Here is a 58,091-nt window from a genome sequence, read left to right on the forward strand (position 1 = left end):
TTTTAAACATTATGAGATCCTGTGCCATGGGTTAGTATTGTAAAATATAAATGTATGAGTTGTATTATCTCAGGACTTAACCCTGAGATAGAAATTAGAAAACATTCCTGCAGGTTATAAAAATATTGCAGAAAACAACTAATTGATTAAATGTGTTTTGGGAACAGTACTGTGTGAATGTGAATGAGAGTTGTGTGAGTGTGGAAATAAGTGTTAATCTGAAGTTTGGATAATAAGATATAGAAATGTGTTTAACCTCTTGGGGCTAGGGGGCAGTATTGAGAATTTTGAAAAAATATGTGCCCATTTTTAACTGCCTCGTACACCAACTTAGAAGCTAGAATATGCATATATATTTTAAGGTTTGGATAGAAAACACTTTGAATTTTCTAAAACGGTTTGAATGGTGTCTGTAAGTATAACAGAACTCATATGGCAGTCAAAACCCTGAGACAAATTCTGACAGGAAGTGGATACCTGATTTGTTGAATTACCTTTAAGCCTATGCCATTGAAACACACAGGGGCTTATTCATCGTTGAGCACTTCCTATGGCTTCCACTAGATGTCACCAGTCTTTACAAAGTGTTTTGAGTCTTATACTGTGAGATCTGACAGAACAAGAGCCTTGGAACGGTGGTGGCCGATTAGACTGGCGCGCGAGTTCATGTTGGGTACTCTCGTTCCAATACGTTTTAAAAGAGAATGCAATCGTCCGCCTTGAATATTATTCATGTTCTGGTTAAAAAAGGCACTAATGATTTATGCTATACAACGTTTGACATGTTTGAACGAACGTAAATATTTTTTTTCCCCTCGTTCATGAAGAGAAGTCCGGCGGGCATAGATCATGTGCTAACAACACGGAGCTTTTTGGACATAAATTGTAACCAGGGCAATAAATTGCAATGTCTGTACTGTGAGACGCCTAAGACAGCGCTACAGGGATACAGGACGGACAGTTGATCATCCTCTCAGTGGCAGACCACGTGTAACAACACCTGCACAGGATCGGTACATCCGAACATCACACCTGCGGGACAGGTACAGGATGGCAAAAACAACTGCTCGAGTTACACCAGGAACGCCCAATCCCTCCATCAGTGCTGAGACTGTCCGCAATAGGCTGAGAGAGGCTGGACTGAGGGCTTGTAGGCCTGTTGTAAGGCAGGTCCTCACCAGACATCACTGGCAACAACGTCACCTATGGGCACAAACCCACCGTCGCTGGACCAGACAGGACTGGCAAAAATTGCTCTTCACTGACTAGCCGCGGTTTTGTCTCACCAGGGGTGCTGGTCGGATTCGCATTTTTTGTCGAAGGAATGAGCGTTACACCGAGGCCTGTACTCTGGAGCGGGATCGATTTGGAGGTGGAGGGGTCTGGGGCGGTGTGTCACAGCATCATCGGACTGAGCTTGTTGTCATTGCAGTGCGTTACAGGGATGACATCCTCCTCCCTTATGTGGTACCCTTCCTGCAGGCTCATCCTGACATGACCCTCCAGCATGACAATGCCATCAGCCATACTGCTCATTCTGTGCATGATTTCCTGCAAGACAGGAATGTCATTGTTCTGCCATGGCCAGCGAAGAGCTTTGGATCTCAATCCCATGTTGACCAATAAGAGTATGATCAGTATCAACAGGATGATTTGCTTCATACTGATGAAAATTATACTCTGACTGCTGAGAATTTCTTAAAATATTCTAATGTTTATATCATTCCTGATTAAGGATTAGGTAAAAAACTCTGTGAACCAACGGATGGTGTTTTACAAGGGTAATATACTCATGTAAGGAAGTTTTTTATGCTTAAGTTAAGTTAAAAGATGTTTGATGCCTCATTTGTTTCTCATCTGTGTAATGTGTTTTTAAACCTTGTAATTTCATTTTTAAGTTGAGAGAATTCTCAAAATGGGGGAATGTGGTAGTACAATTACAATAATATTTTATGTTTATGCACCAAATGGTTGTTTTATGAAATAGAGTAAGGTTCTTAGAACTCTCTCACTTCCTTTCTGAGTTAACTGGAAGGAGTCTTTTGAAGCTTTGGCTGGCAACTGTTTAAGAGATGGCTTGTTGATAAAAACAAACAGCCACATTCCATTCTATGATTAATGGTGCATGTGAGACATATGTCTCCGGTCTGACTGAGCCTGCATTCATAGATAAGATTGTGTGTGTGACTCGAGAGAGAGATAGCCTAAAATAATATAACACAGACAGGTGTGACCAAGGTCATTGTGGAACGGGTAAGGGGTTTAGCTTACCTCTGGGCAGGTGTCTCGGAGCCTTACTCTGGGCACACACCGAGCAGGAGGAAACATAGATCCTCACATCCTTAGCCAAGGTGGGCCACCAGTACTTCCCAGTCAGACAGTGCACCGTCTGACCGATCCCCGGATGACCAGAGGAGGGTGACATGTGGGCCCAATATATCAACTGATCACGGACAGCAGATGGAACGTACATACGCCCGACCGGACACTGGAGGGGACCGGACACGTTCTGTACTTACCGCCTGCTCAATGTCCGCGTCCAACTCCCACACGACCGGCGCTACCAGGCAAGAGGCCGGGAGTATGGGAGTCTGATCCATGGGTCGCTCCTCTGTGTCATACAGCCGGGACAGCGTGTCTGCCTTCGTATTCTGGGAACCTGGTCTGTAGGACAGGACAAAATGTGTAAAAGGACAAAACGGGTAAAAAACATGGCCCACCTTGCCTGACGAGGATTCAGTCTCCTCGCTGCCCGGATGTACTCCAGGTTGCAGTGGTCAGTCCAGATGAGGAAAGGGTGTTTAGCCCCCTCAAGCCAATGTCTCCACGCCTTCAACGCTTTAACCACAGCCAACAGCTCCCGGTCCCCCGCATCATAGTTACGCTCCGCTGGGCTGAGTTTCTTCGAGAAGTTTTGGTGGCGTATCCGAGCGCTTTGAGAGCACAGCTCCTATACCAGCCTCGGTTGCGTCCACCTCCACTATGAATGCCAGAGAGGGATCCGGATGGGCCAGCATGGGAGCCGAAGTAAACAGAGCTCTTAGCTGCCCAAAATCCCTGTCCGCCTCAGCCGACCACTGCAACCGTACGGGACCCCCCTTCAGCAGTGAGGTATGGGAGCAGCCACCTGGCCAAAACCCCGGATAAATCTCCGGTAGTAATTGTCAAACCCTAAAAATTGCTGCACCTCCTTTACCGTGGTGGGAGTCGGCCAATTACGCACGGCTGCAATGCGGTCACTCTCCATCTCCACCCCTGATGTGGAAATGCGATACCCTAGGAAGGAGACGGCTTGCTAAAAGAATGGGCATTTCTCAGCCTTGACGTACAGGTCATGCTCCAACAGTCGTCCAAGTACCCTGCGTACCAAGGACACATGCTCGGCGCATGTAGCGGAGTATATCAACATGTCATCTATATACACCACTACACCCTGCCCGTGCAGGTCCCTGAAAATCTCATCAACAAAGGATTGGAAAACTGATGGAGCATTCATCAACACATACGGCATGACTAAGTACTCATAATGCCCTGAGGTGGTACTGAACGCTTTCTTCCACTCGTCTCCCTCCCGGATACGGACCAGGTTATACGCACTCCTGAGATCCATGTTTTGTGAAGAAGCGCGCCCCATGCATTGACTTAATTGCCGTGGTGATAAGAGGTAGCGGGTAACTGTACCTCACTGTGATTTGATTGAGACCTCTATAGTCAATGCATGGGCGTAGACCTCCATCCTTCTTCTTCACAAAAAAGAAACTCGAGGAGGCGGGTGAAGTGGAGGACCGAATGTACCCCTGACGCAGAGATTCAGAAACATATGTCTCCCAAAGCCACCGTCTCCGCTTGCGACAGGGGATACACGTGACTCCTGGGAAGCGCAGCGTCTGCCAGGAGATTTATCGCACAATCCCCCCCGTCGATGAGGTGGTAATTGAGTCGCCTTCTTTTTACAGAAGGTGAGAGCCAAATCGGCATATTCTGGGGGGATGTGCACGGTGGAGACCTGGTCTGGACTTTGCACCGTGGTAGCACCAACAGAAACCCCTACACACCTCCCCGAGTACTCTCGCGACCACACCGTGAGAGCCCTCTGTTGCCAGGAAATAGTGGGGTTATGAAGAGCTAACCAGGGAAGGCCTAGTACCACGGGAAACACAGGACAGTCAATGAGAAAGAGACTGATTCTCTCCTCGTAACCCCCCCGCGTCTCCATGGTCAGGGAGATGGTGGCTTCCCTGATTAGCCTGGACCCTAATGGTTGACTATCCAGAGTGTGAACCGGGTAAGGTCTAACTACAGGAATAATGGGGATCCCTAAACTAAGGGCTAACGCTCTGTCGATAAAATACCCAGCTGCGCCTTAATCGACGAGCGCCTTATGTTGGGAATGCTGGGAAAAATCAGGGAAACAGACAGATACAACCATGTGATCAACAGAGGACTCTGGATCAGTGTGGTGCGAATTCACCTGAGGTGATGCCAGAGTGCCCTGCCTGTTGCCTCGCCTCCCAGAGGAACCAACACGGCACCGACTGGCAGCGTGCCCTCTGCGTCCACAGATGGTGCACGTGATGGCTCCTCCTCCAGTCTCCCTACGAGCAGCCCTCCCAACTCCATGGGCACCGGAGCCGGTGTGCTGGAAGATGGCACTGACAGAGCCCCCTCTGGACGTCCGCGGGTGACCAGCAGGTTATCCAACCAGATGGACAAATCCACAAGTTGGTCAAAGGAGATGGTGGCATCCCAGCAGGCCAGCTCACGTCGAACGACTTTACGCAGGATGCACCGATAGTGGTCGATGAGGGCCCTGTCGTTTCAGCCTGCTCCGGCGGGCCAAGGTCCGAAATTCCAGGGCAAAATCCTGGGCGCTTCTCGTCCCCTGCCTTAACCTCTTGGGGCTAGGTGGGACGCTAGCGTGCCACCCGTGGTGCACTCCATCAACAGCAGGTGCATTTCAAGAGCGGCAATTTTGAATCCAAATAAATGTCAAAATTCAAATTTTTCAAAAATACAACTATGTTACACCATTTGAAAGATAAACATCTCCTTAATCTAACCACGTTTTACGATTTCAAAAAGGTTTTACGGCGAAAGCATAAATTTAGAGTATGTTAGGACAGTACATTTACAAGAGTTGTGTGTAATGTTTTGTCAAGTCAAAGACAGGGTCACCAAAACCATAAAACCAGCTAAAATGATGCACTAACCTTTTACAATCTCCATCAGATGACACTCCTAGGACATTATGTTAGACAATGCATGCATTTTTAGTTCTATCAAGTTCATATTTATATACAAAAACAGCGTTTTACTATGGCATTGATGTTGAGGAAATCGTTTCCCTCCAATAACCGGCAGTCAAGTCAGCGTCAGAAATTAAATAATTAAAATTAGAAAACATTGGTAAAATATTATATTGTCATTTAAAGAATTATAGATTTACATCTCTTGAACGCAATCAACTTGCCAGATTTAAAAATAACCTTACTGGGAAATCACACTTTGCAATAATCTGAGCACTGCGCCCAGAAAAATACGCGTTGCGATACAGACTAGACGTCATGTTGGGGAGATCTAAAATCGAAAATACTATGTAAATAATCCATTACCTTTGATTCTCTTCATCAGATGTCACTTCCAGGTATCACAGGTCCATAACGAATGTAGTTTTGTTCAAAAAAGCTCATCATTTATGTCCAAAAATCTCCGTCTCGTTAGCACATGATGTAAGCCAGCCGGACTTCTCGTCATGAACGAGGGGAAAAAATATATTTCCGTTCGTTCAAACATGTCAAACGTTGTATAGCATAAATCATTAGGGCCTTTTTTAACCAGAACATGAATAATATTCAAGGTGGACGAATGCATACTCTTTTATAACGTATTGGAACGAGGGTACCCAACATGAACTAGCGCGCCAGGTGTCTAATGGGACATCACCGTTCCATGGCTCTTGTTCGGTCAGATCTCCCTCCAGAAGACTCAAAACACTTTGTAAAGGCTGGTGACATCTAGTGGAAGCAATAGGAAGTGCCAAAATATTCCTAAACCCCTGTGTTTTTCAATGGGATAGGTTTAAAGTCAATACAACACATCAGGTATCCACTTCCTGTCAGAAAATGTCTCAGGGTTTTGCCTGCCAAATGAGTTCTGTTATACTCACAGACACCATTCAAACAGTTTTGGAAACTTTAGAGTGTTTTCTATCCATATATAATAAGTATATGCATATTCTAGTTACTGGGTAGGATTAGTAACCAGATTAAATCGGGTACATTTTTTTTATCCAGACGTGCAAATGCTGCCCCCTAGACCCAACAGGTTAACCTGTTGGGGCTAGGGGGCAGTATTTTCACGGCTGGATAAAAAAACGTACCCGATTTAATCTGGTTACTAATCCTACCCAGTAACTAGAATATGCATATACTTATTATATATGGATAGAAAACACCCTAAAGTTTCTAAAACTGTTTGAATGGTGTCTGTGAGTATAACAGAACTCATTTGGCAGGCAAAACCCTGAGACATTTTCTGACAGGAAGTGGATACCTGATGTGTTGAATTACCTTTAAGCCTATGCCATTGAAACACACAGGGGCTGATTAAGGAGATGTTTATCTTTCAAAGAGTGTAAGATAGTTGTATGTTTGAAAAATGTGAATTTTGACATTTATTTGGTTTCAAATTTGCCGCTCTTGAAATGCAACTGCTGTTGATAGGGTGCACCACGGGTGGCACGCTAGCGTCCGACATAGCCCCAAGAGGTTAAACACTGCTTCACCACTGCTCCTATCCTGGTTCATCCAAACACTTCCCGTCAGTTCATGGTGGAGGCCGATGCTTTGGATGTCAGAGTTGGGGCTGTTCTGTCCCAACGTTCTGCCCTGGACCTTAAGCTGCAGCCCTCTGCCTTCTTCTCCCACCGCCTCAACGATATGGAGAGGAACTACGATGTGGGGGAATCGGGAGCTTCTCCTGGTGAAGATGGCGTTGGAGGAATGGAGGCACTGGCTAGAAGGGGCGGAACATCCGTTCATTGTGTGGACCGACCACAAAAATTTGGAGTATCTCTTCACCGCCAAGTGCCTCAACTACAGGCAAGCGAGATGGGCCCTGCTGTTTACCGGGTTCAACTTTTCCTCTCCTAACGGCCGGGGTCCAAGTACGTCAAGCCGGATGCCCTGTCTCGCCGCTTTAACCCCACAGTTACCACCCCGGAACCCGAGACCTGTGCCTGACGCTGTCCGCTCCGCGGTCCTGGAGTGGGCCCATTCCTCCAGGCTTGCCTGTCACCCAGGATCTAGTCGGACTCTGGCCTTCGTGCGACAACGCTTGTGGTGGCCTACTATGGTTCCGGATGTTGCCGCGTTTGTCGCCACCTGCACGATCTGAGAAGAAGACTCCTCGGCAAGCTCTGGCTGGTCTTCTCCAACCACTGCCTGTCCCTCACCGTACCTGGTCCCATATATCCCTGGATTTCGTCACGGGTCTCACCCCGTCTGAGGGCAACACTGCCATCCTGACTGTGGTCGACCAATTTTTTCATAGCCGACCACTTCATTCCTCTCCCCAAACTACCCTCGGCCAAGGAGACGACTCAGCTTATGGTGCAGCACGTCTTCCGGATCCACGGACTCCCGGTGGACATGGTCTCCGACCGGGGTCCGCAGTTCTCATCCCAGTTCTGGAAGGCATTCTGCACACTCATTGGGTCGTCGGCCAGCCTGTCCTCCAGATTCTACCCCCAGTCCAACGGCCAGTCCAAGCGAGCCAACCAGGACTTAGAAACGACTCTTCGCTGCCTAGTCTCCGCCAACCCTACCAGCTAGAGTCAGCAACTGGTATGGGTTGAGTACGCTCGCAAAACCCTTCCTTTCTCTGCCACGGGTCTCTCGCCCTTCAAGTGTTCCTTGGGATGTCAGCCGCCGCTCTTCCCCGAGCAAGAGGAGGAAGTCAGCAATCCCTCTGCCCAGATGTTCATCCGCCGCTGTCGCCGTACCTGGAAGACAGCCCGGGCCGCTCTGTTGAAGACCACTTCCAGGTATAGGCGACAAGCGGATCACCACCGGACCCCTGTTCCACGCTATCGACTCGGGCAGAGGGTATGGCTCTCCACCCGGGACCCTCACTCCAGGTAGAGTCCCATAATCTTTCCCCCTGTTATTGCCTTACCTCCCTCCCTTATCTTATTTCATTTGCAAACATTGTATATAGACTTGTTTTTCTACTGTATTATTGACTGTATGTTTGTTTACTCCATGTGTAACTCTGTGTTGTTGTATGTGTCGAACTGCTTTGCTTTATCTTGGCCAGGTTGCAGGTGTAAATGAGAACTTGTTCTCAACTTGCCTACCTGGTTAAATAAAGTTGAAATAAATTTAAAAATCATCCCGTTCCCCATCTCTAGAGTCATTAGCCCCACTGCTGTTCATCTGTTGTTACCCCGTATCCTCCGTATTCAACCTACTTTCCATGTGTCAAGGATTAAGCCCGTGTCTCACAACCCTTTGTCTTCTGTTTCTAGTTCCACCCCTCCTCCCTGTGTCATCGATGGCCATCCGGCGTACACCGTGAGACGCCTCCTGAGTGTTCGACCATGGGGCAGGGGTTTCCAGTACCTGGTTGACTGGGAGGGTTATGGCCCGGAGGAGAGGTGCTGGGTCCCCACTAGAGACATCCTGGACCCAGCCCTCATCGCCGACTTCCAGCACCCCAGTCTACCAGGTATGTGCTCAGGTAGGACAACAGGTGGCACCCCTAGAATGGGGGTACTGTCACACTCTGATCTGTTTCACCTGTCTTTGTGATTGTTTCCACCCTCCTCCAGGTGTCATCCATCTTCCCCATTATCCCCTGTGTATTTCTACCTGTGTTCTCTGTTTGTCTGTTGCCAGTTCGTCTTGTTTGTTAACCTGTTAGGGCTAAGGGGCAGTATTGACACGGCTGGATAAAAAACATACCCGATTTAATCTGGTTACCACTCCTACCCAGTAACTAGAATATGCATATACTTATTACATATGGATAGAAAACACCCTAAATTTTCTAAAACTGTTTGAATGGTGTCTGTGAGTATAACAGAACTCAAATGGCAGGTCAAAACCTGAGAGATTCCTTTACAGGAAGTGGCCTGTCTGACCATTTGTTGAACTTCTTTTCCATCTCTATCATTTACTAAGGATCTCTGCTCTAACGTGACACTTCCCACGTCGTCCATAGGCGCTCAGAGCCCGGGAAAAAACAGAATGTCGTCATTCCAGCCCCAGGCTGAAACACATTATCGCCTTTCTCAAGTGGCCGATCAAGGGACACTGGCTTATGCGCGTGACCCCGACCGCCCCCGCCTTTGGGATTTTTTCCTCTGTTTGCCGAAAAGGAGATTCCCTGTCGGAATATTATCGCTTTTCTACGAGAACAATGTCGTAAAAATTGATTTTAAACAGCGGTTGACATGCTTCGAAGTACGGTAATGGAATACTTAGAATTTTATTGTCACGAATTGCGCCATGCGCGCGACACTTCTTTACTATTTCGGATAGTGTCTGGAACGTACGAACAAAACGCCGCTATTCGGATATAACGATGGATTATTTTGGACCAAACCAACATTTGTTATTGAAGTAGCAGTCCTGGGTGTGTATTCTGACGAAGACAACAAAAGGTAATCAAACTTTTATAATAGTAAATATGATTATGGTGAGTGCTAAACTTGCCGGGTGTCTAAATAGCGAGCCCGTGATGCCAGGGCTATGTACTTAGAATATTGCAAAATGTGCTTTCACCAAAAAGCTATTTTAAAATCGGACATATCGAGTGCATAGAGGAGGTCTGTATCTATAATTCTTAAAATAATTGTTATGCTTTTTGTGAACGTTTATCGTGAGTAATTTAGTAAAATGTTAGCGAATTCCCCGGAAGTTTGCTAGTTCTGAACGTCACATGCTAATGTAAAAAGCTGGTTTTTGATATAAATATGAACTTGATTGAACAAAACATGCATGTATTGTATAACATAATGTCCTAGGGTTGTCATCTGATGAAGATCATCAAAGGTGAGTGCTGCATTTAGCTGTCTTCTGGGTTTTGGTGACATTATATGCTGGCTTGAAAAATGGGTGTCTGATTATTTCTGGCTTGGTACTCTGCTGACATAATCTAATGTTTTGATTTCGTTGTAAAGCCTTTTTGAAATCGAACAGTGTGGTTAGATTAACCTCTATGGGCTAGGTGGGACGCTAGCGTGCCACCCGTGGTGCACTCCATCAACAGCAGGTGCATTTCAAGAGCGGCAAATTTGAATCCAAATAAATGTCAAAATTCAAATTTTTCAAACATACAACTATTTTACACCCTTTGAAAGATAAACATCTCCTTAATCTAACCACGTTTTACGATTTCAAAAAGGTTTTACGGCGAAAGCATAAATTTAGAGTATGTTAGGACAGTACATTTACAAGAGTTGTGTGTAATGTTTTGTCAAGTCAAAGACAGGGTCACCAAAACCATAAAACCAGCTAAAATGATGCACTAACCTTTTACAATCTCCATCAGATGACACTCCTAGGACATTATGTTAGACAATGCATGCATTTTTAGTTCTATCAAGTTCATATTTATATCCAAAAACAGCGTTTTACTATGGCATTGATGTTGAGGAAATCGTTTCCCTCCAATAACCGGCAGTCAAGTCAGCGTCACAAATTAAATAATTAAAATTAGAAAACATTGGTAAAATATTATATTGTCATTTAAAGAATTATAGATTTACATCTCTTGAACGCAATCAACTTGCCAGATTTAAAAATAACCTTACTGGGAAATCACACTTTGCAATAATCTGAGCACTGCGCCCAGAAAAATACGCGTTGCGATACAGACTAGACGTCATGTTGGGGAGATCTAAAATCGAAAATACTATGTAAATAATCCATTACCTTTGATTCTCTTCATCAGATGTCACTTCCAGGTATCACAGGTCCATAACGAATGTAGTTTTGTTCAAAAAAGCTCATCATTTATGTCCAAAAATCTCCGTCTTGTTAGCACATGATCTAAGCCAGCCGGACTTCTCGTCATGAACGAGGGGAAAAAATATATTTACGTTCGTTCAAACATGTCAAACGTTGTATAGCATAAATCATTAGGGCCTTTTTTAACCAGAACATGAATAATATTCAAGGTGGACGAATGCATACTCTTTTATAACGTATTGGAACGAGGGTACCCAACATGAACTCGCGCGCCAGGTGTCTAATGGGACATCATCGTTCCATGGCTCTTGTTCGGTCAGATCTCCCTCCAGAAGACTCAAAACACTTTGTAAAGGCTGGTGACATCTAGTGGAAGCAATAGGAAGTGCCAAAATATTCCTCAGCCCCTGTGTTTTTCAATGGGATAGGTTTAAAGGTAATACAACACATCAGGTATCCACTTCCTGTCAGAAAATGTCTCAGGGTTTTGCCTGCCAAATGAGTTCTGTTATACTCACAGACACCATTCAAACAGTTTTAGAAACTTTAGAGTGTTTTCTATCCATATATAATAAGTATATGCATATTCTAGTTACTGGGTAGGATTAGTAACCAGATTAAATCGGGTACATTTTTTTTATCCAGACGTGCAAATGCTGCCCCCTAGCCCTAACAGGTTAACGAGAGTCTTGTCTTTAAATGGCTGTAAAATAGTCATATGTTTGAGAAATTGAAGTAATAGGATTTTTAAGGTTTTGAAAATCGCGCCACAGGATAGCAGTGGCTGTTACGTAGGTGGGACGAATTCGTCCCGCCTAGCCTAGAGAGGTTAAGTCAAGCTGCGTTTTTGTGTCTCAGCTACTGCCTTTTCCAGTCTCTCTTTTTCTCGCCCTCCAGGTTTTGACCCTTGCCTGTCCTGACTCTGAGCCTGCCTGCCTGACCACTCTGCCTGCCCCTGACCCTGAGCCTGCCTACCGTCCAGTACCTTTGCCCCACCTCTGGATTATTGACCTCTGCCTACCCTGACTCTGAGCCTGCCTGCCGTCCGGTACCATTGCCCCACCTCTGGTTTACTGACCCCTGCCTGCCTTGACCTGTCTATTGCCCCTGTTGGATTATTAAAACATTGTTAATTCGACGTTGTCTGCATCTGGGTTTTACCATGACTAGAATAGAATAACAGTTTTGACATGAAAGCACAGCCAGATGTTTTAGTCCTTTAGCAGAAGCTCTTATCCAGAGCAACTTAGTGGAGCATTATGGTTAAGTGCCTTGCTCAAGGGTACATAGACAGAGGTTTCACCGAGTCAGCTCAGAGATTCAAACCAGCGACCTTTCAGTTACTGTCCCTACGCTATAAACCACTTGGCTACCTGCCACCTTGACAGTGTGTCTCTATACCTCTCAGTCTCTAAACCACAAGGATACCTGCCACCTTGACAGTGTGTCTCTATACCTCTCAGTCTCTAAACCACAAGGATACCTCCCACCTTGAAAGTGTGTCTCTATACCTCAGCCTCTGAAGACACCCAGCCATGGTTAGGATTATTAGAGAAGCTTTTCCTGCTGAAAGACAGTTTCATTTCTTCTGGTTTCAGAAATAATGTATTGGATATGTTCATAACCCCGTCCACCTATAAGATGTGGGGGGGGATCTGTATGACTAAGAAGAGATACAAAGAACTCTGATTGTAAAACGTCTTCTCTTTTTAGTCCTAGATATGTCTAGGGTTACTGCTGAATGTAGTACCTCTAACCCTGACCCTAGACCTAACAGTAATAACCACACTGTAATGTAAAGTATTACCCCATTCTCAATGATCAGTCAATACATACAGTATTCATTTCAACTACAGAACATTGGATCAATATCAAGTCCCCTCCTTATTACAACCACTTAAGAATTATTATAGACACTTAAAATCAGTGTTATAACACATAAGTGTATTATAAGGCATTTTAAAGGTCATTAAAATAATTACAATATGTACTTCATAGAAACTGTTACCCTTTATATATTCTAACCACTCCATTTAATATTAAAGGTCCTAACCTAGGAACTAAAATATTTGTCTGCTTCTCAACGTTGCATGCAGTTCTCTCTCTCCCTTCCTCTAACCCCTCCCTCCTTCGAACCCTCTAAACTCACCTATCTGGCAGAACCAGAAAGTCCATACCTCCCAAAAACTAACTTCTGTGGAAACAAAACATATCTGAGTCTCTGTGTCGTCTGTCTTTGTGAGAGTGAACAACCATCAAAATGGCTCAGAATGGAGTTCTGCTGGACCAGGGCCAGTTCTGTTGTTCTGTCTGTCTGGATCTACTGAAAGAGCCAGTCACTACTGCCTGTGGACACAATTACTGTAGAATCTGTATTGAGGGCTGCTGGGATCAGGATGCTCTGAAAGGGGTCTATAGCTGTCCTCAGTGCAGAGAGACCTTCATTCCAAGGCCTAATCTGAGGAAAAATAACATGTTGGCTGATATGGTGGAGGAACTGAAGAAGACAAGACTCCAGGCTGCTCCCCCTCCTGCTCTGTGCTATGCTGGACCTGGAGATGTGGCATGTGATTTCTGCACTGGGACCAGAAAGCAGAAAGCCCTCATGTCCTGTTTGGTGTGTCTGGCCTCTTACTGTGAGACTCACCTCCAACCTCACTATGAATTTCCTGCATTAAAGAAGCACAAGCTGGTCAAAGCCACCGCACAACTACAAGAGAAGATCTGCTCTCATCATGACAAACTGCTGGAGGTTTATTGTCGTACCGATCAGCAGTGTATCTGTATGCTGTGTACAATGGATGAGCATAAAGGCCATGATACAGTGTCAGCTGCAGCAGAGAGGAATGAGAAACAGGTAAGACCAGAACAACTTGTTGGCGACTGTCTGATAGACAAATAATTAAAGATACAGTAGGAACTAAGGCTGTTTGAATATGAGATCATTCAAGTGAAATCGATCCAGGGCAGAACAAATATGATCACAAACTCCAGGGCGGCAGCGTTGGACTAGTAACCGAAAGCTTGCAAGATCTGACAAGGTACAAATCTGTCGTTCTGCCCCTAAACCAAGAATGTCATTGAAAATAAGAATTTGTTCTTAACTGACTTGCTTCCCTGGTGGCACAGGGGGTCTAAGGCAGTGCTAGCTGTGCCACCAGAGACTCTGGGTTTGAACCCAGGCTCTGTTGCAGCTGTGAAGCTAGTTCATCGCCATACTGTTTTTTTTTTCTTCAGATAGCCAAGTTAACCATGTCATCGCCCCCCCCCCCCCCCCCCCCCATAAAAGTCTTGAACCTCCGACTCCTGTGATATTTTGAGGAACAGACCCCTAGTTGACTGTTAGTTTACCTTACAGGTGAAATTAAATGTCGTTGATATTCAGCCAACGGCAACTATATAACGTTACCCATATAAACATTACATCGAATCAAATGACCAACGTTTATCCACATATTTGGTTGATAGAGAGCTTTCCAACGATCCCATGACATGAACAAAGGTGCCTGTTGTTAGCTTGAGGGTCTTTAGTTTAGCTGGCTAAATTAGCTAATCCCACAATTTGCCGAGCGTTGTTCGGATTAGGGAAGGTTAGGCCGGCAGGGATGTCCTTGTCTCATGCAGTACATGCTGACCAGGTTGCGACTGGGAGGAGCGTGGGGCGGCGCACAATTTGCCGAGCGTTGTTCGGGTTAGGGAAGGTTAGGCCGGCAGGGATGTCCTTGTCTCATTGTGCACTAGTGACTCCTGTGGCGGGCTGGGTACATGCTGACCAGGTTGCACGGTGATTCCTGGCTTCCACATTGGTGCGGCTGGCTTCCGGGTTGGATGTGCGTTGTGTCAAGAAGCAGTGTGGCTTGGTTGTGTTTCGGAGGACGCATGGCTCTTGACCTTCGCCTCTCCTGAGTCCGTACGGGAGTTGCAGCAACAAGACTGTAACTACTACTAATTGGATACTATGAAATTGGTAAGAAAAAGGGGATAAAAAAGAAAATAAGAATGTGTTAGTAACTGACTTGCCTAGTTAAATAAAGGTAAAGTAAAAAAAGATTTATCATAATTTTTTTAAAGACTCAAACCAAGTTTATTCACACACTGGGTCATACAGCTGCAAAGACAAAGACACAAGAACATATATTTATAACCTCATACTAGGCGAGATCAACTACTTACACATCTAGACGGCCAATACATCTCTGTTGCTAGACAGGAACTTAATTGGTTCCTGTCACTGGTGTAGTCATGGTCCTGCCTGATGCTAGAACCTTGGTGGGTGTGGAAGTGTATGTGTGTGAGATAAGACTGTAGTAGGAGGGTCGTTGGGGTGGACCCCTCTGGCCCCCCTCCCAGAGGTGTCTTCTCACTTCATCTGTTGACTTGAACTTGAGACGAATTCCTGTCTCCTCCCTAGTTTTGCAGCTGGCCTGCCTTATCAGAGACTGAAACTAGACTGTTGAATTCCTGTCTCCTCCCTAGTTCTGCAGCTGGCCTGCCTTATCAGAGACTAACTAGACTGTTGAATTCCTGGCTCCTCCCTAGTTCTGCAGCTGGCCTGCCTTATCAGAGACTAACTAGACTGTTGAATTCCTGGCTCCTCTCTAGTTCTGCAGCTGGCCTGCCTTATCAGAAACTGAAACTAGTTGCCCTTTGTCTCCCTCTTTAGGAACATTGATATTCAACAATAACATATTTGAACAGAATATTTCAGCACTTCCCCTTGTCTCACTCAGTAACTTTCCATACACCAAGTTCCTATCCACCCTTCATTGACCCCAACATATACATTCCTTATACATGTAAAGTCATCAATATGTTATAGTATGGTAACATGAATAAGTCTATTTCAAGCTAGAAATCAACAAGTCAAACATCATTAGTTATCAAACATCATTATCATTTGTTATCAAACTTCTTTATCATTTGTTATCAAACACCATTATCATTCATTATCAAACACCCAATCAATGCCCTGATTTGTGTTCTGTTAAAACTATAATCATTCACATGTCAAAATAATGATATATTTTCACGAAGACACTTCCTCAATATTTGTATCCTTTTATTCTATGGGCCCTATGTCACATTACTATACTATTGATCTACTGGACAAATAAAGCTTGATAGCTCATTGAAGAGTGATTCTCCACAGAGGCAGCTGGGGATGAGTCAGCAGAAGGTCCAGCAGAGATTCCAGGAGAGAGAGAAGGAGCTGAAGGAGCTCCAACAGGCTGTGGAGTCTTTCAAGGTCAGTATTGTTGACCAGAGGAGACACCATTTCACTTCTCTCCTCCAGTCAGAGAGAGGGAGAGACAGGCTCCTATCCAATCCCACGACTCCACTGTTGGGAACAGGCTGTCTGGACCCCTTTCAGAGAATAGACTGCTTAATGTAACCAACAGGATATGAACCCAGGTCTGAGTCACTGGCTTGCTGGTGTTCTTCCATGCCGTCCCTGGGAGGGGTGCGTCACTTGAGTGCGTTGAGTAACTGACGTTGTCTTCCTGTCTGGGTTGGCACCCCCCCTTGGGCTGTGCCGTGGTGGAGATCTTTGTGGGCTATGCTCGGCCTTGTCCCGGGATGGTATGTTGGTGGTTGGAGATATCCCTCTAGTGGTGTGGAGGCTGTGCTTTGGCAAAGTGGGTGGGGTTATATCCTACCTGTTTGGCCCTGTCCGGGGGTTTCATCGGATGGGGCCACAGTGTCTCCTGACCCCTCCTGTCTCAGCCTCCAGTATTTATGCTGCAGTAGATTATGTGTCGGGGGGCTAGGGTCAGTCTGTTACATCTGGAGTATTTCTCTTGTCTTTTCCGGTGTCCTGTGTGAATTTAAATATTCTTTCTTTCTTTCTTTCTTTCTTTCTTTCTTTCTTTCTTTCTCTCTCTCTCTCGGAGGACCTGAGCCCTTGGACCATGCCTCAGGACTACCTGTCTTGATGACTCCTTGCTGTCCCCAGTTCACCTGGCCGTGCTGCTGCTCCAGTTCCAACTGTTCTGCCCGCAGCTATGGAACCCTGACCTGTTCACCGGACATGCTACCTGTCCCAGACCTGCTGTTTTCAACTCTCTAGAGACAGCAGGAGCGGTAGCGATACTGTCAAAGATCGGCTATGAAAAAGCCAACTGACACTTACTCTTGTGTTACTGACTTGTTGCACCCTCGACAACTACTATGCTTATTATTATTTGACCATGCTGGTCATTTATGAACATTTGAACATCTAGGCCATGTGCTGTTATAATCTCCACCCGGCACAGCCAGAAGAGGACTGGCCACCCCTCATAGCCTGGTTCCTCTCTAGGTTTCTTCCTAGGTTTTGGCCTTTCTAGGGAGTTTTTCCTAGCCACCGTGCTTCTACACCTGCATTGCTTGCTGTTTGGGGTTTTAGGCTGGGTTTCTGTACAGCACTTTGAGATATCAGCTGATGTAAGAAGGGCTATATAAATACATTTGATTTGATTTGATTTGATTTACTGTGGGATAAACCAACATCATGACCATTACACCAAGAGGACATTCCCTTAGAAAGTGTCACGTTACAGCACAGATGCTGTATTTTCGATAGAGATGCAACAGAAGGACAACAAATTGTCAGACAGGGCACTTCCTGTATGGAATCTTCTCAGGTTTTGGCCTGCCATATGAGTTCTGTTATACTCACAGACAACATTCAAACAGTTTTAGAAACTTCAGAGTGTTTTCTATCCAAATCTACTACTAATATGCATATTCTCATTTCTGGGCAAGAGTAGTAACCAGTTTAAATCGGGTACGTTTTTTATCCGGCCGTGAAAATACTGCCCCCTAGCCCAGACAGGTGAAAGCCCATACACCGAATCGCTGGTTTCCTGCATTTGAATCCTCATCTACATACACCCACGCCTTACAATAGGCTACAAGCAGCAATATGATTGACATAAAATAGCATGCAACCAAAGACTATATGTCCCATGATTTTCTAAAATGGTCACTACCTACTGTCTCTCTCTCTGTCTCTCTCTCTCTCTCTGTCTCCCTCTCTGTCTCCCTCTCTGTCTCTCTCTCTGTCTCTCTCTCTGTCTCCCTCTCTTAACAGCGCTCTGCACAGGCAGCAGTGGAGGACAGTGATCAGATCTTTACTGAGCTGATCCGCTCCATTGAGAGAAGGAGCTCTGAGGTGAAGGAGCTGATCAGAGCCCAAGAGAAGGCTCAAGTGAGTCAAGCTGAAGGACTCCTGGAGCAACTGAAGCAGGAGATAGCTGAGCTGAGGAAGAGAAGCACTGAGCTGGAGCAGCTCTCACACACAGAGGATCACATCCATTTCCTCCAGGTAACTAAACTGCCTTGTTACATGTGATATGAAATTAACTTCATGTGAAATTATTCATCTCAATTATTATGTTGTCCTGTCTGTCTCTCTGTCCCTGTCTCTCCCTCTCTCTGTCCGCCTCTCTCTCTCTCTCTCTCTCTGTCCCTGTCTCTCCCTCTCTCTCTGTCCGTCCCTCTTTCTCTCTGTCCATCACTCTTTCTCCTCTCTCTCTCTCTCTCTCTCTCTCTCTCTCTCTCTCTCTCTCTCTCTCTCTCTCTCTCTCTCTGTCCATCCCTGTCCCTCTCTCTCTCTGTCTGTCCCTCTCTCTCTCTCTCTGTCTGTCCCTCTCTCTCTCTCTCTCTCTGTCTGTCCCTCTCTCTCTCTCTGTCTGTCCCTCTCTCTCTCTCTCTGTCCGTCCCCCTCTCTCTCTCTGTCATCCGTCCCTCTCTCTCTCTCTGTCCGTCCCCCTCTCTCTCTCTGTCCATCCGTCCCACTCTCTCTGTCCATCCGTCCGTCTCTCTCTCTCTCTCTCTCTTTCCATCCGTCCGTCTCTCTCTCTCTCTCTCTCTCTCTCTCTCTCTCTCTGTCCATCCCTGTCTCTCCCTCTCTCTCTGTCCCTGTCTCTCCCTCTCTCTCTCTCCCTGTCTCTCCCTCTCTCTCTGTCCCTGTCTCTCTCTCTGTCTGTCTGTCTCTCTCTCTCTGTCCGTCCCTCTCTCTCTCTGTCCATCCGTCCCTCTCTCAATCTGTCCGTCCCTCTCTCTGTCCGTCCCTCTCTCTGTCCATCCGTCCGTCCCTCTCTCTGTCCGTCCCTCTCTCTCTGTCTGTCCCTCTCTCTGTCCGTCCCTCTCTCTCTGTCCGTCCCTCTCTTTCTGTCCGTCCCTCTCTGTGTCCGTCACTCTTTCTCTCTGTCCGTCACTCTCTCTCTCTCTCTCTCTCTCTGTCCCCGTCTCTCCCTATCTCTCTGTCCCTGTCTCTCCCTCTCTCTCTGTCCCTGTCTCTCCCTCTCTGTCTGCCCCTGTCTCTCTCTCTCTGTCCGTCCCTCTCTCTCTCTCTGTCTGTCCCTCTCTCTCTCTCTGTCCGTCTCTCTCTCTCTCTGTCTGTCCCTTTCTCTCTCTCTCTCTCTCTCTGTCCATCCCTCTCTCTCTCTCTCTCTGTCCCTCTCTCACTCTCTGTCCGTCCCTCTCTCACTCTCTGTCTGTCCCTTTCTGTCTCTGTCCGTCCCTTTCTGTCTGTCCGTCCCTCTCTCTCTGTCCGTCCCTCTCTCTCTCTCTGTCCGTCCCTCTCACTCTCTGTCCGTCCCTCTCTGTCTCTGTCTGTCCCTCTCACTTTCTGTCCGTCCCTCTCTCTCTCTCTGTCCGTCCCTCTCTCTCTCCATCTCCGTCCGTCCCTCTCTTCCTCTCTCCCTCTCTGTCCGTCCCTCTCTCCCTCTTTCTCTGTCCCTGTTTCTCCCTTTCTCTCTGTCCCTGTCTCTCACTCTCTCTCTGTCCCTCTCTCCCTCTCTCTCAGTCCCTGTCTCTCCCTCTCTCTCTGTCCTGTCTCTCCCTCTCTCTCTGTCCCTGTCTCTCCCTCTCTCTCTGTCCCTGTCTCTCCCTACTCTCTCTGTCTGTCTGTCCCTCTCTCTGTCCGTCTCTATCTTTCTGTCCCTCTGTCCTCTGTCCCTCTCTGTCTCTCTGTCTGTCTGTCTGTCTGTCTGTCTGTCTGTCTGTCTGTCTGTCTGTCTGTCTGTCTGTCTGTCTGTCTGTCTGTCTGTCTGTCTGTCTGTCTGTCTGTCTGTCTGTCTGTCTGTCTGTCTCTCGCTCTTGCTCTCACTCTTGCTGTCCTCTCTCTCTCTCTCTCTCTCTCTCTCTCTGTCCCTCTCTCTCTCTGTCCCTCTCACTCTCTGTCCCTCTCTCTCTCTGTCCCTCTCGCTCTCTCTGTCCCTCCCTCTCTCTCTCTCTCCTGCTGTCCATCTCTCTCTCTCTCTCTCTCTCTCTCTCTCTCTCTCTCTCTCTCTCTCTCTCGCTGTCCCTCTCTCGCTCTCGCTGTCCGTCTCTCTCTCTCGCTGTCCCCTCTCTCTCTCTCTCTCTCGCTGTCTGTCTCTCTCTCTCTCTCTCGCTGTCTCTCTCTCTCTCACTGTCTCTCTCTCTCTTGCTGTTTCTCTCTCGCTGTCCCTCTCTCTCTCTTGCTGTCCCTCTCTCTCTCTCTCGCTGTCCCTCTCTCTCTCTCTCTCGCTGTCCCTCTCTCTCTCTCTCTCTCTCTCGCTGTCCCTCTCTCTCAAATTCAAATTCAAAAAAACATTGTGTCAATATTGCCAAGCAACAATGTATACAATATGCATTGTAATACAATAATAAACAATAACAAATAATAATTTGAAATGGCAGTAAATAATAATACAATATTAAATATAAAAATAATAACAATAAAAGTAGTAAAATAATAGTAAAATAGTAGAATGTAATAAATATAAAAATATAAATATGGAAATTGAATCTATAACTAACTTATAACTAAATTAACGGTCATCTTCACGATTACATCAGTACTACAACTACTATCATCATTACCACTACTACTACCACCACCATCACTAAACTGCTATCATTACCATTACCACCCATACTACTACTATTTGGAATGATAAACAACAATAATAATAGTAATAACAATAATAGTAATAATAAGTAAGTTACTGCTTACTATGCAGATGTTATTATTCAGTGTCCCTCAGGCTATGGCAGGCTGTCACGGTTGTCGTCGGGAATGGAGGACCAAAATGCAGCAGGAATGTGGATGCTCATCTTGATATTTATTTGCACCAAGAAAACACCAAAAATAACAAAAGAAGAACGAACAAACAACTAAACAGTCTTGTAAGGCTCACACACGCAAAACAAGAAACAATCTCCCACAAACACTAAACCAAACACATACCCATATATAGGACTCTCAATCAGAGGCAACGAGAAGGCACCTGCCTCCAATTGAGAGTCCACCCCCCATTAACCTAAACATAGAAATACAACTAATTAGACTAAACGTAGAAATACATAAACACAGAACAGTGCCCAAAAACCCCGGAATACATAAATCAAATACCCTTCTACAAAAACACCACCCCGAACCACATAAAACAAATACCCTCTGCCACGTCCTGACCAAACTACAATAACAAATAACCTTTATACTGGTCAGGACGTGACAGTACCCCCCCTAAAGGTGCAGACCCCGGATGCACCTCATAAAAAAATAAAAAAAATAAAACAACAACACAAAATCCCCCTAAACTAAAGGGAGGGAAGGGAGGGTGGCTGCCGTCACCGACAGCACTTGTGCTACACCCCCCCTCCCCAGCCCACCTATACAGGTGGTGGTTCAGGCTCCGGCCTACTGTCCTCCAGAATGCAGACAGACTTGATTAGTTTCGGGCCGTAGGCAGACTCCCCTTGTTCCGGCTCGTAGGCAGACCTCTTCCTTTCCACACTGTAGGCAGACTCATTAAATACATAGTTAATAATTTTTAGTTCCTGATCGTCAACTGACTTACTTAGTTTCGGGTCGCTGATAGACTACTTTGGTTCCGGGTCACAGGCAGACTCCTTCGGTTCCGGGTCACAGGCAGACCCCTTCGGTTCCGGGTCACAGGCAGACCCCCTCGGTTCCGGATCACAGGCAGACCCCCTCGGTTCCGGGTAACAGGCAGACCCCCTCGGTTCCGGGTCACAGGCAGACCCCTTCGGTTCCGGGTCACAGGTAGATTCCTTCGGTCCCGGGTAGACGGGCCACTCTGGCAGCTCTGGGCAGACGGGCCACTCTGGCAGATCTGGGCAGACGGGCCACTCTGGCAGATCTGGCGCGGCGGGCCACTCTGGCAGATCCGGCGTGGCGGGCCGCTCTGGCAGATCCGGCGAGGCGGGCCGCTCTGGCAGATCCGGCGAGGCGGGCCGCTCTGGCTGATCCGGGCAGACGGGCCGCTCTGGCTGATCCGGGCAGACGGGCCGCTCTGGCTGATCCGGGCAGACGGGCCGCTCTGGCGGCTCCTGACTGGCGGGCGGCTCCGGCGACTCCTGACGGGCGGGCGGCTCCGGCGACTCCTGACTGGCGGGCGGCTCCGGCGACTCCTGACTGGCGGGCGGCTCCGGCGACTCCTGACTGGCGGGCGGCTCTGGTGACTCCTGACTGGCAAGCGGCTGACGCACTAGATGCCTGATGCGTGGTGCTGGTACAGTAGGTATCAGCCTGGGAACACGCACCTCAGGGCTAGTGCGGGAAGCGGGAACAGGACAAGTCGGACTGGGCTGACGCACTGGAAGCCTGGTGCGTGGTGCTGGTACTGGAGGTATCAGCCTGGGAACACGTACCTCAGGGCTAGTGCGGAGAGCGGGAACAGGACGAGTCGGACTGGGCTGACGCGCTGGAAACCAGGTGCGTGGTGCTGGTACTGGACGTGCCAGACTAGGGGTTCGCACTTCAGGGATAGTGCGGGGAACGGGAACAGGACGAGTGGGACTGGGCTGACAAACTGGAGGCCTGGTGCGTGGTGCTGGTACCATCTTCACCAGACAGCTAGCATGCACCTCAGGACTAGTAATAAACGCTGACTCAGGTGATATCTTTAGGACACGCTCTGTAGGGCGAATGTCGTGCCTAATACACCAACACATTAGCTCTCTCATCCTTTTCTCCTCCAATTTTCCCATCAACTCCTTTATAGTCTCTGTTTCTCTCACCTCCAATTTTACCCGACTAGCTCTGGTTCCATCCTCGGCTCAGCCGATCTGTCCGTGTGCCCCCCCCAAAAAAAATTATCGGGGCTGCCTCTCCGGTTTCCTCACCAGTCGTGTTCCCCGGTAGCGTCCCCGGTCCTCACTAGACTTCCTCCATGGGCCCTCTCCGGCCAGAATCTGCTCCCACGTCCATTTCTCCCGCCAGTCCATATTGAATTCCCCTTGCTCCTTACTCTGCTGCTTGGTCCATTTGTGGTGGGAGATTCTGTCACGGTTGTCGTCGGGAATGGAGGACCAAAATGCAGCAGGAATGTGGATTCTCATCTTGATATTTATTTGCACCAAGAAAACACCAAAAATAACAAAAGAAGAACGAAGAACTAAACAGTCTTGTAAGGCTCACACACGCAAAACAAGAAACAATCTCCCACAAACACTAAACCAAACACATACCCATATATAGGACTCTCAATCACAGGCAACGAGAAGGCACCTGCCTCCAATTGAGAGTCCAACCCCCCATTAACCTAAACATAGAAATACAACTAACTAGACTAAACATAGAAATACATAAACACAGAACAGTGCCCAAAAACCCCGGAATACATAAATCAAATACCCTTCTACAAAAACACCACCCCGAACCACATAAAACAAATACCCTCTGCCACGTCCTGACCAAACTACAATAACAAATAACCTTTAAACTGGTCAGGACGTGACATAGGCAAATACATATTTGGCTGCAAGAGGAGCTATTGCTCCTTCGCCCATGAGTAATTTTAGTTTTTCCTCTGGGTTTAATAAGTTCAAATTTGGAATAAATGTTGTCATTTCTGTGAATAAGGAATCTCTTTGTGAGGAATATTTATCACAGTAAAGGAGAAAGTGCATCTTTTTTTCTACCTCCCCTGTCGTGCAGTGACCACATACACGCTCCTCTTTGGGTAGCCATGTCTTTTAATGTCTGCCAGTTTCGATTGCCAATCGGTGGTCACTCAGCCTGTACTTGGTAAGGATCTGTCTCTGCTTCGTATCTCTGACAGAGTAGAGATAATCAGCCAGTTGGTCACTCAGCCGGTACTTGGTAAGGATCTGTCTCTGCTTCGTATCTCTGACAGAGTAGAGATAATCAGCCAATTCATATTCTCTGTTTAGGGTCAGACAGCAATTTAGTCGGCTTTGGGATTTTGTTTCTTTTTTCCAATGTTGTAAATATGAGTCCTTTGATTGGTTCATGATTTTGTTTATTTGAATTCTTTCTTTTGAAGCAGTGCTGGTGTCAGCTTGGTTGGTGAGGTCCAACACCAGCTGACTGAGAGGGCTCATTTCTGGGCTCAGCTCTTGGGTTTGGAGTGCTTTAACCTGTTAGGGCTAGGGGGCAGCATTTGCACGTCTGGATAAAAAAAAATCTACCCGATTTAATCTGGTTACTAATCCTACCCAGTAACTAGAATATGCATATACTTATTATATATGGATAGAAAACACTCTAAAGTTTCTAAAACTGTTTGAATGGTGTCTGTGAGTATAACAGAACTCATTTGGCAGGCAAAACCCTGAGACATTTTCTGACAGGAAGTGGATACCTGATGTGTTGTATTACCTTTAAACCTATCCCATTGAAAAACACAGGGGCTGAGGAATATTTTGGCACTTCCTATTGCTTCCACTAGATGTCACCAGCCTTTACAAAGTGTTTTGAGTCTTCTGGAGGGAGATCTAACCGAACAAGAGCCATGGAACGATGATGTCCCATTAGACACCTGGCGCGCGAGTTCATGTTGGGTACCCTCGTTCCAATACGTTATAAAAGAGTATGCATTCGTCCACCTTGAATATTATTCATGTTCTGGTTAAAAAAGCCCCTAATGATTTATGCTATACAACGTTTGACATGTTTGAACGAACGTAAATATATTTTTTCCCCTCGTTCATGACGAGAAGTCCGGCTGGCTTAGATCATGTGCTAACAAGACGGAGATTTTTGGACATAAATGATGAGCTTTTTTGAACAAAACTACATTCGTTATGGACCTGTGATACCTGGAAGTGACATCTGATGAAGAGAATCAAAGGTAATGGATTATTTACATAGTATTTTCGATTTTAGATCTCCCCAACATGACGTCTAGTCTGTATCGCAACGCGTATTTTTCTGGGCGCAGTGCTCAGATTATTGCAAAGTGTGATTTCCCAGTAAGGTTATTTTTAAATCTGGCAAGTTGATTGCGTTCAAGAGATGTAAATCTATAATTCTTTAAATGACAATATAATATTTTACCAATGTTTTCTAATTTTAATTATTTAATTTGTGACGCTGACTTGACTGCCGGTTATTGGAGGGAAACGATTTCCTCAACATCAAAAACTAGAATATGCATATACTTATTACATATAGATAGTAACCACCCTAAAGTTTCTAAAACTGTTTGAATGGTGTCTGTGAGTATAACAGAACTCATTTGGCAGGCAAAAACCTGAGAAGGTTTCATGCAGGAAGTGGCCTGTCTGACAAGGTGTTGTTGTTCTTGCTTCTGTTTATTGAAGAGTCAGGATCTTAGCTGTAATGTGACATTTCCTACGGCTCCAATAGGCTCTCAGAGCCCGGGAAAAACCTGAACGATGACGAGACAACCTCAGGCTGAAACACATAATCGCCTTTGCCAAGTGGCCCATCAGAGGACAATGGAATTAGGCGCGTGCCCGATTCGACCCAGTGATATATTTTCCTTCGGCTGTTTATCTAATTGCAGATTCCCGGTCGGAATATTATTGCTTTTTTACGAGAAAAATGGCATAAAAATTGATTTTAAACAGAGGTTGACATGCTTCGAAGTACGGTAATGAAATATTTACAAATCTTTTGTCACGAAATGCGCCGCACGAACAAAACGTCGCTGTTGGAACATAACTATGGATTATTTTGGACCATAGTTACAACCTTCGTTGTAAAGCCTTTTTGAAATCGGACAGTGTGGTTAGATTAACGAGAGTCTTGTCTTTAAATAGCTGTAAAATAGTCATATGTTTGAGAAATTGAAGTAATAGGATTTTTAAGGTATTTGAAAATCGCGCCACAGGATTCAACTGGCTGTTACGTAGGTGGGACGAATTCGTCCCGCCTGCCCCATAGAGGTTAAAGTTTCCCAATGCAGATATGGTCAGACCAAGGTAGGTGTAATTGTTAGTGTGTTCAATGATGGTGTTGTTCAGGGTGAATTTATATTTGTGTTTCTGACATCTGGTTTTCTTTTGGAAAATCATGATTTTCGTTTTTTGGAAATTTACTGCCAGGGCACAATTGTGGCAATATTGCTCTAGAATATTAATGTTCTGTTGAAGACCTTCTTTGGTTGGTGATAGAAGTACCAAGTCATCAGCATATAGCAGGTATTTCACCTCTGTGTCAAATAGTGTGAGTCCTGAGGCTGGAGAATGGTCCAACATGTCTGCTAATTCATTGATATAAATGTTGAAAAGGTTTGGACTCAAACTGCAGCCTTGTCTCACACCTCGACATTGTGAAAATAATTATGTTCTTTGGTTTTTGATTTTTATTGCACATTTATTTTATGTGTACATACATTTTATTAAGTCATACACCTTACCACCAAGCCCACCTTGGAGAATTTTGTAGAATAGCCCTTCATGCTAAATAGAATCAAATGCTTTTTTAAAGTCAATAAAGCAAGCAAAGATTTTGCCCTCTGTTTTTTGGTGGTCGTGTTTATTAATTAGTGTGTGTAAGGTGTATATATGGTCAGTAGTGTGATGGTTAGGGAGAAAGCCAATTTGACATTTACTTATTACATTTTTTTCTTGAAGAAAGGTTTGAATTCTTGAATTCAAAATGCTATTGAAAACCTTTCCCAAGTTACTGTTTACGCAAATTCCCCTGTAATTATTGGGGTCTGATTTGTCTCCACTTTTGTGAGTAGGGGAGATGAGCCCCTGGTTCCAGACATCAGGGAAGCAGCCAGAAGTTAAAACCATGTTGAACAATTTAAGCACAGCATTTTGCAACTCAGGTGTGCTGTTTTTCAGCATTTCATTTCTGATGTTGTCTAGACCACAAGCCTTCTTTGATTTAATAGATTTGAGCTTTTCATTTAGTTCTTGTTGGGTTGTTGGGTAATCTAATGGATTTTGGTTGTTTTTAATGACTGATTCAAGGATGTTCAATTTTCTTTAATTTCTAATTGGTTCTGTTGTAAGTCTTTTTGTGGGATGTTTTTGTATAGATTATCAAAATATGTTTTCCAAATTCCTACATCTTGTATGGCTAATTCTTGTGGCTTTGATGTGCTTAAATTGTTCCACATGTCCCAGAACTGATTTGGTCAATTGCGTTTTCAATTTCATCAAGTGTCTTGTTGGTATAATTCAATTTCTTGTGTTTCAGTGTTTGTTTATACTGTTGCAGAGTTTCAAAGTATTCATATCGTAGCTCTGGGTTTTTTTTGCTGCTTATGTTTTTCGTTTGACATCTGTCTTAGGTGTTTTCTAATTGTTTTACATTCATTATCAAACCATTTATCAGAAACATTTTGTTTTTTGTTTCTGATATTGCATTTCTTTGGTTTTCTCAAATTTGCTTTCGATGCTGCTTTTTGGAATATGCAGTTGATGTTTTGAGTAGCCGAATTGACATCATCTTTATTGTTTTGGTATTGTGAGATATTGAAAAACTGTATAGAGTTCATCATTTCATTTGATTTCAACGTTTCAATGAATCTCTGTGCACTGTTTGGAGCCCATCCGTAGGATTGGTTTATGTTGTAGAGTTTATTGGGCTGTTTTTTTGAATGAGTATTGCCGATTAATTTGTTCAGAAACACGTTGATCTGACTGTGATCTGACAATGGTGTCTGTGGTCTGACAGTGAATGCACTAACTTCCCTGGGCTAGGTGGGACACTTGCGTCCCACCCTAGTCAACAGCCAGTGGAATCGCGTGGTGCGAAATACAAATACCTCAAAAATGCTATAACTTCAATTTCTCAAACATATGACTATTTTACACCATTTTAAAGACAAGACTCTCGTTAATCTAACCACACTGTCCGATTTCAAAAAGGCTTTACAGCGAAAGCAAAACATTATATTATGTCAGGAGAGTACCCTGCCAAAAATAATCACACAGCCATTTTCAAAGCAAGCATTTATATCACAAAAACCAAAACCACAGCTAAATGCAGCACTAACCTTTGATGATCTTCATCAGATGACACTCCTAGGACATTATGTTATACAATACATGCATGTTTTCTTCAATAAAGTTCATATTTATATCCAAAACCAGCTTTTTACATTAGCATGTGACGTTCAGAACTAGCATACCCACCGCAAACTTCCGGTGAATTTACTAAATTACTCATGATTAACGTTCACAAAATACATAACAATTATTTTAAGAATTATAGATACAGAACTCCTTTATGCAATCGCAGTGTCAGATTTTAAAATTACTTTTCGGCGAAAGCACATTTTGCCATATTCTGAGCACATAGTCCGGCCATCACGGCTAGCTATTTTGACACCCACCAAGTTTGGCCCTCACCAAACTCAGAATTACTATTAGAAAAATTGGATTACCTTTGCTGTTCTTTGTCAGAATGCACTCCCAGGACTTCTACTTCAACAACAAATGTTGTTTTGGTTCCAAATAATCCATAGTTATATCCAAATACCTCCGTTTTGTTCATGCGTTTAGGTCACTATCCGAAGGGTGACGCGCGAGCGCATTTCGTGACAAAACATTTCAAAATGTTCCATTACCGTACTTCGAAGCATGTCAAATGCTGTTTAAAATCAATTTTTATGCTATTTTTCTCGTAAAATATTTTTAATATTCCAACCGGGCGACGTTGTATTCATTCAAAGGCTGAAAGAATTTTTTTTAGAATTCTCATGAACGCGCATCTCCAGTGTCACTGTTCCCAGGCTGACCACTCACAAATTCTCCTTCTGTTCTTCGCCCAGAGACAGCAGACACCCCATTACACTTTCTGGCACCTTCTGAGAGCCAATGGAAGCCTTAGAAAATGTCACGTTACAGCAGAGATGCTGTATTTTTTATAGAGATGCAACTGAAGGACAACAAATTGTCAGACAGGGCACTTCCTGTATGGAATCTTCTCAGGTTTTGGCCTGTGTTTTCTATCCAAATCCACTAATTATATGCATATTCTCGTTTCTGGGCAGGAGTAGTAACCAGTTTAAATCAGGTTCGTTTTTTATCTGGCCGTGCAAATACTGCCCCCTAGTCCCAACAGGCGAATGGAGGAGGGGTCGATGTCAGTGATGGCATAATCGACTACACTTGTCCCAAGAGCTGAGCAGTAAGTAAACCGACCTAAAGAGTCCCTTCTGACTCTACCATTAAGCATGTACAGGCCTAAGGCTCGACAGAGATTCACTAACTCCTTCTCATTTTTGTTCAGTATTTGGTCAGGACTGTTTCTATTATTTATAATAGGGCTACTGTACAAGGAGGGGTGTCCAAATATGTGGTAGTTACCTCCCTCATCAGTGTAGTCAGGCTCAGAACCTGTTCTTGCATTGAAATCTCCACAAAGAAGCACTTTACCCTCTGCCTGAAATGTAATGATGTCACGTCCTGACCAGCAGATGGAGCTAGTGTTTTAGTTTTGGTCAGGACGTGGCATGTTTGTGTTGGGTATGTTTGTATTGTTGATTGGGACTTCCAATTGAAGGCAGGTGTGTTGAGTTGCCGTTGATTGGAAGTCCTATATAGGTGTGTGTGTTTATCTTTGGGGTTGTGGGTGGTTGTTTTGCACTGCGTTTTTTAGCCTGCAAACTGTTGCTGCTGTCATGTTTATTGTTTCCTGTGGATGCTTTACTCCTTTTGTTGGTTAATTAAAAAATGAGTATTCACATACCTGCTGCGCCTTGGTTCATTTCAGAAGACAGCCGTTACAGAACCACCCACCAAACAAGGACCAAGCAGCGGAAGAGGAAGGAGTAGCGACAGGAGAGAAAAAGGGAGGAATGGACATGGGAGGACGTCCTGGACGGCAAGGGAGCCTACACCTGGGAAGAGATCCTGGCCGGAAGGGATCGCCTCCCATGGGAACAGGTGGAGGCACTCAGGAGAGTGGAGGCAGCTGGACAGAGGAACCATCGGGAACGTTACGCTGGAACACGGTTGGCTAGGAAACCCGAGAGGCAGCCCCAAGATTTTTTTTGGGGGGGGCACACAGGTAGCTTGGCCAGGCCAGGGAAGAGCCGTAAGCCAGCTACCCGTGACTACAGGGAGGTGCATATGAGGTGGAGGGCGCCATGTTACGCTGTGGTACGCACCATCTCGCCGATACGGACGCACAGCCCAGTTCGCCCAGTACCAGCGCCCCGCAGGTGCCAGGGCAAGGTGAGCATCGAACCGGAAGGGGGGATGCCAACCCTACAATCAAGACCGCCAGCGCGCCCTTTCGGTCCGGTGTTTCCCGCCAGACGCACTAGCATGGAGGTGCGTGTCTCCAGGCTGGCACGTCCTATACCAGCCCCACGCATCAGGAGTCTAGTGTGTCAACCCAGCCTCGCCAGTCAACAGTCGTCAGAGCTGCCCGCCAGTCAACAGTCGTCAGAGCTGCCCGCCAGTCAACAGTCGTCAGAACTGCCCGAGTGGCCAGACTGCCCTGAACTGCCCGAGTGGCCAGACTGACCTGAACTGCCCGAGTGTTCAGACTGCCCTGAACTGCCCGAGTGGCCAGACTGCCCTCCGGCCCAGCCCGAGGGGCCCTCCTGCCCTCCGGCCCAGCCCGAGGGGCCCTCCTGTCTCCCGGCCCAGCCCGAGGGGCCCTCCTGTCCCCCGGCCCAGCCCGAGGGGCCCTCCTGTCCCCCGGCCCAGCCCGAGGGGCCCTCCTGTCCCCCGGTCCAGCCCGAGTGGTCCGTCTGCCAGGGTCAGCCCGAGTGGCCCGTCTGCCCGGCGCAGCTATCGGCGCCATCAAAGTGGGCGACGCCGAAGGTGGAGCGAGGTCCACGGCCTGCACCTGAGCCACCTCCAGGATAGGTGGGTTGGGGAGGGAGGGTGTAGCACAGTGCCGTCGGTGACGGCAGCCACCCTCCCTTCCCTCCCTTATTGTTTAAGGGTTATTGTTTATGGGTTTTTTGTTGGTGTTTTTCTGTTGGTAGGTGCATTCCGGGGTCTGCACCTTGAGGGGGGGGTACTGTCACGTCCTGACCAGCAGATGGAGCTAGTGTTTTAGTTTTGGTCAGGACGTGGCATGTTTGTGTTGGGTATGTTTGTATTGTTGATTGGGACTTCCAATTGAAGGCAGGTGTGTTGAGTTGCCTTTGATTGGAAGTCCTATATAGGTGTGTGTGTTTATCTTTGGGGTTGTGGGTGGTTGTTTTGCACTGCGTTTTTTAGCCTGCAAACTGTTGCTGCTGTCATGTTTATTGTTTCCTGTGGATGCTTTACTCCTTTTGTTGGTTAATTAAAAAATTAGTATTCACATACCTGCTGCGCCTTGGTTCATTTCAGAAGACAGCCGTTACAAATGATTTCTGTGTGGAGATTGTCGAAAAACTGATCATCATAATATGGTGAATCTGAAGGAGGAGCATAAGCTGCACATATGTATACATCATTGTCACAGTAGATTGTACCTTTGTTAAGTTTTAGCCAAATGTGACTGGTACCTTTTTTCATTTCATTCAGTGCTAAGTCCTGCTTATGCCAAATTATGATTCCACCTGAGTCTCGGCCCCGTTTAACATTTTTATGTTTGATTGATGGTAGTAAACTTTCTCTATAGCCTGAGGGACACTGAGTATCTATGTCTCCACGACACCATGTTTCCAGTAGGATTATGATGTCCTGTCCCTTGATGTTTTTAATCAATTCTGGATTTGTTGTTTTATAACCAAAATGTGAAGAGTTTAGGCCCTGGAAATTCCAAGAGCTGATAGTTAATGATCTCATTTATAATAAGTGATATTCACTGGTTTGAGTAAAGTACATTGAAAAAAAACTAAATACTAATAATATACATATACTGCTCAAAAAATAAAGGGAACACTTAAACAACACATCCTAGTGTAAGGGCTGTCTTCAGGAATGGACCAAAATGCAGCGGAGTTAGTATTCATCTTTCAATTTAATTAGAAAGAACACTATAACAAACAAAACAAGGAAACTGACAGCCAACAGTCCTGTCAGGTGCAAACACACTAAACAAGAAACAATTACCCACGAAACACAAAGGAAACCTAGGCAACTTATGTGTGACTCCCAATCAACCACAACCCTCTACAGCTGTGCTTGATTGGAAGTCACACGGCCAAAATCAATGAAACAATAAAAAACACACACTCCCTTCTGCCACGTCCTGACCCAACTACACCCTCTACTGGTCAGGACGTGACAGTACCCCCCCCTCAAGGTGCAGACCCCGGGATGCACCTAAAAAAAGAACACACAAGAAAATCCCCAACAAAAAGGAACACCTAAACAATAAGGGAGGGAAGGGAGGGTGGCTGCCGTCACCGACGGCACTGTGCTACACCCTCCCTCCCCAACCCACCTATCCTGGAGGTGGCTCAGGTGCAGGACGTGGACCTCGCTCCACCTTCGGCGTCGCCCACTTTGGTGGCGCCGATAGCTGCGCCGGGCAGAACGGGCCACTCGGGCTGACCCTGGCAGACAGACCACTCGGGCTGGGCCGGAGGACTGGAGGGCCACTCGGGCTGGGCCGGAGGACAGGAGGGCCCCTCGGGCTGGGCCGGAGGGCAGGAGGGCCCCTCGGGATGGGCCGGAGGGCAGGAGGGCCCCTCGGGCTGGGCCGGAGAGCAGGAGGGCCCCTCGGGCTGGGCCGGAGAGCAGGAGGGCCCCTCGGGCTGGGCCGGAGAGCAGGAGGGCCCCTCGGGCTGGGCCGGAGGGCAGGAGGGCCCCTCGGGCTGGGCCGGAGGGCAGGAGGGCCACTCGGGCTGGGCCGGAGGGCAGGAGGGCCCCTCGGGCTGGGCCGGAGGGCAGGAGGGCCACTCGGGCTGGGCCGGAGGGCAGGAGGGCCACTCGGGCTGGGCCGGAGGGCAGGAGGGCCACTCGGGCTGGGCCGGAGGACAGGCAGGGCACCCTGGCAGATCCTGGCAGGCGGGCACCTCTGGCAGCTCCGGGCAGTCTGGCCACTCCGGCAGCTCCGGGCAGTCTGGCCACTCCGGCAGCTCAGGGCAGTCTGGCCACTCGGGCAGTTCAGGGCAGTCTGGCCACTCGGGCAGTTCAGGGCAGTCTGGCCACTCGGGCAGTTCAGGGCAGTCTGGCCACTCGGGCAGTTCAGGGCAGTCTGGCCACTCGGGCAGTTCAGGGCAGTCTGGCCACTCGGGTAGTTCAGGGCAGTCTGGCCACTCCGGCAGTTCAGGGCAGTCTGGCCACTCCGGCAGTTCAGGGCAGTCTGGCCACTCCGGCAGTTCAGGGCAGTCTGGCCACTCCGGCAGTTCAGGGCAGTCTGGCCACTCCGGCAGTTCAGGGCAGTCTGACGACTGTTGACTGGCGGGCAGCTCTGACGACTGTTGAATGGCGGGCAGCTCTGACGACTGTTGAATGGCGGGCAGCTCTGACGACTGTTGAATGGCGGGCAGCTCTGACGACTGTTGACTGGCGGGCAGCTCTGACGACTGTTGACTGGCGGGCAGCTCTGACGACTGTTGACTGGCGGGCAGCTCTGACGACTGTTGACTGGCGGGCAGCTCTGACGACTGTTGACTGGCGGGCAGCTCTGGTGACTGTTGACTGGCGGGCAGCTCTGGTGACTGTTGACTGGCGGGCAGCTCTGGTGACAGTTGACTGGCGGGCAGCTCTGGTGACTGTGGCAGTTCCGGGCAGTCTGGCCACTCTGGCAGTTCCGGCTCAGGATTCACCAGGCTGGGGAGACATAACGGAGCCCTGGCTCTGGGCGCAGGCCCTGGACTCACCAGTCTGGGAAGACCCGCTGGAGGCCTGGTTTGAGGAGGTGGCACAGGAGAGACCAGGGTGGAGAGACCCACTGGAGGACTGGTCTGCGGAGGAGACACGGGCTTGACCAGGATAGGGAGACCAACTGGAGGACTGGTCCGTGGAGGAGGCACGGGCTTGACCAAGATAGGGAGACCCACTGGAGGACTGGTCTGTGGAGGAGACACAGGCTTGACCAGGATAGGGAGACCCATTGGAGTACTGGTCCGTGGAGGAGACACGGGCTTGACCAGGATAGGAAGACATGCAGGAGGCTTGGTTCTGGGCGTAGGCACAGGACGTGCAGGGTTGGGAAGACATACAGGAGGCCTGTTTCTGGGCGCAGGCACAGTCTTTACCAGACAACCAGCACGCACCTCAGGACGAGTATGGAGAGCTGCCTCAGGTGACATCATTCCCACGACACGCTCATTAGGGCGAATGCCGTACTTAATGCACCATACTAGCAGCTCTCTCATCTCTCTCTCTCCTAATTTCCCCATTAATCCCATCACAGTCTCTGTCTCATATCCCTCGCTCACCTCCAATGTCATCCCGACTGGCTCTGGTTCCGACCTCAGCTCCACCGACTGTCCCGTGTGCCCCCCCCCAAAAAATCCTTGGGGCTGCCTCTCGCGCTCGTTGCGCTCTCTCTCCTCGTAATAGCGCCTCTCCGCTCTCGCCGCTTCAATCTCCCACTGCGGGAGGCGATATTCCCCAGCCTGAGTCCATGGTCCCTCTCCGTCCAGGATCTGTTCCCAAGTCCATTGGTCCATAACGCTATACTCCTGCTGCTCCTTCCTCTTCCGCCTCTTGGTCCGGGTTTGGTGGGTAATTCTGTAAGGGCTGTCTTCAGGAATGGACCAAAATGCAGCGGAGTTAGTATTCATCTTTCAATTTAATTAGAAAAAACACTATAACAAACAAAACAAGGAAACTGACAGCCAACAGTCCTGTCAGGTGCAAACACACTAAACAAGAAACAATTACCCACGAAACACAAAGGAAACCTAGGCAACTTATGTGTGACTCCCAATCAACCACAACCCTCTACAGCTGTGCTTGATTGGAAGTCACACGCCAAAATCAATGAAACAATAAAAAACACACACTCCCTTCTGCCACGTCCTGACCCAACTACACCCTCTACTGGTCAGGACGTGACACCTAGATCTGAATGAAAGAAATAATCTTATTAAATACTTTTTTCTTTACATAGTTGAATGTGCTGACAACAAAATCACACAAAAATAATCAATGGAAATCCAATTTATCAACCCATGGAGGTCTGGATTTGGAGTCACACTCAAAATTAAAGTGGAAAACCACACTACAGGCTGATCCAACTTTGATGTAATGTCCTTAAAACAAGTCAAAATGAGGCTCAGTAGTGTGTGTGGCCTCCACGTGCCTGTATGACCTCCCTACAACGCCTGGGCATGCTCCTGATGAGGTGGCGGATGGTCTCCTGAGGGATCTCCTCCCAGACCTGGACTAAAGCATCCATCAACTCCTGGACAGTCTGTGGTGCAACGTGGCGTTGGTGGATGGAGCAAGACATGATGTCCCAGATGTGCTCAATTGGATTCAGGTCTGGGGAACGGGCGGGCCAGTCCATAGCATCAATGCCTTCCTCTTGCAGGAACTGCTGACACACTCCAGCCACATGAGGTCTAGCATTGTCTTGCATTAGGAGGAACCCAGGGCCAACCGCACCAGCATATGGTCTCACAAGGGGTCTGAGGATCTCATCTCGGTACCTAATGGCAGTCAGGCTACCTCTGGCGAGCACATGAAGGGCTGTGCGGCACCCCAAAGAAATGCCACCCCACACCATGACTGATCCATCTGCCAAACCGGTCATGCTGGAGGATGTTGCAGGCAGCAGAACGTTCTCCACAGCGTCTCCAGACTCTGTCACGTCTGTCACGTGCTCAGTGTGAACCTGCTTTCATCTGTGAAGAGCACAGGGCGCCAGTGGCGAATTTGCCAATGTTGGTGTTCTCTGGCAAATGCCAAACGTCCTGCACGGTGTTGGGCTGTAAGCACAACCCCCACCTGTGGACGTCGGGCCCTCATACCACCCTCATGGAGTCTGTTTCTGACCGTTTGAGCAGACACATGCACATTTGTGGCCTGCTGGAGGTCATTTTGCAGGGCTCTGGCAGTGCTTCTCCTGCTCCTCCTTGCACAAAGGCGGAGGTAGCGGTCCTGCTGCTGGGTTGTTGCCCTCCTACGGCCTCCTCCACGTCTCCTGATGTACTGGCCTGTCTCTTGGTAGCGCCTCCATGCTCTGGACACTACGCTGACAGACACAGCAAACCTTCTATCCACAGCTCGCATTGATGTGCCATCCTGGATGAGCTGCACTACCTGAGACACTTGTGTGGGTTGTAGACTCCGTCTCATGCTACCACTAGAGTGAAAGCACCGCCAGCATTCAAAAGTGACCAAAACATCAGCCAGGAAGCATAGGAACTGAGAAGTGGTCTGTGGTCCCCACCTGCAGAACCACTCCTTTATTGGGGGTGTCCTGCTAATTGCCTATTATTTCCACCTGTTGTCTATTCCATTTGCACAACAGCATGTGAAATTTATTGTCAATCAGTGTTGCTTCCTAAGTGGACAGTTTGATTTCACAGAAGTGTGATTGACTTGGAGTTACATTGTGTTGTTTAAGTGTTCCCTTTATTTTTTTGAGCAGTGTACATACATACATACATACATACATACATACATACATACATACATACATACATACATACATACATACATACATTACTATAATACCGGTGCCAATAAAATTAAGAATAGTTGTAAACAAATGAATAAGATTGCATGAAAAATAAGTACAATGCAATCTGCAACCGTGTGTGTGTGTGTGTGTGTGTGTGTGTGTGTGTGTGTGTGAATTAAATCTCCCTCTCTCTCTCTCTCTGTCCGTCCTTCTCTGTCTCTGTCTCTGTCCCTCTCTCTCTCCCTCGGTCCCTCTCTCTCTCTCTCTCTCGCTCTCTCTCTCTCTCTCTCTCTCTCTGTCTGTCCTTCTCTGTCTCTGTCTCTGTCCCTCTCTCTGCCTCGGTCCCTCTCTCTCTCTCTCTCTCTTGCTCTCTCTCTCTCTGTCCGTCCCTCTCTCTCTCTGTCTCTCTCTGTCTCTCTCTCTGTCTCTCTCTCTCCAGAGTTATCAGTCTCTCTCCAGTATCAGTGTATCTTCAGACTTACCCAGCATCGTTGTCCGTCCACTTCAGTACTTTGGAGATGTGAGTAAGACTGTGTCTGAACTGAGAGAGAAACTAGAAGACTTCCTTAAAGGAGAATGGACCAAGATCTCCACTACAGGTGTGTTGAAAACAATAAGAACATCAACTTTCGACCATTGAAAGTTCCCTACTAGTCATATACATGTGGAATATGGTATGATGATAACATTCCCTCTCTCTGTCAATGTGTTTGTGTGTCTGTAGTGAATATAGTGGATGTTTTACTGCCTCCAGAGCCCAAGACCAGAGAACAGTTGTTACAATGTGAGTCTCTTTATTGTGAAGTAACTAACAGTCACTTTTTACTGACACTCCTAACAATCCCTCTAGAAATATATAGCAATAGTAGATCTAATCAAAGACTGGGTATCTATCTGACTCCTCATATTTCTCTGATTTGATCTCTGATATGCTCTAATCAAAGACAGGGTAGATACAGTATCTGACTTAACTTATTGTTCTGACTCCCCTCATTGGTCTCTGCTCTGCTCTTCTCCCAGATTCCTGTCAACTCACACTGGACCCAAACACAGCATACACACACCTCTCTCTGTCGCAAGGGAACAGAAAGGTGACCCATACAGGCCAAGTCCAACCGTATCCTGACCATCCAGACAGATTCATCAACTACTGTCAGGTTCTGTGTAGAGAGGGTCTGTCTGGATGCTGTTACTGGGAGGTGGAGTGGACTAGGGACAGGGTTGAAACAGCAGTCTCATATAAAGACATCAGCAGAACAGGGTCAGATAGTGGATTTGGAAACAATAACATGTCCTGGAGTTTACAGTGCTCTAGAGGTGGTTATTGTTTCATACACAATAATGTTAAGACTAAAGTATCAGGCCCTCAGTCCTCCAGAGTAGGAGTGTACCTGGATCACAAGGCAGGTACTCTGTCCTTCTACAGTGTCTCTGACACAATGACCCTCCTCCACAGAGTCCAGACCACATTCACTCAGCCCCTCTATCCTGGGTTTTATCTCTGTTATAGTACTGCTGAGCTGGTTAAACTGTAGTAGGGTCCACATAGATACTAGTCATGCTGGTGTAGTCTATAGCTGAGCTGGTTAAACTGTAGTAGGGTCCACATAGATACTAGTCATGCTGGTGTAGTCTATAGCTGAGCTGGTTAAACTGTAGTAGGGTCCACATAGATACTAGTCATGCTGGTGTAGTCTATAGCTGAGCTGGTTAAACTGTAGTAGGGTCCACATAGATACTAGTCATGCTGGTGTAGTCTATAGCTGAGCTGGTTAAACTGTAGTAGGGTCCACATAGATACTAGTCATGCTGGTGTAGTCTATAGCTGAGCTGGTTAAACTGTAGTAGGGTCCACATAGATACTAGTCATGCTGGTGTAGTCTATAGCTGAGCTGGTTAAACTGTAGTAGGGTCCACATAGATACTAGTCATGCTGGTGTAGTCTATAGCTGAGCTGGTTAAACTGTAGTAGGGTCCACATAGATACTAGTCATGCTGGTGTAGTCTATAGCTGAGCTGGTTAAACTGTAGTAGGGTCCACATAGATACTAGTCATGCTGGTGTAGTCTATAGCTGAGCTGGTTAAACTGTAGTAGGGTCCACATAGATACTAGTCATGCTGGTGTAGTCTATAGATGAGCTGGTTAAACTGTAATAGGGTCCACATAGATACTAGTCATGCTGGTGTAGTCTATAACTGAGCTGGTTAAACTGTAGTAGGGTCCACATAGATACTAGTCATGCTGGTGGTGATGGTCCCCAGATGTGATGATTCATTCTACTCTGTTTTATCTACAATGATTTAACTGATTTGATCTTCAGATGTTCTGAATTAAAATAAACATTCAATGTATTCATATTTTTGTATTTGCAATGTTTTAATCTTGTACATTTCCATGAATCATGCTGTATGGTGTTGATGTATATTGGTTGTCATTCAGAACCATTGATATGTTTTCTCAATTGGTCAAGTTTTCCGTAGTGGCGTTGAACAGATAGTAACTAAACTATATGGACTGGTTTCCTGGACATGGAACAGATAGTAACTAAACTATATGGACTGGTTTCCTGGACATGGAACAGATAGTAACTAAACTATATGGACTGGTTTCCTGGACATGGAACAGATAGTAACTAAACTATATGGACTGGTTTCCTGGACATGGAACAGATAGTAACTAAACTATATGGACTGGTTTCCTGGACATGGATCAGATAGTAACTAAACTATATGGACTGGTTTCCTGGACATGGAACAGATTAACCTCTATGGGACCGGCGGGACGAATTCGTCCCACCTACGTAACATCCACTGCCAGCCTGTGGCGCGATTTTCAAAATCTTCAAAATCCTATTACTTCAATTTCTCAAACATATGACTATTTTACAGCCATTTAAAGATAAGACTCTCGTTAATCTAACCACACTGTCCGATTTCAAAAAGGCTTTACAACGAAAGCAAAACATTAGATTATGTCAGCAGAGTACCAAGCCAGAAATAATCAGACACCCATTTTTCAAGCCAGCATATAATGTCACCAAAACCCAGAAGACAGCTAAATGCAGCACTCACCTTTGATGATCTTCATCAGATGACAACCCTAGGACATTATGTTATACAATACATGCATGTTTTGTTCAATCAAGTTCATATTTATATCAAAAACCAGCTTTTTACATTAGCATGTGACGTTCAGAACTAGCATACCCCCCGCAAACTTACGGGGAATTCGCTAACATTTTACTAAATTACTCACGATAAACGTTCACAAAAAGCATAACAATTATTTTAAGAATTATAGATACAGACCTCCTCTATGCACTCGATATGTCCGATTTTAAAATAGCTTTTTGGTGAAAGCACATTTTGCAATATTCTAAGTACATAGCCCAGGCATCACGGGCTCGCTATTTAGACACCCGGCAAGTTTAGCACTCACCATAATCATATTTACTATTATAAAAATGTCATTACCTTTTGTTGTCTTCGTCAGAATGCACACCCAGGACGTCTACTTCAATAACAAATGTTGGTTTGGTCCAAAATAATCCATCGTTATATCCGAATAGCGGCGTTTTGTTCGTGCGTTCCAGACACTATCCGAAATAGTAAAGAAGTGTCGCGCGCTTGGCGCAATTCCTGACAATAAAATTCAAAGTATTCCATTGCCGTACGTCGAAGCATGTCAACCGCTGTTTAAAATCAATTTTTACGTCATTTTTCTCGTAGAAAAGCGATAATATTCCGACAGGGAATCTCCTTTTCGGCAAACAGAGGAAAAAATCCCAAAGGCGGGGGCGGTCGGGGTCACGCGCATAAGCTAGTGTCTCTTGATGGGCCACTTGAGAAAGGCGATAATGTGTTTCAGCCTGGGGCTGGAATGACGACATTCTCTTTTTTCCCGGGCTATGAGAGCCTATGGACGACGTGGGAAGTGTCACGTTAGAGCAGAGATCCTTAGTAAATGATAGAGATGGCAAAGAAGTTCCAGAAATGGTCAGACAGGCCACTTCCTGTAAAGGAATCTCTCAGGTTTTGACCTGCCATTTGAGTTCTGTTATACTCACAGACACCATTCAAACAGTTTTAGAAAATTTAGGGTGTTTTCTATCCATATGTAATAAGTATATGCATATTCTAGTTACTGAGTAGGAGTGGTAACCAGATTAAATCGGGTATGTTTTTTATCCAGCCGTGTCAATGCTGCCCCCTAGCCCTAACAGGTTAAGTGTGAAAAAAGTATGTTCAATGTAGATGTCTATGAAACCAGCCCTAAATGTGTCATCTTTCATCCTCCAATACTGCTCAGTCCAGCAACATTAAACCTGTCCAGCAGGTGGTGCTATTGACCAAACAATAAAACCAGCAGATATCTTGACTTGCCACTCAGTATATCAGTAATGTTCAGAATAGTACTTTAATATCATTGGAGATTGATGGTCTTTTTAATCCACTATCCAGAGTCAGGAACAGATGAAGTTAGGTCTGCTACTGTTCAGTGATTAAATATGATTTATGGTGATGGGAAATAAAAAATACAACACTAAACTTCATCTAGTAATAGTTTTCCTTTGTTATTTATTCCAAGGTGTGTCTTTAACTTGTAAATGGATTGTGTGGAGGTGAGCTAGTGGTGTGGCTGAATATTCCAGTTGTGTTTAGGCATCTTCATGTCTGACATCCCCCAGTTCTGTTCAGACCCATTGAACTGGGTCACATTCTAAATGGTGACTTGTATTGATAGTCCATACTGGACCTAACTGTGGTTAACCAGACTGGAGGGGTTCTGATCACATATTCCCTCATCTCCACAACTTTACTTACATCTCTCTCTCTCTCTCTCTCTCTCTCTCTCTCTCTCTCTCTCTCTCTCTCTCTCTCTCTCTCTCTCTCTCTCTCTCTCTCTCTCTCTCTCTCTCTCTCTCTCTCTCTCTAATATATATATATATATATATATATACACACATATAGCAGACAACCTCAATATGGTTTCATTCCTGTAGTAATCAGAACACATGGGGTGTGCCCCAATTATCTCCTTTCTAAGTGTGAACTTGTCCACTTCCCTTCATGGATTTAAAGGAAATGACTGGTATATGTAAACTCCCTCTACTCCATGTCAACACCAATCCAATGCTTTTACATTTGTGAGGAGTAGAGAAGGAAAGCTACACTTCAGGAGATAGGAGAGATTATTGGGACGTCCCCATGGAGAGATGATAGAGGGATGTGAAAGAGGAGAGAGGTAATGGTTGTACTCCCCCATGGAGAGATGATAGAGGGATGTGAAATAGGAGAGAGGTAATGGTTGTACTCCCCCATGGAGAGATGATAGAGGGATGTGAAAGAGGAGAGAGGTAATGGTTGTACTCCCCCATGGAGAGATGATAGAGGGATGTGAAAGAGGAGAGAGGTAATGGTTGGACTGGACTTATTTATTCTCTCATTAGGGTTGGACTTGAATACTTTGAGCATTTCCTTTAGTCTTCCAGGTGGGTGGGGTTTGTTTGTACTTTTAGGACTTTTCTATTGGTTCCATTACAACAAACTCAATCAACCACTGCTCATTAAGTATTCAACATTATTTTAAATAGTATTTGAACGCAGGTATGTTTCCACATGCAATAAGCCTGTAACGTCTTGTACGATCTCAGGTAAAGGTGTTTCAAATGGAAGGGCAAGTCTCACCACTGAGAGGAAAACATCACTGGTCCACCTCTGCATCAGGTCAGCTATGTTGATCAGTACTGTCCCAGGGATGCTGGGAGCAGAGATGAACTCCCCTGACCTGGTACCACCTATGGAGTTGTCATTTTAATATCAGTTTAACCCCATTACTGCTATAACACACATCAACCATGTTAATAGAATGAAATGGATCCAGGTTCCATTTATTCTACAATAGATTTAATCACAGGTCACTTGGTAAGTTTGTTAATATCATCATCATCATCATCAAATGTATTTCTAAAGCCCGTTTTACATCAGCCGATGTCACAAAGTGCTGTACAGAAACAGTCTATGTTATGGAAAGAGCAGGTATCCTTAATGGTTTGTACACTCAGTATATGTTGTGTCTACAAGCTCATTCCCACAGAAAACTGCAGAGGGAAGCAGTACCACCCAGTCAACCATCAGACTCCATTGTGAGACGCCTCACAGAGGATATTCAACCATCATTGCAAATCCAAGATGTCAATATCAACAAGGTGCTGATCAGTAAAGAGAAGAGAGACTAACATTCTAGAATGTTCCCTTTTTTCTGCACGGTTCTCACAGTGAAAAACAACAGGATTACAAGAGTGTTCTACGCTTTCTTCATTTGATCCAATTCAAAGTTGACAATTATTTTATGGGATGAGAATTAAGTGGAGTGACTAATCTTAGCTGGTCTGAGAAAACTGATGAGACTTCTCTGCTTTATGTATACATTGGGCCATTTAAAAAGACACCAATCTGTAGAATCTCTTCTCACAGTCAGTGCAGTGATGAGGCTTCTCTCAAGTGTGTATCCGTTGGTGTGTTTTTACATTGCCCAATCGAGAGAAACTCTTGCCACATTAAGAGAAGAAGTAAGGCTTCTCTCCTCTGTGTGTTCTCTGATGACCCTTTTAGTTCAGCTGTTGATAAAAAACTAAATCTACAGTCAGATCAGTGATAAGGCTTCTCTCCTTTCTGATTACCTTGGTGTCTTTTTAACTGGGCCAGTCGAGAGAAACTCTTTCCACAGTCAGAGCAGGACTAAGGCTTCTCTCCCGTGTGTATATGTTCATGTCTTTTTAAGTTTTCCAGTAGAGAGAAACTCTTTCCACAGTCAGAGCAGGAGTAAGGTTTCACTCCTGTATGTATATGTCTCCAAAGTGGTCTGAAATCAAGATGACTGCAGGTCTCAATCCCAAACTAATGGGGGGAAATGTCTCCATCTAATAAGATGGTATTTAGAGGTATCGAAAAAAAATAGTTGGACAAACTTTACTATTGGGGAGAACAAATTCTATTAACATACATACAGTGCATTCGGAAAGTATTCAGACCCCTTCCCTTTTTCCACATTTTGTTACGTTACAGCCTTATTCTAAAATTGATTAAATAAATAATTTTCCTCATCAATCTACACACTACCCCATAATGACATCACACTACCCCATAATGACGTCACACTACCCCATAATGACGTCACACTACCCCATAATGACGTCACACTACCCCATAATGACGTCACACTACCCCATAATGACAAAGCAAAACAGATTTTTAGAATATTTTGCAAATGTATGAAAATTAAATTTATATATATATACACTGCTCAAAAAAATAAAGGGAACACTTAAACAACACAATGTAACTCCAAGTCAATCACACTTCTGTGAAATCAAACTTAAGTCTATTAGGGGGGGGACCCGGGTGGGCGCCTCACCCTCGGTGGAGGCTCTGGCCCCGGGCGTGTTCTTTCCCCCGCCTCCACCTTAGCCCTACCCCTCTGGCCCGGGCTGGACCACTGTGGAGCGGCATGCTCAGGCTCCGGAGCTGAGCCGTCGACCGGAACAAGATTGGGCACCGGTGGACCGGACACGGGCCGTGCCGGACTGGGAACACGCACCACTGGCTTGGTGCGGGCAGCAGGAACGGGCCGGGCCGGACTGGGAACACGCACCACTGGCTTGGTGCGGGGAGCAGGAACGGGCTGAACAGGACTGTGGACATGCACCGTGGGCTTGGTGCGGGGAACAGGAACGGGCCGGACAGGACTATGGACACGCACCGTGGGCTTGGTGCGGGGAACAGGAACGGGCCGGACAGGACTGTGGACACGCACCGTGGGCTTGGTGCGGGGAACAGGGATGGGCCGGACAGGACTGGGGACACGCACCACTGACCTGGTGCGGGGAGCAGGGACGGGCCGGGCCGGACTGGGAACACGCACCACTGGCTTGGTGCGGGGAGCAGGGACGGGCCGGGCCGGACTGGGAACACGCACCACTGGCTTGGTGCGGGGAGCAGGAACGGGCCGGGCCAGACTGGGGATAGGCACCACTGACTTGGTGCGGCGAGCAGGGACGGGCCAGGCCGGACTGGGAACACGCACCACTGGCTTGGTGCGGGGAGCAGGAACGGGCCGGGCCGGACTGGGGACACGCACCACTGACTTGGTACGGGGAGCAGGGACGGGCCGGGCCGGACTGGGAACACGCACCACTGGCTTGGTGCGGGGAGCAGGAACGGGCCGGGCCGGACTGGGGACACGCACCGCTGACTTGGTGCGGGGAGCAGGGACGGGCCGGGCCGGACTGGGAACACGCACCACTGGCTTCAATCAACCGCCTCATCTTCGTCTCCTCCTCCGCCGTCATCCCCCACGAGAGCAGTGGTCTGGGCTCTTATACTGCCCTTCCGGACCACCCCATTAGCCCCCCCAAAACATTTTCTTGGGGGTGTCTTCCGGGCCTCCTCGACCGCCGCCTGCGACTCCATCCACCGGCTGGCATTACCTCCTCGACCTGGGAATCCTTCCGCCAGGGTCCTTTCCCCGACATGATCTCCTCCCAGGTCCAGAACTCCTTCCACTCGCGAGCCCATCTCTCGTGCTCCTTATCCTCCCGCTGCTTGGTCCTGGTTTGGTGGGGTGTTCTGTAACGATCGTCGTCGGGTGATGAGGAAGCGGACCAAAGCGCAGCTGGGAGCGAACACATGTTTATTCTTCACACTGAAATAAACACGTACACAAAACCAAGAAAATGCCGATACGTTAACTGCTCAAAACACAAAGAGGCAACACCCCACAAACAGCGTGGGGGAAAAAGGAACTTAAATGTGATCCCAATCAGAGACAACTAGCGACAGCTGTCTCTGATTGGGAATCGACAGAACCCAACATAGAAATAAACCACATAGAGCTAACACCAGGCTATAACGCAAACATAGAAAACAAACCAAGGAAAAATACCCAACATGACACACCCTGACCCAAAATACCCGAGTTCACCTGGTCAGAGTGTGACAGTCCAGACAACATGGTCACATGTAATGGTTTTGACATCATATACACAACATATATATTGAATACTCAGATACTGCTCAACAGAGACAATAAGAGCACAACCCTTATATACGGTGACTGTATATTGATATTGTAGTTTGTCCCTTTAGGGCACCTGTAACGCCCCCCCTGCTTATGTACATTGGAATCCTTGGAATGTTTTGTCCTGTGATGAAACAATGGCCACGTTAGTTTCTACTCCCGTCTCCTTAGTTACTGTCCTTCTATTAGTTGTAGAAGTAATACAGCGTGTTCTACAACACTGACCTGTTGTGGTTCCACTATGTGGATCAATGATCAATAACCAGTATTCATTATGTATGTTACCATGTATCATACATGTCATCTACATGTTTCTACTTTAAACACATTTTATTACTGTAGGGTCTCTACATCCTTATATAGCAGACAGACCAGTTTAACATCTATAGTTTTACCAAACGGTTAAGTGATTCATCATTAAGCTCAGTTGGATTAACCTGTTTAGGATAGGGGGCAGTATTGACACGGCTGGATAAAAAACATACCCGATTTAATCTGGTTACCACTCCAACCCAGTAACTAGAATATGCATATACTTATTACATATGGATAGAAAACACCCTAAAGTTTCTAAAACTGTTTGAATGGTGTCTGTGAGTATAACAGAACTCAAATGGCAGGTCAAAACCTGAGAGATTCCTTTACAGGAAGTGGCCTGTCTGACCATTTCTTGAACTTGTTTTCCATCTCTATCATTTACTAAGGATCTCTGCTCTAACGTGACACTTCCCACGTCGTCCATAGGCGCTCAGAGCCCGGGAAAAAACAGAATGTCGTCATCCCAGCCCCAGGCTGAAACACATTATCGCCTTTCTCAAGTGGCCGATCAAGGGACACTGGCTTATGCGCGTGACCCCGACCGCCCCCGCCTTTGGGATTTTTTCCTCTGTTTGCCGAAAAGGAGATTCCCTGTCGGAATATTATCGCTTTTCTACGAGAAAAATGTCGTAAAAATTGATTTTAAACAGCGGTTGACATGCTTCGAAGTACGGTAATGGAATACTTAGAATTTTATTGTCACGAATTGCGCCATGCGCGCGACACTTCTTTACTATTTCGGATAGTGTCTGGAACGCACGAACAAAACGCCGCTATTCGGATATAACGATGGATTATTTTGGACCAAACCAACATTTGTTATTGAAGTAGCAGTCCTGGGTGTGTATTCTGACGAAGACAACAAAAGGTAATCAAACTTTTATAATAGTAAATATGATTATGGTGAGTGCTAAACTTGCCGGGTGTCTAAATAGCGAGCCCGTGATGCCTGGGCTATGTACTTAGAATATTGCAAAATGTGCTTTCACCAAAAAGCTATTTTAAAATCGGACATATCGAGTGCATAGAGGAGGTCTGTATCTATAATTCTTAAAATAATTGTTATGCTTTTTGTGAACGTTTATCGTGAGTAATTTAGTAAAATGTTAGCGAATTCCCCGGAAGTTTGCGGGGGGTATGCTAGTTCTGAACGTCACATGCTAATGTAAAAAGCTGGTTTTTGATATAAATATGAACTTGATTGAACAAAACATGCATGTATTGTATAACATAATGTCCTAGGGTTGTCATCTGATGAAGATCATCAAAGGTGAGTGCTGCATTTAGCTGTCTTCTGGGTTTTGGTGACATTATATGCTGGCTTGAAAAATGGGTGTCTGATTATTTCTGGCTTGGTACTCTGCTGACATAATCTAATGTTTTGCTTTCGTTGTAAAGCCTTTTTGAAATCGGACAGTGTGGTTAGATTAACGAGAGTCTTGTCTTTAAATGGCTGTAAAATAGTCATATGTTTGAGAAATTGAAGTAATAGGATTTTTAAGGTTTTGAAAATCGCGCCACAGGATAGCAGTGGCTGTTACGTAGGTGGGACGAATTCGTCCCGCCTAGCCTAGAGAGGTTAACGGACCATCTTGTTATTGCTCCATCCAAAGACTGATATGTCAGAGAAACTAGGTTGTATATCTAAAGTAGTAGTTAGAGGGGTATTGGGTATATCCATATTTAGCCTATTACGGGTCTGAGGTATCCACATCATCTCCAGTGTTGGTTGTTACAACCATGGCATTGTCAGCTATACCCTTGAGCTATCTACTTGTTACCCTATCAACTGCCACGATCCTGTCTGCAGAGGATCAGCTACCAGTCTCTGCTACTTCATTACCCAACACATATGGGTATCTAGCAATTAGGCCTAGTATGGCAGTAACCAAACATGCAGCCTTTACAACCTGACCTTGGAATGTTGGCACTACAACTGAGACTGTGGATGCCAGTGGTGATATGGCCACGGCCCTTAATTTCCTTACACCTCACACAGAGGCCAAGATCAAGGATGTTACCACCGAGCCTCTTTCTACTACTTTCACTTCAGTCCCAAGGATTAAGGCTCTTCCCAACCGCACTGCTACACCTCTGCAACTTGTATGTCCAAACTCGAATCCTCACCACTTTATGACCACTAGCTGGCTTATCTTGACAGAGGAGGACATAATGTACAGGTTATATCGCATCGAGCAACGGGGCCATGTCTCCAAATAGAAGGACTGGTTCAATATACAGTCAGGGATGAAGGTTACCCATAACGTAACAAGTAAAGACACCTTAATGATATATGGTGACACGTGCAACCACACTGCAACCTACCAGTGTAAGAGGTCGGCTAGAGTGGGCTACATCAATGAAGTGCACAGTTTCTCTGTTTCAAATTGCACCGTTGCGAGGAAAGTACACATTGGATCCCATGTTAATGTTTTTGCCCATGTTAATGTGTTTGCCCCTGTAAACACATCACCACGTCTGACAGCAGCCAGTTTCCCACTGGCTATAGGACCTATAGTGTGGTTCATCTCTATTTATTAACCTTGCTAGCTTCAACTCCCGTATCCTGCATAAGATACCACCTGCGTCCCTGACTTGTACATTTACATCGTGTTAGGACTCCACTCGGGAGACATAGAATGGCTTCTGCTAAACCTCCTAATGCCAGAAACAGAGCCCCTGCTAAGGTTACTGGTGTACCACCGAACCCGCTACCCTTGATCCCCGAGCATAACAAATATGTCTACAAGCCAGCCCCGATGAATTCCTTCGTACATGACATCGTAACGAGAGCACGTGCCAATAAGGTGAAGATTGAGATCCCTACGACCAAGTACGGCACTGTCAAACTGGTGCATGTCCTGTGCGCCGCTTCAGATGCCAACGTCTGGAGCCCGAATGTGAGAAAGCCTTGGTGAATAGTCTCCCCTTGAGAGAACACCACAAAGCCTTCCTCTCACACAACATGTTTGTGACCGTGATCGGCGCTGTGGTTGCCAGAGCTCTAGAACAAGCAACCAGGACTTGTGAAGACACTCTGGACCTGCTTGCCGATCGCTACTATGTGAGAAGCATTGCGTGTCACGACTCTAGCAAGACAAGTGCAATTGAAGCAGCTGCGTACTCTGGTATCATGGCCGTACACATGGACAAGGAAGCCGCGGCTGTAAACAAGAAGAAACGGATCCTGCTCAACAAACGTTACAGAGGTAACCAGACCGAAGAAGTAGTGCAAGCATGCTCACTGGAGAAGCTGTATATTGACAACACGGATGACATGTCAGCCATGGCAAACATTGGATTCAAGCACCATTATGAGAAGAACCCCCATCACCCTGAGCACTTTCATCAGGATGAGATCGACGATATGAACCTGGTGGAAGCAATCGTCGATGGCTTGGCCTGTATATTCGAAAGAAACACGGCACACACAAATGTGAAAACCTGGCTGGACATGTACAATGTCGAGAGGTTTAAGGGTCAGAATAAGGACCTTGCCGTGAACATCATAGAGGCTCTCGGGATGTATATCACGGCCGCAGATTATACAACCCTGCAGACCTTCAGGGGCTCCATATTCTCTATCATTGGAAAATCTATCCCATGGTCCCGTGTGACGATGACGGAATGCTGCAATCACAAAAGGGAGCCCGATAACCCTTTAACCAGGCGTGATTTTGCACCATGTTTTGTAACTAACAACTAACCTCACAGATGATTTGTTTACTTGTTCTGTGTAACCTTTGAATCTTTATTGAACCAGATATGCTGTTCACCTATGTTATTTGTGGCATGTATATGCATTTAAGTTAGTTTATACAATGCTTTGTACAATGAATAAAGAAATTGTGACTCAATGTAGACCTGTGACATGTCTTTATTCCTTTCTGTGTTGGTAGTCCCATTGAGTACATATCATTTCCTACTGCTAGTGGGGAATAGCCGTAGTTGCTATGTCACAGCCCCTGACACACTAACAGAGTACAAGGACAATTCCAAGTCCTGAGGCAACACACATCGTCCCTCAGACATTCACAAGTCTATCTGAACCAGAGGTTATTGCCATTAGGCTTGGTCGGCTGTGTAGCTCGAGGTCGGAAGGGCTAGTCGTTGCTTGATGCAACTGGTAAAATGAAATATCCAAAATGGTTATAAAGGGTGAGGATGTGAACTAGATCTTACACTCAACATCACCTGGTCTGATGATATTGAAATGGAACCCCTTAATGGATATTGTCAACAAGCACAGTCTTGTACTGTAACTGCAACAACAACAACAGTTACTCAGATCAAGTCCAGGAGGAAACAGCACCTTGTCCCCCGTATGCTGTTCAGGTACGAGCAAGACTGCACTCCGTTCACCCCTTTGGATCGCCACGTGTTCAAATTTCCAAAATTAGACTTTGGTATGCCAGAGATGGGTAAGGTTGAACTGGAGCGAGCCTTGGTGGACCAATTGTCTCTGCACAGTACAAACACTGCAAACGAGACAGGGGTGGATCACCCTAATCCACAGGAGCTAACCAATGATACCTTCACCGACAACCAGAACCATCGGTTAGCGGCCGTTAGCTGGTTTGCTAACATGATACCGGTCGACATGATCTACACCCAGAAGCACCACTCTGTCTTTATGCCGGCTGTGAATGTCATGGACCGATACATAACCACCTGTGTAGACCTCGGAGAGGACCTGTATCAGCTGCTGACAAACATCTCTAACATCCGAGCTGCATGCCTATCGCTCTCGATTAAGATGCATAGTGTGAACACAATTTGTAATCTAAAGGGAATTGTCAAGCACAGGGACTGGGTAAACAAGGCATGTGTTACAGAATCTTCCAGATTCAACGTGTACATCTTGTCAGATGTACAAGGGATAGAAGAGGCCGAGAAGTGGATAATTACCAAATTGAAAGGATCCGTTTTCCCCGCACACAGTAAAAACATGATCAGTATACTGTGCAAGTATCTCATCCTGGAACATGTTCGAGAACACACGTCCCGTACCCTGTCACCTATCCATGTGCTGAATGAAAGTGTCAAACTGGTAGCTGCCAAGCTGTTCTCTAAATGTGCATTGGACATTAGGTTGTTACGCTTCAAGAGTTGGAAGTGCATCGCTGTATGCTGCCTGCTCGGAATGATCACGGTGTGCATTATGGATCCCAAGGAGGGACTCCGGCTGGAAAGCAGTTTGATGTCGCTGTTGGAAAAGCTTAAGCCTGGCGAGTTCACACAAAAGGATCTGTGTGGCCTTAGTGAGATGTTGACTCAGGGCTGTGTGGTATGCAGCAGTTCCTTTGTCAACCCTGATGTGTGCAAGACTCTACGTAAGATATCATCTGCGTCTTGCGCCAAGTGTAGGAAGACCACTCTCGTAAAGGGAAATTATGATGACCATTGGACTAGGCAAACAAAGGGAAAGGGGGTATCTAATAGTAAAGTGGCACGGTTCATCATTGACAACTCTGTTCATCATTGACAACATGACAGTTACCACATACAAGCAAGGCACCTTCGACAAAATACCAGCCAAGTTCACTGTCCTCAATGACAACAAGACAAGGGTCCTGACTAACGATCCATCTAAACGTTCATCCCAGTGGAACGTTGACATTAACAGGGCTCCGGGCAGCCGAGCGGAAATGTAGGAAAACTCGCCTCCCTGCGGACCTGGCATCCTTTCACTCCCTCCTCTCTACATTTTCCTCTTCTGTCTCTGCTGCTAAAGCCACTTTCTACCACTCTAAATTCCAAGCATCTGCCTCTAACCCTAGGAAGCTCTTTGCTACCTTCTCCTCCCTCCTGAATCCTCCTCCCCCTCCCCCCCCCTCCTCCCTCTCTGCGGATGACTTCGTCAACCATTTTGAAAATAAGTTTGACGACATCTGATCCTCGTTTGCTAAGTCAAACGACACCGCTGGTCCTGCTCACACTGCCCTACCCTGTGCTCTGACCTCTTTCTCCCCTCTCTCTCCAGATGAAATCTCGCGTCTTGTGACGGCCGGCCGCCCAACAACCTGCCCACTTGACCCTATCCCCTCCTCTCTTCTCCAGACCATTTCCGGAGACCTTCTCCCCTACCTCACCTCGCTCATCAACTCATCCTTGACCGCTGGCTACGTCCCTTCCATCTTCAAGAGAGCGAGAGTTGCACTCCTTCTGAAAAAACCTACACTCGATCCCTCCGATGTCAACAACTACAGACCAGTATCCCTTCTTTCTTTTCTCTCCAAAACTCTTGAACGTGCCGTCCTTGGCCAGCTCTCTTGCTATCTCTCTCAGAATGACCTTCTTGATCCTAATCAGTCAGGTTTCAAGACTGGGCATTCAACTGAGACTGCTCTTCTCTGTGTCACGGAGGCTCTCCGCACTGCTAAAGCTAACTCTCTCTCCTCTGCTCTCATCCTTCTAGACCTATCTGCTGCCTTTGATACTGTGAACCATCAGATCCTCCTCTCCACCCTCTCCGAGCTGGGCATCTCCGGCGCGGCCCACGCTTGGATTGCGTCCTACCTGACAGGTCGCTCCTACCAGGTGGCGTGGCGAGAATCTGTCTCCGCACCACGTGCTCTCACCACTGGTGTCCCCCAGGGCTCTGTTCTAGGCCCTCTCCTATTCTCGCTATACACCAAGTCTCTTGGCTCTGTCATATCCTCACATGGTCTCTCCTATCATTGCTATGCAGACGACACACAATTAATCTTCTCCTTTCCCCCTTCTGACAACCAGGTGGCGAATCGCATCTCTGCATGTCTGGCAGACATATCAGTGTGGATGACGGATCACCACCTCAAGCTGAACCTCGGCAAGACGGAGCTGCTCTTCCTCCCGGGGAAGGACTGCCCGTTCCATGATCTCGCCATCACGGTTGACAACTCCCTTGTGTCCTCCTCCCAGAGTGCTAAGAGCCTCGGCGTGACCCTGGACAACACCCTGTCGTTCTCCACTAACATCAAGGCGGTGACCCGATCCTGTAGGTTCATGCTCTACAACATTCGCAGAGTACGACCCTGCCTCACACAGGAAGCGGCGCAGGTCCTAATCCAGGCACTTGTCATCTCCCGCCTGGATTACTGCAACTCGCTGTTGGCTGGGCTCCCTGCCTGTGCCACTAAACCCCTACAACTCATCCAGAACGCCGCAGCCCGTCTGGTGTTCAACCTTCCCAAGTTCTCTCACGTCACCCCGCTCCTCCGCTCTCTCCACTGGCTTCCAGTTGAAGCTCGCATCCGCTACAAGACCATGGTGCATGCCTACGGAGCTGTGAGGGGAACGGCACCTCCGTACCTTCAGGCTCTGATCAGGCCCTTCACCCAAAGAAGGGCACTGCGTTCATCCACCTCTGGCCTGCTCGCATCACTACCTCTGAGGAAGCACAGTTCCCGCTCAGCCCAGTCAAAACTGTTCGCTGCTCTGGCACCCCAATGGTGGAACAAGCTCCCTCACGACGCCAGGACAGCGGAGTCAATCACCACCTTCCGGAGACACCTGAAACCCCACCTCTTTAAGGAATACCTGGGATAGGATAAAGTAATCCTTCTACCCCCCCCCCCCCTTAAACGATTTAGATGCACTATTGTAAAGTGGTTGTTCCACTGGATATTATAAGGTGAATGCACCAATTTGTAAGTCACTCTGGATAAGAGCGTCTGCTAAATGTCTTAAATGTAAATGTAAATTAACGGTGGCTCCTGTATCAAGATAGCTGGCACAGACACAGTTCCTTTCAATCGAACCCTATCTGTGTATGATGACGACAACAGGCAGGCTCTCATCAATGTCTTAGCCTTCATGATGTCAAACAGTCTCTGGGCATCGGACAGCGCAAAAGGAGCTTTAGACATTCTAGTTGCTTCTGCCCGAGGGGAGTTTCAATTCACATGCGGCCTGTGTTCAACAATAGGTCTTGCCAGGGTTATCATGCGACCCAGTGGAATATCATCCTTTTCTTTTCCCCAGTGTGCAGACAGTTACGTCTGCATACCTTCTCATCACCTCAACACTGACAAGGACTATGATGCTCTCAGAAATGTCCTAGCTCTTTTGCGATCTGCCTGCCTTGACGACCTTGGGATTCTCCACAGAGTCACTCAGGAGATGGCAATGGCAAGCCCGCGAGCCTTCCAAGACCTCGACTGTACATTTTTAGCCCTTGTCATGTAGTCCATCAACTCTCGTATATTGGAGAAGTGTAGATTGGCCCCACATCAAAACCCAGACCTGTCGAACATCACTTTGTATCCCTTTCCTTTCCCTGTTACAATGTCAAAGAGGTATCCAGAGCAGTGTTCATCCATGTAACATATTGCTGCAGCAGGATTGCTTTTTCCATTTGCATACTTTTTAGGTTGTTTAACAAGGCAGTGTGCTCACATGACCCTGAGGACCTTCCATTTGGTGACTGCCCAAAAGACAGTCCCCACCATGCACTCCTTAGTGACTGTATCATGGCATGCATCTCTTCCACTACACGTATGCAAGGGAACTCACTTTGACCACCAGGTATGGATCTCGGTCTAGCCATCAGGTACCCTCCTGGGTATTTTGCAATCATGTCCTCTATAATGTTTGCAGGTTGACTGTATTCACATTTTAGGAAGTCGGTACATTTGTAACGACCTCCTATGACATATATGCCGAATGAGATAATAACATAATCATCTGTCTTCATCATACATGAACACACTCCTCCGGGCACCGCTCCACAGTATTCCGATATGGCAAAAGCTCCAGCATTCACATCGGGTCTATTCAGAAAAGATGTACTTTGTTGCTCAGACACAGAACCCCACCAGTTGTCACCCAGTGACTCTACATTCCAGCCATTTCCAATAGACACTTGCTGTTCTTCCCCGTGCTGAGACAGGCTAAGTGTGTTCATATCCTAGGAACAGACCTTGCTATTTAACTTCTCTAGGGCCACAGGATTCCACTGGCTGTTACGTAGGTGGGACGATTTCGTCCCGCCTACGTAACAGCCAGTGGAATCCTGTGGCGCGTTATTCAAATACCTTAGAAATGCTATTACTTCAATTTCTCAAACATATCCTCTAACAGCCACTTGCAGCCTGTGGCGCGATTTTCAAAACCTTAAAAATCCTATTACTTCAATTTCTCAAACATATGACTATTTTACAGCTATTTAAAGACAAGACTCTCGTTAATCTAACCACACTGTCCGATTTCAAAAAGGCTTTACAACGAAAGCAAAACATTAGATTATGTCAGCAGAGTACCAAGCCAGAAATAATCAGACACCCATTTTTCAAGCCAGCATATAATGTCACCAAAACCCAGAAGACAGCTAAATGCAACACTCACCTTTGATGATCTTCATCAGATGACAACCCTAGGACATTATGTTATACAATACATGCATGTTTTGTTCAATAAAGTTCATATTTATATCAAAAACCAGCTTTTTACATTAGCATGTGACGTTCAGAACTAGCATACCCCCCGCAAACTTCCGGGGAATTCGCTAACATTTTACTAAATTACTCACGATAAACGTTCACAAAAAGCATAACAATTATTTTAAGAATTATAGATACAGACCTCCTCTATGCACTCGATATGTCCGATTTTAAAATAGCTTTTTGGTGAAAGCACATTTTGCAATATTCTAAGTACATAGCCCAGGCATCACGGGCTCGCTATTTAGACACCCAGCCAGTTTAGCACTCACCAAAGTCAGATTTACTATAAGAAAAATGTTATTACCTTTGGTGTTCTTCGTCAGAATGCACTCCCAGGACTTCTACTTCAATAACAAATGTTGGTTTGGTCCCAAATAATCCATAGTTATGTTCAAATATCGGCGTTTTGTTCGTGCGTTCAAGACACTATCCGAAAGGGTAAATAAGGGTTACGAGCATGGCGCATTTCGTGACAAAAAAATTCTAAATATTCCATTACCGTACTTCGAAGCATGTCAACCGCTGTTTAAAATCCATTTTTATGCCATTTTTCTCGTAAAAAAAGCGAACATATTCCGACCGGGAATCTGCATTTAGGTAAACAGATGAAAGAAAATAAAGCATGAGGTCGACTCGGGCACACGCCTAAGCCCATAGTACTCTGATCGGCCACTTGCCAAAAGCGATAATGTGTTTCAGCCAGAGGCTGCCTCGATATCGTTCAGCTTTTTCCCGGGCTCTGAGAGCCTATGGGAGCCGTAGGAAGTGTCACGTTAGAGCAAAGATCCTCAGTCTTCAATAAAAAGAGCCCAGATGAACAACAACTTGTCAGACAGGCCACTTCCCATATAGAATCCTCTCAGGTTTTTGCCTGCCATATGAGTTCTGTTATACTCACAGACACCATTCAAACAGTTTTAGAAACTTTAGGGTGTTTTCTATCCAAAGCCAATACTTATATGCATATTCTAGTTACTGGGCAGGAGTAGTAACCAGATTAAATCGGGTACGTTTTTTATCCAGCCGTGTCAATACTGCCCCCTATCCCCAACAGGTTAAGAGGGCTGGCTCCCAGGTGCCTGCCTCTCTGGACTACTTGCACACTGCCTTGGTTGAGGACACTCTCGGGAGGATGTACATGATATGCAGAGGTAACACACACAGAAATGTAGTCAGAGACCCGAAAGGAACATTCACCAAGGAAGGATATCCCATCTTTGTGGCAGGAGTCCCTGGGTCCGAAGAAGTTGCGGACATAACAGGGCCCTTCGTTAAAGACAGGAGAGTCAAGTTGGAGTATGAAAACAGTTGCTCGGTCTACTGTCACGTAGCTAAGGAGACCTACGTGGCTCCCAGTCACAACCTAGACGACAAGGGTGCTCTGTCTTCGATTTACGTAAAGGTCAGGGGGCTGTCGGCCTTCAAAAGTATGCGCTCCCCTTGTGATTCTGCCGTGACGGACACCTTCATATCCTGCGTGATGAGGGGAGACTGTGTCAAACTGGAGACTGACATGGTATCCTGCTTTTCAACCTCTCCCTGGCACCAGCTCAAGGCCGGAGATGTAATCTTATACCTGGAGAGGGAACCGATCCTGGACGATGTCGGGCAGTGGTTAGACTTACATCGAGCTAGCTCCTTCCTCACCTCTTACAGAGTGGACGATGTTATAACCTTGAAGCTGGACTCTGGGTTCTCTGCTGTCTCTACGACACTGGTCCACGTACAGGGCTACGGGTCTGCGTCGAGCGACACCATCACAGTGAGAACACTGTACAAGGACTGGAAATACTGCATGAACCACATGTTCTCGCGCAAGGAAGCCATCCTCAGAGACCTGTTAGCGTGCAAAGCATCGCAACTCATCTCGTCCAAGATGGCAGCCGGGTTATTTCCTTGGAGCAGTCTCATCAAATCAGCAAAGAACAAGCACTTTAGTCAACAAACGCTGGATCGCTTGAAGGTAGCCAACTCCAGTGTTAAAACGACCTACCTAGAAACGGTGAAGACGTGACTACAGCACATTACAGGACTCTCTGTCAAGCCAGTCGAATGCCCCGAGTATCACAAGTGTAACCCTTGCGAAGCAGCCTTCTACAGATACCCCTTGAACCTCCAGGCTAACACAGGGTGTATCACGGCCATGTTCGGTGGATCGCTCATATGCGAGGCCAAGCGTTCTGACACAAGCAAGGTGTCTGACGGTGATAATGAACATGGCTCCACTCACGTTAGAGATGCCAACACGGAGGATCATCACAACCAGGTCCCCCTAACCCAAATCGATTCCTCGTCTTACACAGAGATCATTTCACACCCCTACCAGCCTTTCAACAAATGTTTCGCCAAATCCAGGGTGCTGATAGCTCACTATGCAGACTGTACCTTGGTGAACCGATCTGGAAAGCTTTTAGCTCACTGCATTATAGACTACTGCTTACCCCGCTACATGTACAGTTCTGCCCTTGGCTCCCACAGCCTGGACGATTGCAAAGAGCACTTGCTCACCTCAATCACCTCAGTCAGACAGAGGTTGAAGAGGGCAACCATGGCTTTCAACTCGGTTATGAACAACTGCCCCGAAAACATGATACCCGTCTGCGGTACTAGTGAG

The 58,091-nt window shown here is 46.6% G+C and overlaps 1 protein-coding gene and 1 long non-coding RNA gene across 3 annotated transcripts; both read left to right on the top strand.

Moving 5' to 3' along the window:
- The first annotated feature begins 6,735 nt into the window (after positions 1-6,735).
- On the top strand, positions 6,736-12,111 carry LOC145863071 (uncharacterized). Its single transcript, XR_014382402.1, has 2 exons — positions 6,736-8,727; positions 11,871-12,111. It is a non-coding gene; the product is annotated as an uncharacterized LOC145863071 (long non-coding RNA).
- Positions 12,112-13,170: 1,059 nt separating this feature from the next.
- Positions 13,171-38,325, top strand: LOC106604343 (tripartite motif-containing protein 16). Of its 2 annotated transcripts, XM_014198879.3 has the most exons (6): positions 13,171-13,830; positions 16,123-16,218; positions 18,046-18,279; positions 37,094-37,253; positions 37,379-37,438; positions 37,675-38,325. In XM_014198879.3, the coding sequence occupies exons 1-6, from the start codon at positions 13,234-13,236 to the stop codon at positions 38,187-38,189; spliced, it is 1,662 nt and encodes a 553-aa protein (XP_014054354.3). In that variant the 5' UTR covers positions 13,171-13,233; the 3' UTR covers positions 38,190-38,325. The 2 variants fall into 2 exon arrangements, with proteins under 2 accessions (XP_014054354.3, XP_082824413.1); XM_082968287.1 differs by lacking the exons at positions 37,094-37,253; positions 37,379-37,438; positions 37,675-38,325 and adding an exon at positions 29,893-31,447.
- The last annotated feature ends 19,766 nt before the right edge of the window (positions 38,326-58,091 follow it).

This window comes from Salmo salar, chromosome 23 (assembly GCF_965601325.2).
Source record: "Salmo salar chromosome 23, fSalSal1, whole genome shotgun sequence".
NCBI lineage: Eukaryota > Metazoa > Chordata > Actinopteri > Salmoniformes > Salmonidae > Salmo > Salmo salar.

Bases quoted from the DNA above. Each gene is read 5' to 3' on its own strand.
- LOC106604343 (XM_014198879.3), top strand. From the start codon at position 13,234: ATGGCTCAGAATGGAGTTCTGCTGGACCAGGGCCAGTTCTGTTGTTCT. The intron at 16,219-18,045 runs GTCAGTATTGTT...CTCTCTTAACAG, and splicing joins AGGCTGTGGAGTCTTTCAAG to CGCTCTGCACAGGCAGCAGT. The intron at 37,254-37,378 runs GTGTGTTGAAAA...GTGTGTCTGTAG, and splicing joins GACCAAGATCTCCACTACAG to TGAATATAGTGGATGTTTTA.